Source organism: Misgurnus anguillicaudatus, chromosome 24 (genome assembly GCF_027580225.2).
Source record: "Misgurnus anguillicaudatus chromosome 24, ASM2758022v2, whole genome shotgun sequence".
Taxonomy (NCBI): Eukaryota; Metazoa; Chordata; class Actinopteri; order Cypriniformes; family Cobitidae; genus Misgurnus; species Misgurnus anguillicaudatus.
Genome location: NC_073360.2, coordinates 146,323 through 218,411, shown reverse-complemented (window position 1 = coordinate 218,411; position 72,089 = coordinate 146,323). Strand labels below are relative to the sequence as shown.

Genomic DNA, 72,089 nt, shown 5'->3' with positions numbered 1-72,089 from the left:
GTAGTAGAGGCTTCATGAAATGAATGAAAGGAGAGATGAATGTCATTATTTTATTGCCCTGTCATCAAGGCATCAAAGTGTGCAAAAACACAACACAAACACGATTCAAAACTAAAATATGTAGGCTACTCTCTTTGTATACAAATTTCGAACGGTATTATAGAATTATATTTTAAATATGACAACAAAAACACAAGCCTGTAAACGTAATAATATCTTAATGTCACAATGCAATATATAATATCATATAATTTCAAAACTGCATATACTGTGTTGACACACACAAACACTAAATGAAATGCACTTTAAGTCGTTTTGGATAAAAGCTGCTGCCAAATGCATAAATATATAGATATAAAACTCAGTCTATAGATTTTTCTGTCTCACTCTATTTGCAAGGAAAATAAAGAAAAACGTTAGACTTATCATCTTTCTATTCTGTATTACTTTATTATTTGTTTCAGTTGTGTGCTTGCGTGTCAGCGAGCAAAGTGCCCTTTTTATTCTTTGAGCACCTGTCCCTCCAATGGTCTCTGCACGGCCCTGCTATTGTGTCAAAGGCTGCACTAAGGTCTAGTAAAATAAGAATTCAGATTTCACCACGATCGGATGTTAATAGGAGGTCATTTGTAACTCTAAGCAGCGCTGTCTCTGTGCTATGGTGGGGCCTGAATCCTGATTGGAACTTTTCATATGTATTATTATTCGTTATGAATGTGCGTAGCTGGCTTGCCACTACTTTTTCTAATATTTTAGAAAGAAAAGGTAGATTTGAGATTGGTCTAAAGTTATTAACTCTTTCCCCGCCATTGACGAGATATCTCGTCAATCAAGAGAAAACGCTTCCCCGCCAATGACGAGTATTTCCTTCTTTCCGCAATACCGCTATTATCCACTAGGTGGATCCCTTCCGCAACTTTTTAAAACCCTAAGTATTGCCCTATGGCAAGCTGCTGCATGTCCGTGTCTGTTTTAAAGATCGCTCTGAATGGGAACTCTATGAAAAGTCTGTGACAAAAATGGAATTATCTCTGCTTTTTGCTCAAAATGTTTTTGCAGAAACCTACCCATATTCAAAAGCTGATTACAAAAAAACTTCAAGGTAGGATGAAACAGGTTTTATTTGTTTGAAAGCAGAGGGTCTGTTCTTTCATTTGGTATATTGTATGTTTATATATCTGAAGAAGAACATTTTCTGGAAGGCATTAAACTTTTGTGAAAATCATGAAAAACGCTGGCGCTGGCTGGCAACTTTTTTAAAAAACGCTGGCGGTGAAAGAGGTTTTTTAATGAGCGGTCTAATAACTGCTAGTTTGAAAGCTGTTGGAATGTATCCTAATTCTAGAGATGAGTTAAAGATATTTAGGATCGTGTCTGACACTACATGAAATACCTCTTTTAGTAATTTTGTGGGAACGGGGTCTAGTATACAGGACGATGATTTGGATGACGTTACTAATTTAGAGAGCTCTTCTATTGTAGTAGGTTTAAATGACTCAAGATGTTTGTATGGTAATCTAGTGGTAAATGTACTATTGGGTATAGTGGTGGCCGCTTGCGTAGTTTCTATGTTTTCCCTAATAAACATAAAATTGTTAGTAAAGAAGTTCATGAAGTCATTACTATTGTGTTGGAGTTTACTATTAGTTTCTGTTTGTTCTTTGTTTCTAGTCAGTTTCGCAACTTTGCTAAATAGGAAACGAGGGTTGTTATGATTTTCTTTAATAAGCGTACTGAGATAGGTCGATCTCTGCGGCCCGCGGCACCTTTCAACAATATAACATAATCTGGCCTGCAGAAAGATTTTTATTCACTTTGTTTCATATTTATTCCATTTTTAATTTAAACTTTTCAGGGTTCGTTCACATGTCGCGCCTAACAACGCGCGTTAAAACGAGTCAAGGCGTTTCTTACTTTCTAAAGTGCTCGGGAGCGGAAGTTGCGTTCCGTGGCGTGGGGCGCATCACCCGTTGCTACGCAGCCATGAGCCGCGTGCGCTCCGTGATTGCGAGGATAACGGAATGCGTGATCAGACTTTAATTCCTCATCTGAACCTCGCGTCAATCATATCATTTTCACCATCCGATCAGTTAATCTGTTCGGGACTTTGTAGTGTTTGTCCAGAGAAGATTTGTTACTTCCGGGTGAATATCAGCTGTTACTCAGAGAAGAGCTGCGGTGGGGCTCACATCAAGAAGCCACAGCTTCTAATGGAGACACCGCATAATATGAGCAGAGCCGTAGATGAAATGCAACACATAAACTACAGATAAGAAAAATTGCCATCAAAGTGCCCAGATTAAAAGAGGAAAGATGAGGAGAAACATACAGAGGATAAAAGTATGTATACTGCTATATATTAATGAAGTATAATATATTATTATGTAGCTTGCTATGCAATTACACCTAGCAGTATTATATATTTTATTCTGTTTAACTAGCTTAACATTGACTACCCATTCAGAAGTTTTAGGATCCCTTTTACTTATTCATACTATGACTGTAAACAATCCAAAATAAATCAAAACACAAACACTTACTGATGGTAATTTTTTATAAAGAGAAGGTTAAGAAATTATTTAGTTACATAAAATAATGTATATTTAAAAAAAACACTGCTTTTATTATACATTAAAGAATAGAATTTTATCAGTCAATTTACAGAAATATTGTACTTTTTTAACCTTAAAATAGCTCTCCGGCCCTCCGATTAAATGTCAATCTCAGAAATGGCCCCAAGCCAATTTGAGTTTGAGACCCCTGGTCTAATGTGTGCTTACGAGTATGCATGGGCCCTGACACGTTTTGTTTAATACCGAGAGAATTTAGAACATCCATAAACGCACGTCCTAATGCATCTTTTGGGTTATCCACATGGATATTAAAATCACCAACGATAAGAGCTTTATCTACAGTGACTGTGAGTTCAGGTAGGAAGTCTGCTATTTCTTTAAGAAAATCTGTGTGGTGGCCCGGATGCCTATATATGGTAGTAGCTAAAATGAACGAAAGCTGTTTGTTGTTACGATCAGTTATTTCAATATTTAAGAGTATTATTCCAAATGAATTAAATTTTAGTTCGGATTTATGGTTTACTTTGAATATTTTGTTGTATATTGTAGCTACACCACCCCTCTCCCTTTTAGACGAGGAACATGTTTATAGTAATAGTCTTGTGGGGTGGATTCGTTTAAACTGATGTAATCGTCTGCTTTAAGCCAGGTCTCTGTTAAACAGAGTGCATCTTTTGGTCAGTAATTATTTCATTGATAATAGATTCTTTATTGGTAAGCGATCTAATGTTAAGAAGGCCGAATTTTAACATTTGAGTTTCATCTGTTAATGTATTGTGTTCTAATTTTATGTTAATAAGATTTGTACGAGACGAGGTAAACGGTGCTCTGTATTTATTTGTTCGAGGAACAGCCACAGTCGAGATGTGTTGGTACTCTGGTAAAAAAGGGCTCTATGTGCTGGGATATATGTGATCTTGACATGTCAAGGCAGCTAACAGACTGATGGGCAGGGGCGCCGTAAAGGGGGAAAAGTTAGGACGATTCTAAGGACCCATGAACTTTTGAGGGCCCCAGCCAAGGACTGTGCCGCACACGCAACCCCCTTAAGCTGAGCCCTCTTAGCTCCGCCACGTCTTTACTCTGCGTTTTAGCGCCAACTTCAATCCACGGTCTCACAGTGCAGAGTGAACTTCACAAGAGAGCAAGGTGTGTGTATTTACTGCTGCTTGCTATATCTGCATATGTGCACTTCCTTACTATAAATGCAGTTTACACAATGTGACGCTGGAGCAATACAATGTTTTCTTTCCACTGTAAAGTCTTCGCTCAGTTCACTCCGGTTTAAAAAAAACACAAGGCGATTTACATTCCCTGTTTTGATCTGTAAGAATGGGGTTTTATTATTGCTGTTCATTGATTTTAGTAAGTTTTTTGACATTTGGATATAAAGTGTTTCAATACTTCAATATATGGTGTAAAACATCTGCCCTCTTCAGGTTGAACGGTGGCTACTGCTGTTGAATTTTCGTATTGGATGTTGGGTCCAAATGCCTCGCGATGTAAGCAGGTTTAAGCTTACCACGCCCTTGTTACGATCTCACCACACACTTAGTTCGTCCCCTCTATCTTCGTTGAGATCTGCCCACTTTTCTTGCATTTTTCAAATATTGCCAGTGGGTGGAGTCAGGCTCTGACCAGGGGTTTAGTTAAGCTTTAAGTTCACGGTTTCAATCATCTGTCGTTATTTTTGCTTTACTGAAGCTGCTGGTGTGTGAAACTTGTTCTTTACCTTATAAATAATGCTAATAATTATAATACAAGCTTTGGGCAAGCATTGTTGACCCAGTGTTATTTGAGGCAGAATGTACATAGAAAAGATGCATTGTTGTTGTTCGCCATTTTTAAATGTTACAATGTCATTGGTGTGTGTAACAGCTCAAGTATACAGTATGTCACTGAGACTGCCTGTGAAAATCAGAAAAGTCTCAAATCTTACTGTGAGATAAAAAGCATCACAATTTAATTTCAAGCATAAATTTTACTATGATTTCAATCGCTGACATGACATTACTCATTCAACATTAAAGATATCAAGTTTATATTTTCACAAAATGTTCTTTACATTATATAGGATGATTTTATGTGGAAAACAGTAAATCACAAAGAAATACTTCAGCTGGGTTTTCACAGGCTTGGTCACATTTATCTTTAATCTTTAAGAATGTTGCATTTTCTCTGAATATTTGATTTAATGTACTGTATTTTTCAGTTAAATTTACATTGCACAATAAATTATCTTAGCTGCACACATTTTAGGTATCTATAAATACTGATAACTGTGGTCAAAACAATAACAAAATAAATAGGGCTGTATTATTAAAGCTGCCATCGGAACTCTGGAGGATTGAGCAGTTTCCAAATGTTTACAATTTGATGTCCCTCCCCCACTACCTCCGAGCAACCTCCCTCAGAGCTCGTTCTCGTCAGCACGTGTGCAAAAGTATTATTGTGAACGCATACTTAGCAAGAATACTTAGATTAACTTACTTACATAACACTCCGAAATACAATCAATGGTTGATAAAGCACAATTACCTGTTGAAAAGAAATGTGGCAAGCATCCAGCTTGAAATCTCGTAGATTCCTTTCAAATGCCGGTCCGATATTGATCCTAGTTTTATTACGGTCACAGTCGCTTTCTATCTTTGTTTCCTTCTTTTTATTGGTTGTTTTCCTAGCTCTAGTTGTTAACCGAGAAATCGGAAGTTTGTTACTGAAAGTTCTCTCCGCCATCACGCTGTTCAAACCAAAACACCTATGAATTCAGGCAGATGCACGTGATATTGTAACGGGCGCGAGGGGGATGGGGATCTGTGGCGCCTGCAGGTACTGTGATTGACAGGCAGATTTTACACAGCCCTGCGCTGATTGGACCAAATGAACCAGCCTGCGCTGATTGGACCAAATGAACCGGGAGTGGTGGATTTTTGCAAAACAAATAACAGGCTCCAGGTGGAGCTAAAGCGCGGTTTTTTTTCTTAAACAGTCTAATTTATGTTGTTCTATCGGAGCATAGTGTTGGTTTCAGTGAATATGATAAAAAAATATGATCAAATAAGTTGCCGACCGCAGCATTAATTACAAACAAAGATTTTGAATAGCTACAGTAGGTTGGATTGTATGTTTGGTGCGAAATGGGTATGGTGGGGGCCCGACCCCCTATTTTTTCATAGGGCCCAAAATTGCTACCTCTCAGCCTTAATAAAGATATATTATAACATGGGGATGTGATTCATTTGCATTTTTAACATTATTTCTTAACAAATAGGCAGCATTTGAAATTAAATGTAAACAAACGGAAGATGACTGATTTGAAAAGGAGAAAACTGTTATTACACTGTACCTCGGGAAATGCTTAAATAAAGTCTGGGAAAAGTTTCAGCTCGCATTGCATTCTGGGTAGTGGCTGCTATTTTAGGGGAAGTGGCCTTAAAGGCAGGAATTATCTAAAAAAAACTTTTTTACAAATTTGTTTAAACTGTATATATCAATACATAAGTAAAATGTAAGTACTCTGAAAAAGAGAGTATAAAAATCGAGTGTCTGTAGACCTCTCACCACTGTTTTAAACAGCTCATTTTTCCATTCACTCCACCCCCTCCCTTCTGGGTTTCTTCCAGTGCTTTAAGTGGGCCGGAACGCCCCGGTACTCAGTACCGCCACTTCTAAAAATAGCTCTTGAGCGTACCACCACCTCTACGTGCGCCCAGAACGTGCTTTTAGCGTACCGGAACGCTCATCTGTTTAAAAATCAGAGGTTTAATTTAATCATTTGGCTGCGCTGCCGCTTTTCAGAGCGCCCTTAATGTACGCTTCCTAATTCGTTCCACCGAGAGCAGATACTACATTACCCATACACCCTTGCGTTTACAAGTTAAAAGCGCATGCGTCCTTCAGTCAGTGTCAACGTGCTCTGGAGAGGTGTGTGTTTGTGTGTGAAACGCGCAACCATAGCTGCTCGGTTAAAATGAAAATACAATGAACACGTAATATGCCCTCCTTGTTTTAGACTCTGAGTAGTAAAAGAACGCCGTCAGAATCAGAGGACTCGCTGACATCCCACCAAGCCAGAATGATAGCTGCAGGTCAGACGCAAGCCTTACGTGATAATCTCCGCTGTCGCGGCTTTCAGTTTGGTTCCCCTCGACGCAACTTCGGATTTCCTCAGGCGATGTGCAGCAAACATTCTTGAAATTGTAATATACATTTAGGTTAATTGCTAAACTAAAAGTAAACGAAATTTCAATGAATTTGAACGACGTGCACAGTAGTTTTACCACCCGCAAAATGGAAAACAATGGGACAAAATAAATGACTTTAGAGTTTCAAATGGCCAGTATTTTGTTATTCTTGACCCCATAGACATGGTCTTGGTGTCATTTTAAAGTTTTTTTCTGAACCACTAGTTTTAGCATTTAACCATGCTGAAAATTTTACTCACATATCTACCTTTTGCACATTTTATTTATGTTCAAAAACTCTTTCTACAGTAGCTCTTTCTAATGGTATTTTTTCAAAATCCTTTTGCACATTTTATTTATGTTCAGTAGCTATTTCTAGCTCAAGCAAATCCACAAATTTATAAAAGGATTAATTATTTTTTACAAGGTCGTCTGTTGACTGCTAAATATAAAACCCCTTCAATATAGGAGTCGAGTCAGCAAAAAAAAAATAAAAAAAAATAGAGTACCGGCACCTCTTTTGGGCCACTTAAAGCACTGGTTTCTTCTAAAGCCACGCCCCCAAAAACACATGAACGTGCGACACCGACAGCTTTGCTGGGAGAAGGATTTACCTCAGACAAGCGGAGAGGAAGGAGCGCGGTGCATATAATAACATCATGTCACAATCACATGTAATAATACAACTAACTTTATCAGTAGGAATATAAACAGATAGGATGCCTTCTAGTACTCACTATTAAGCCAGTGTTTTGCATGGAAGAGTTTCTGTGATGAAAGCATTGTTGACTCTGATGAGGACTACACTCCGCAGACAATACTGCTACGTCGCATCGTCGACTCGAGGAAAAGCCACGTGATATTTACTCTCGTTTGATTGCTTCTGTCATGGTGTGTATACACCGAAAAAGGAAAACTAAAGGAAGAACCCAAACGCAAGAGATGTATCAAAAATAAACTATATATTTAATAAAACAGAACAGAAAATACCCACGTGGGGGTAAAACAGAGGATGAACTAATAATAATGTGATGGAACACAAACATAAACACGGGAACAGATTTTTCTGGAACATGAACACATCCACACTGAGATACAACAATATCAACAACGCACACGCACACAACAGAGAACGAAAGGGCATTATAAAGACAGCACATCAATGGGGAACAGGTTAACATAATTAATTACGTAAGACACGAGTACATAAGGGAGTAGGGTAAAAGTGACAAGACACTGGGAACACGTGACACAAAAACATAATGTGAAAACAATGCTGTCATAGCCTTGCCCTCTAATATCAGACCTGAATCATACACTAAGGTCAGGCAAGACCATGACAGCCACAAGACCCTGGGAACACGTGGAAGCCACTCATACCATATGACTCCACATGTCCCCACACAGAACATAGTACCATAGATGATGGGGCGCGGCTCTGCTGCTGACCCAGTGTCTCATCTGTCTGTCTCATGTTTTGTCCTGTGTTCGATGATTTTTGTGTCGTTTAAGTGAGCGAGCCTGCATTTTCATTGCAGCAAAATGAAGTTCAGCGTTGGCATGTTACTTTGGCTGGCAGTGTGCCTTTTTAGTGGTTTAATCGCCGAAGTATGGAGTTTATATGGAAACGCCGGAATCCTTACCTACACGCGGGACCAGCTGTTGTCACTCAGACACACAATCAAACCGGAGGATTCTGGTTTGGATTTGCTGGTCAAGTATCCGCAACTTAAAAACATCGGAACGGGAAAAGGGACTAAAATAAAGAAAAGAGGATCAAAAGGAGGAGTGAGAGAAAGACTGAGGAGGCGAGGCAGTAGACATCCCCTACCGGTAATAACTTTCTCTAATGTTCGCTCTTTGAACAATAAGATGAATTAACTGATCGCTAAAGTTCAATATGATGAGTTCCGACAGAGTAATCTTATCTGTTTTACGGAAAGCTGGTTGAAAGAGGAGACGTTAGACCCCAATTTGCCGGGTTACACACTTATTCGGGGTGATAGAGACATTAATTCGTCTCGGAAATCTATTGGTGGTGGTTTGTGTGTCTATATGGACACACGCTGGGCTACTCAGTACACCGTCCGGGAACGTGTGTGTACACATGACTATGAAATTCTGGTTGTTTCATTTCGTCCCTTTTATCTCCCGAGGGAGTTTGGACAGATCACTATCATACTGGCCTATGTACCTGGGCCGGATTTTGTGGGAGCTGCAGCCAGAATAGCAGAGAGGTACAATATCGCCCTGTCTCGTGCTGTCAATCAACCTGTTCTGTTACTCGGGGACTTTAATTCCAGTGGCCTGTCTGATCATTTACCCACTTTACATCAATATGTGGACAGTCCCACTCGCCTGGCACGTATTCTAGATAAGTGCTATGGCAACATACCAGACGCCTATAAATCCATCTGTAGGCCTGCTTTGGGGAAATCTGACCATAACGTCGTCCACCTATTCCCACGTTACAGGGCTAAGCTGAGACGGGAAAAGACTGTGATAAAGGAAATTAAGATCTGGACTGAGGATTGTATGGAGGAGATGAAATGCGAGTTGGAGACTACTGACTGGGTATTTCTTAACTCATGTGACACACCTCATGAATTAATTGACACTTTTACATCTTATTTGTTGTTTAATGAAAGTAAAATCACTCGAACTAAAATTGTTAGAATATTTCCTAATAATAACTCATGGATATCTAGTGATATTAAGAAATGCATTAATGAGAAAAAACAAGCTTTTAAAAGTGGTAATATTGGGTTACTCAAGAAAAAAGAAGCGAACTAAGATCGAAACTGAGTACAGCAAAAATAGAATATAAGGATAAAGTTGAATGTCATTATTTCTCAGGAAATGTCAAGAAAGCATGGGAAGGTTTAAATGTGATGATGGGTCGGGAAACTAAGAAAAACCGTACCCCTCTGTCACACTCCTCCCCATCTTTTGCAAATGATCTAAATGTCTTTTTCAGTCGTTTTGACAAAAATGATTTTAGTGCTGAACGTGATAGTGTGTGTGTAGGTCCATTTTGGGATATGTTCCTATAACACTGAATGTACACGATATTACAGCCAGTTTGTCCAGTATTAAGTCCAACTCAGCCCCGGGGCCGGATTGCCTGAGAGGGAGAGTGTTAAAAGAAAATGTCCATGAACTAAAAGGTATTGTGCTGGAGCTATTCCAGTACTTGCTTAATTCCTTAACAATGCCCAAATTATGGAAAATGTCTTATATTGTGCCCATTCCGAAAAAATCTGGAGCCACTGAATTAGAAGATTTCAGGCCCATTGCCCTTACTTCAATCTTAGGCAAATGTTTTGAGAGAGTTATAAGCAAATATATTACAGCGTCAGTCTCTAACTGCTTAGATCATCTCCAATTTGCTTACAAAAGTATGAGGGGAACTGACGATGCAACCGTCAGTATGCATCACATCCTGGCAAAGCACCTTCAGACCCCCTCCCACTTTGCTAGGGCCTTGTTTATCGATTTTACATCTGCCTTTAACAGCATGCAGATTCACACCTTGCTGCAGAGACTTATCAATATAGGAGTAAATGGTGGTATTATCCATTTTGTTAGGGACTTTCTCTCTGACCGCCCACAACAGGTTCTGGTTAATAATACACGGTCTGACATCTTGGTGCTTAATACTGGAGCTCCACAAGGGACTATTCTATCCCCATTACTTTTCTCCATTTATACAAACGAATTCCAATTAGATCTGGAAAATTTTCGTTTGTTTAAATACGCAGATGACATGGCTCTGGTTGCTTTATTAAAAAGGGGGGATATAGTTGGAGAGGAAGTAAATAGAGCACACGTGTCATCTCTCCAGAAATGGTGCGATGAAAGTTCCTTGGGGATAAATGTAACAAAAACAAAGGAGCTAGTTTTTCATGAAAAGGACCCTGTGCAGCCCCTTATAATTAAGGGTCAAATTATAGAGGTAGTAGAAAAGTTCAAGTACCTCGGCACATATATTGATTCTAATCTAAATTTTGGTGAAAACACAGACTATATTTTTAAAACCTGTAACCAACGTCTCCATCTACTGCGCAAGCTCAACTCCTTTAGAGTGAGCAAGCACATTATGGAAATAGTCTATAAGAACCTGATAGAAAGTATTCTAACCTTTAACATGGCGATGTGGTATGGTAATTTAAACGTAAAAGGGAGAAGCAAGCTGCAGAGAATAGTAAACCTCGCCTCAAAAATCATAGGGACAAATCAGAAACAACTAAGTTCCATGTATGAGGAAGTTCTCAGGAAAAAAGCTTTTAAAATAGCACACGATCCTACTCATCCGCTTAATAAGGAGTTTGAACTCCTTCCCTCTGCCAGACGTTATAGAGTACTTAGGGCAAATCGTAATATTTTTAAAAACTCTTTTATTCCTAATGCAATTCAGACGTTGAATAACACGTCCCGTTGATGTATTGTACGTAATTGCTACTGCTGTGTTCATTGTTGCTTTGAAGATGTCTGCGTGCTAGTCTTGTTGTTTTTGTTGTTGTTGGTTTGATTGTTGTTATTATGAGACCGAAGGCAAATTTCCACATTGTGGACAATAAAATGAAAATGAATGAAATGAATGTACTGTCATGGACTTGCCAAATGTACTCAGACATTAATTTAGTACAAAAGGTCTGACAAGCCCATGACAGCTTCGTTTATTCCCTTTTTGCCTTGTTTGCCTTCGCTGACTGGATATGCAGGTACTGTGACTTCTGAATTCACTTTCTGGGAGTTCTCAATGCAATTTCTCTGCCATGCTTGTGCTCTTTCTAGAGTGCCTCGTGCACGTTCAAATCAATCGGGTGTGCGCATGTCTGGGCAGATCCCATAGCAACGGGTGGTGCCATGGTAGCGAGAGAGAGTGATATTCGCTCAAGCTAATCATTTGTTTCGTCCCGAATGGAAATAATTAGCTGTGTTTAAAACAGTCGTGAGAGGTCTAAAGACACTTGAGTTTTATACTCTCTTTTTCAGAGTACTTACATTTTAATTATGTATTTGTATATAAAGACAGTTTAAACCAATTTGTAAAAAAGTTTTTTAGATAATTCCTGCCTACCCTGCCTTTAAGGATACACAACGATAGTAACGGGAATAAATGGATTGCACGATGATCAAGTGTAAAATTACATATAAAGACAAACTCGACAAGGACGCAAAGTTACTTAGATCAAATCCGGACAATCAACGAACTCGATTTGTACGAACACAAAGACCAACGATCTCAATGAGCTACCGTATAACATTACCTGGTGTGTTTTCTTACCTTGTCTGTGGTCTCAGTGCGTTCATATGCGAACAATTTAAACATTATAAATCTCTCAAGGCCCATCTGCAATTACAAATGGATGCATGAAGGACCTTCAGATTTTCTGTCAATGAACAATAAACGGTTGTTTGCACAAAGGTATGTAATAAATGGGATGCATACTCGTTTAAGCTACGCAAGTCATTGTGCGCTTGAGCCCACTCTTCAGACCTGCCACCCCTGCTTCAGATTTTGCACTCACACAGCAAAGCTGTTTTGTCTTTCTGGGATGGATTATTATCATCATGCTTTGTACCTCTTGTACACATTGGAACACACACTGTGTTTTTTAGTCATATTGCATTGTTATATGTTCTTGATACTTGAACTTTACACCGCTGTGTGTTACACTGAATTTATAGTATAAATTCTTATCTATTTAACTTTTGCATTGGTTATATACTGTATGTTCGTGATACTTTTTACTTGTTTACATCTTTTATGTGTTAAGGCTACACTGCCCCATTATCTGTTTTGTATTCAGTATGTGTTACTGTAAACTACACATTTACCTTAGTGTGTTATAATGCACAAATAAAGAGATATAGAATTGATACATTTTGTTATTTATTATTGTAACAGGTGGTATGACACTGGTAATGCACAAACAGCAAATCATGCATAGGTAACATTTTTATTTATATTTTAATGTAAGGCTGTATTTCTATTCATATACTTTTAAATGCACATATACACAGTACAAAACATCAATAAATAAACTTTTTTGTATTACTCAAGAACACTGACCAAAACAACCCTAGTTTAAAGCTGTATTATGGTTTTATAAAAAGGCTAGGGAACATAATGGTCAAGGCACAACAAACAGTCCAGGAATGTCATGTGTTCACCTTGTACCATACTGACTGGTACAATTCCAATAAGTGTGGTGTACTTTGTGGCACCCAGTCAGGATCACACTCTAGCCTTTCATAGGCTGGTTTGCCTAAAAGATAAAATAAATGTTTTAATTAGTAATTTAGTTATTTAGCCAGTTAGCTTATTGAGCCAAGGACTCGGCATGCAAGAAGAATGCAAAGGGAATAATAAAGCAAAACAACCATATGGGAGAAAACTTAAACGTAGTGCAGGCATGAGAACCCAACCAACGCAGACACGAGCATATGATGAGGAAATGAACTCAACACAGACGGGAGAGCCCAAGCGAAATCTAATCGCATTGTTACACAAAAACAAGATACACGAGTGTCAGGACTCACATAAACAAACCAAAGTAGAGAAAATTTCTCTGTCTAAACCATTAACGTTAGCTATTAAAATAGCGGTGTAACAACAATTCTGTGTTTAACTTACATTGTTAATGCAAAAAAACTAACAACAAAAGTAGACGTGATTTGTGTAAAATGCCATAAAAAACAAATGTGTTTCGGGAAATGTTATAAAAAGAACCATGAAAACTGTTATAAAACAACTATGTCACAAAAATGCTATAGTCTTGCTTCTCTCTCTTTCAAAAAAATCTGTAGCCTGTATTTCTTAAAGTCTGCTGGTGTGTTTTGGAAGTACAGTAAGTATTGTTATTAGCTAAAAGGCAGAATACAAATGTTTTTATTACATTATATTATTATACACTATATCATAGTTTTAGTCTTTCAATGTTTTTAATGTAACATCCCACATTTGGTTTGTTGGGTGGTGGTCACCCTACATGCACAGCATGCCTATATTGTGCTTGTCACAGACACATGCACATTTACAAACTTGTAAGCTCTCACACGTCCCTCATCTAACATAACACGGTTGTATCCTCTGCCTGTTTGTTGTAAGTAATCTCTTTGTTTCATGCAGGAATTTACTGATTTTATTTTGAATGTTTTTATGTTTAGCTTATATTACTAATAACTTTTTGTAAAAATAAAACATGCATAAAATGTTCACAACTTTTTAAACCACTTCGTCCAAGAAAGTAGATTAGTAGATATAAGATGTGTGCTTGTCAAAAAAATTATATTTGTAATGGTTTGTAAGGAAATATTAGTCAATGTTATGTGTTATAGTAATGTAAATACTATTGTTTGATATAAATGCAACACAATTTTGCAAGTTTTGCTTTTTAGCTATCAAATGCATGCCAATCTAGAAGCCTTTAAAAAAACTGCTGATACTGAACTGTGTTGTCTCTCTGCACTGTCCAGCTGACAAAAAGATTGTCACACTCTATTTTACACTTTTTGCATATGCATGCACTTTATTTACCACAGCACACAACTAAAGAGAGGTGTCAGTAACAGAAAAGTTTTTGAGTAAATTTATTCTCTTACTTAACTCTTTCCCCGCCAGCCTTTTTTCACTAAAGTTTAATGCCTTTGAGTAAATTTACTCTCTTACTTAACTATTTCCCCGCCAGCCTTTTTTCACAAAAGTTAAATGCCTTTCAGAAAATGTTCTTCTATAAATATATGTTCACACAATATATCAAATGAAAAAACAAACCATCTGCTTTAAAAAATATCATCCTATCTTTATTTGGAAGCATCAGTAGCTATGTTTACATGCAACCAAATAATCAGTTTGTAATCGTTTTGATGGTCAATCTTATTGAAACACCTTAATCAGTATGATAGAGGGCAAATTTTGATCATATTTAAAGGGAGGGTAGTCTGTGTGACCCTATCATCAGAAGTAAAAGTATGCATGTAAACGTTTTAATCTCAATTTTCTTTATTGGATGCAAAAAATACCTTGTGCACATGTGCAGAAGAATTCTTGTCACAGAAACATGGAATAGCAAGGCAATGGCAACAAGCATTATTATGTAATGGGGTCACACACAGGGTTCATGTGTACTTTAATAACATTAGGCTACATAAAGCAATAAATGGGTTCGGGGCTTAAATGGCTGCCTACATCTGACAACTTCTTAAAGGAATAGTCTACTCATTTTCAATATTAAAATATGTTATTACCTTAACTAAGAAGAGTTGATACATCCCTCTATCATCTTAGTGCATGCACGTAAGCACTGGAGCGCGCTGCGACACTTCGATAGCATTTAGCTTAGCCCCATTCATTTAATGGTACCAATCAGAGATAAAGTTAGAAGTGACCAAACACATCAACGTTTTTCCTATTTAAGACGAGTAGTTATACGAGCAAGTTTGGTGGTACAAAATAAAACGTAGCGCTTTTCTAAGCGGATTTAAAAGAGGAACTATATTTTATGGCGTAATAGCACTTTTGGGAGTACTTCGACTCGCCGCAGTAACCCCCTCCCTCTCCCATTATGAGAGGGAGAAGGGGAGCGGACTTTTCAGGCGAGTCGAAGAGCTCACTACCCAATACCACTTAATACAAATATGCAGATGACACAGCTATAGTAGGACTACTTACAGATAATAGTTCCATCACAGCATACCACCAGTCCATCTTCCTCATCAGATTTTGCACTGTGGTGCTCTGATAACTACCTCTAACTCAACACTGACAAGACAAAAGAACTGGTCATTTATGCATCAAAATCACCCCCTGGACTCACCCACATCAACATCCATGGCATACTAGTTGAACGGGTCAGCACTTTCAAATATTTTTCTCACTTTTGACAATAAGTTTAACTTCAAGGAACATGTTACCATCACACAGAACACACAACAGAGAAGAGACAGAGAAGTGTCACCAGCAAGAACAAACTCATTAAAATCTCACACTTAGCATCTAAGATAATACAGCTTCCCACCCCCAGCCTCACTGAGGCAAATGACACAGCCATCACACGTCTTGCCCACACCATGGTAAGTAGCCCTGACCATCCCCTGAACCGGTTCTTTATTCCAGTCCAGGGTTCTGTATTTGTGGCCAAATGGTAGTAGAATAAAGCACACTTTAAGAAAAGTTTGTACCATCAGCCATCATTGCTTTAAACAAATCTCTGTGATCATCCCTCTTTTGTGTAATGTTTGTCTGCACTGTTCACCTTTTGCTTGCACTGTGTTAAAGAGGGAGGGAAACTAGAGGGGGGGGGGGGGTATGGTGTGGTGTGTATTATATTACTATATTTTATGAGGCTAGGCAAGAGATGTTAACATCAGATGCTGCTGTTTTCTTCTTCTTGGAATATGTGAAAAAGAATATCCTTATGGGACAATAAAGATTCTATTCATGACCATGCTCTTGGTGCAGTTGTGCTAACACCTCATGTTTTAACAGGTTGGGTAATACTAACTGATAACAATCTTCCCCCCGTCAGGACGGACAATTTACTTATACAGTACTCCCTCTTCCTCTACCAAGCGGTCCCACTGCTGCAACAGGGTAAGAACTGGCTTAGCCAGCCGGCACCATTCTTCGGCCACTGGGCGCTTACCCTATTCCCAAAACTTCAGCATGGGACCAATGACGGAGTCAGCCTTCTGCATAAACCGTATGTCAGAAACAGAATGACCAGGCAATGCACTCATCTCACTTACTGTAGCCTGCACACACTACTTTCCCTTACAGCCTGCTACAGTGATTCAGTCACTGAGACACCGGCGGCAGTACTCTCAATATGTGACCCGTCACGGAAACCAGTGACACAAGTCGGCAGCACAAGTTTCGAGAAAATGAGAAACAAAGTTTTTTTTTTTCAAAATTTGTGATTTTCGTTTTATTGCAGAATCTGTTAGTTGAGATCACGAAGAAGCCTCTCCATGTTTGAGATAGCAGTTTTTGTACATTTAAAAGCATACATTTTGCGGTTGAAATCGGCTTGTTTTTCCAGAGATTCTAGCGTGCAGCGGGGGGCGTCATTGTCTTTGTGTATTTACATATTGTATAAGTGGCTTGTGTTTTCGCCCCCACCCCCAAAAGAGAACAACGTTGCTCCTGATGGGATAGTTTGCCCAAAAATGAAAATAATGTCATTAACTCTTTCCCTGCCGTTGACGAGTTAATCGTCAATCTGCAATACCGCTATTATCCACCAGGTCCTTCCGCAACTTATAAAACCCGTAAGTATTGCCCTAGGGCAAACAGCTGGATGTCCATGTATGTTTTAAAGATCGCTCTGCATCTGATCTCTATCAAAAGCCCTTCACAAAAATGGAATTATCTCAGCTTTTTGCTAAAAATTTTGTTTTTTTGATAAAAACCTACACATATTTGAGAGGTGATAAAAAAGAACACATGAAGGTAGGATGAAACGAATTTTTTTGTTTAAAAGCAGAGGGTCTGTTCTTTTATTTCATATATTGTATGTTTATATATTAAAAAGGAGCATTTTCTGGAAGGCATTAAACTTTTGTGAAAATCATGAAAAAATGCTGTTAATGTGAGTTAATGACTCACCCATATGTCGTTCTAAACTCAGAAGACCTCCGTTCATCTTCGGAACACAGTTTAAGATGTTTTAACTTTAGATTTAGTCCGAGAGCTTTATGTCTCCTCCATTGAAAATCTATGTATGGTTTCCATGTAAGGAAATAAAAACATCATCAAAGTAGTCCATGTGACATTAGTGGGGCATCGAAAATACATTTTGGTCCAAAAATAGCAAGAATTACGACTTTATTCAGCACTGTCTTCTCTTCTGGCTCTGTTTGAAACCGTGTGAAGTCACGTGACTGTAGTGACGCGGCTGACCTGTCCCTCAGACATGTTTGCTAAGTTTTTTTTTTCAAATTTATAGCGTGCGTCTCCCCAGACTGTAAATGAATCTCAGGCGCACAAAACAAAAGAAAAATAAAAGAAGCTGGGGGGGCGGAACAGATAACAGTCAGTCAGCCACGTCGTACGTCAGTCGCGTCACTGACTTTATGCGGCGCCGCAGTCGGATGACGTCAAAGTACAGCGAGAGCTCTTCAAGAAATCTTATGGAGTAGTTTAATTTCGACTCACGGTACTTTGACGTCATCTGTCTTTCAGTTTAACGGAACGTAAATTACCGGAGTGTAACATTATATACATGTTACGATGTAAATAGTCCTCAAATTGTATTTTATATTCTATTACCAGACGGTCATGCGAAATCTGATGTAAACAATAGACTATATATCTATATTTTACAGATTATATACAGAGCATTTGTGGACAAAAATGGTCATTGGATGATTCACACGTCTGAAACAGATTGTATTCGACTTGTGATCCCCACAAAGATAAAAAGTTCTGTTTATTTTTACATTTTGTCATCCGGACTTCTTTCACAAAATACTACATATAATGCTAGAACATCTGTATCTCAAAACAGCTTTACAGGGGGTATAGCTAAATTAGATGTTAATGAGCCCTATTGTCTCTCCAGGCAGGGAAAAGTGGTAACTCTTCTTTCTCAAATTTCTCAGCATTCTCTTTCTTGAATGTGTTATATTCAAATGGCCACAACTTCTCCAAATCTTATCAGATTTTCATGTGTTCACACATCATTGGAAAGCTTAGAAACTGCACTTTCAGAATCTGTAAATAACTCAATAGTGCCCCAGTTTCGACTTGTGTCCCTACTTTCCGTGACTGGTCACATATGTTCCCGACTAACTGGGTTCTGGCGGGAAAGGGCATCAGCATTGCCTTTACTCCTCCCAGACCTTTCCCTTACCTCAAAGTCAAAGGCGGCCAGCTCGGCAGCCCAGTGATGTTCGGTAGCCCCTAGCTCAGGCTTCAGCTGGCACTTGGGAGAGCACTGCTCCAGACCTCTCGACAAAGCGCCTATAACAGCTGGCGAACCTGAGAAAAGTCCTTAGTTCCGAGACAGTCGGCAATGCTACTTTGCAACAGCCTCGATTTTCCCTGGGTCAGTTGCTACCCCTTGTGCTAATATGACATGCGCCAAGTATTTTACCTCCTGCTTAAAGAATGCGCACTTCTCCAACTTTGCCTTGAGCCCTTCTCTTTCCAAGTGGCCCAAAACAACCCCCAATCTCTCCAAATGCTGAACTACAGAGGAGGAAAACATAACAACGTCATCGAGATACAACAACAGGGATTGGCATTGCTGGTCACCAAACAGGCGCTCCATCAGCCTTTGGAATGTGCTTGCCGCATTACAAAGGCCAAAAGGCATCCGGTTGAATCAAATAGCCTGAATGGTGTACAGAATGCAGTCTTGGACCTATACTGTTCCGATACAGGAACTTGCAGGTACCTGCTGGCTAAGTCCAAATTGGAAAACCAGCGTGCACCAGACACTGAGTCTAGTGACTCCTCAATGCAAGGAAGGGGGAACACATCCTTCCTTGTCTTGGCATTTAAGTGACGGTAGTCTACACACATGCACAGACTACCGTCCTTCTTTTAAACCCAAACAATCGGTGATGCATATGGACTACCACTCTCGCGAACTATACCTGCTTCCATCAGTTGATTGATATGGGTTTTTATAACCTCATATTCAGATGGAGGTATTTGCCGGTACCGCTGGCGCACAGGGACGTCATCCAACACAGGTATATCACGGGAAATCAGCTGAGTACAGCCTATATCCTCCTCATGACATGAGAACACTGATTGATACCTCTGTAAAAGAGCTCTGACATCACACTGTTCTACATCAGACAACGCAGATAAATCAGGATACTTAATCTGACTAGATTAGGAACACTATGGGAGTGCACTGTGGTAACCGTTTGCCTTAACTTCAACTACCCCTGAGGCAGATTAACCAAATAGACCTCCCTCAAATTACCCACTAATGTGGTAGGGCAAAGCACCACATCCACTGTGCCAACATTTACCACTGGCACATAAACAGTACCTCGAATGACCTGTACTAAGTCTAGCAAGAAGGCCTGACTCAGGGGGTTCAAACGAAACAACATTGCTGTCATACTGGGCTGAGCAAGTTGTAGTTATGCACTTAATAGTACCTCCTGGGATGTGCTGCACCTTACTTCCACGCATCCGCACCCCACCTACCTGCTCAGAGTAATTGTTAACACCAACGTGCTACAATTCGACATCCAATTCTAAATAGCCAATATACGGGATCGCTAGCCCGTTAGCTGCTCGAAGCTGCAACCACTGACAGCCTTGTAGACAGTCCAGGCTCGAAATGTTGCCGTAAACAACTCTCTGTATTTGCTGAGACCAATGAACCGGTGTTGACCAAACAAGGTACTGAGCCCCCCATATAGAGGCAATCAAATGCAGACAAGAAGAGATCAAATGGGAGAGCGGGCCCTGTGCGCCCACTTGACATGAGTCTATTACTTCCCCACCAGAACTTATGGCCCGGCGGGTGCTAGTTTTCAGATGACCGCAAAAAACGCAATCGTCCAGTTAACCTAGTAGAGGGTCCAGCCACAGGCGGTGGAGGGCGTGGAGAACCATGTCCCCTTCACACTCCACAGCAAAATGGCTTGAACGCTGACACCGTCTACATACGACTGGACCAGAACGTGGCAAACGGCTACGCACATTTGAAGACAAGCAGCAGTTTGAGTGAGCCGATTTAGCTGTTGCTGCTGCTGTCGTAACATCTCTTGCAGCTCGCGCATCTCTGACTGCTGTGGAGACTTTTCCCCAGCCACAGAGCCACGTACCCATACTAAAGACCGTAGGCTGATGGGATGGACTGAATATGGCCTTTCGCTCCCCCTCACGTTCCTACCTAATCGCTTCTCCACGGACCTCCAATATTGTAACAGAAGGTTGGTGACGAACCAACTGCTTAAGCTCAAGTCGCAACGCACTATCGGAGACATGATCCACGAATCGATCCCGCAATACAGTCTTCTGCATCCATAATAGCATTGGGTGCTTGAGTCCTAACCCGCCCTAAAAGAGCAATAAGTGCAAGGGAGAATTCTAACAGCATATCACCTTCAATTAATTTTTTTCAATTTTATTTATATAGCGCTTTTCACAATACTTAATTGTTTCAAAGCAGCTTTACATTAATAGAAGCAGTAAAAGCACAGAAAAACGACAGATAGCACAACATAATACACGATAGCATAAGCAGTCAAATTTGCTGCAGCTATGACTCGACATTATAAGCGAGCGTATTACTAATGTAACGTCTAGAAGAGGAAGCTGAGTTAAGCCCAAGAAGGCTGCCTCCCCGGGGTAAAATAACCCCTAGGAGAAAAAAACCCTGGGCTGTTAAGCCGAGGAAATAAAAAAAAGTCCTAGGAGGGAAAAACCCATTGGAGATATATATGTATATACACACACATATAAACGGATAAGGAGATTAAGCGGAGATTAAGCGGAGATTAAGCGGGTTCTGCCAGTGATCGTTGGTCAGGCATCAGCTGGGCATCACGTTGAAGGACGACCAGTAGATCAGAGGTGTGCCGACTTTCACATCTACCGGAACTGGGTCTGTTTGTCCCATTGTCCTCGGGGTCGAGGACGAGACAGGGAAAGAAAAACAAAATCATATTAGCGTAGGGGCCGTTCACATGTAATGCAAGTGTCACACAGTGATGTGGTTTAATCAGCTTAGTTTCAGACAGACTAACTATTGCGGCATAATTATATTATCCACAGTTGAGGATTTTGCAAATTGGGGGCCCACTGCGACGGTATATATGGTAACTAAGGGACACCTTCTGATCTTTAAGAGAAAATGAAACCTGTCGACCCGTTTGACTAAGGCTTGTAACCCCACTGTCGTCGTTAATGCAGGTTCAGTGGCAAACGGGTCTATATGCATACTATTTACAAGACACACGAAAGCACCAAAATCGCAACCCGACTATACGTGCCAACCCGTTTGACTAAGGCCGGAAGCCCCACTGTCGTCGTTAATGCAGGTTCAGTGGCAAACGGGTCTGTATGGCATACTATTCGCAAGACAAAGAAAGCGCCAAAATCACAACCCAACCATACGTGCCAACCCGTTTGACTAAGGCTGGAGGCCCCACTGTCGTCGTTAATGCAGGTTCAGTGGCAAACGGGTTTGTATGGCATACTATTCACAAGACACACGAAAACGCCAAAATCCCAACCCGACCATACGTGCCAACCCCGACGTCGACTCGCAAAAGGGCTATTCCACAGCTTCAAATATATTTGTATGGAAAGATGTCATGCCCGGTCTCAGAGTCTGCATAAATCAAATAAACAAAACCCAAAACTTTGAGGTCAAAATGTCCTTGGCTTCACAACCAAATAATAATAATGATAATAATAGTAATAGTAATGAAAAGAAAAGAAAGGGAATTAACTAAACAATTGAGTTCAAATACAATACAATACAATACAACTTTATTGTCAACCGTGGTTGAAATTTGTCTTTGACCAGCAAAACCAGACACTCATACAAACACATACTACAAAACATAAAGATAACATTATATAAAATCACATACCTTTTTGATTACTAAAACCGATTGCAGAGGGTACAAGGATCTTTTATAAATATTTGTCTTTGCTCTAGGCATGAAAAATCTCCTCCCAGAGGGCAATAAAACAAACTGATCACACAGAGGATGAGTTGGGTCTTTTGATATACTCTCCGCTTTCAAAACACATCTTGAGGTGTAAACCTCACCCAACTCACTCTATGGTCTGCCAATAATTTTACTAGCTGTAGTAGTAACTCTTGCCAGATAATTTTTCTGCTTACAATTTAGATGCCAATACCATGCAGTTAAATTATAGGTCAACACGCTCTCCACCAACGATTTGTAGGCAATCTCCAACATGTTTTGACTTACTCCAAACCTACAAATTATCCTTATTAGAAATAATAGTTGCATGCATTTTTTTCACAATATTATTAGTGTTATCCATAAAAGTCTCAACCAGGTGACCCTCAATCAACACCGGCACAATTGCCTAGTGCGACTTATAACTAATTCCTTGGTTTTCTTTATGTTTAATACTAGTGCACTATTATTACACCAGCCCAAGAGTTCCTCAACATTTTTCAAATATTCAGCTGACTCATTTATATTTATATCACCTTTTTTAAAATGTCCTACCAAAGCCATGTAATCTGCATACTTAAAAAGTTTAAAATTGGAGTTGTTAATCATAAAATTATTAATATATAATGAAAATAAGACAGGTGATATGACACTTCCTTGAGGGGCCCCCGTATTAAAAGTACATTCATCTGACATCTGGCCAATATACTGTACCCTCTGAGTCCGGGACAACAAAAGGTCCTTAATCCACAAAACCAGATACCCGTTAACACCAATGGATATTAACCGTTCTAACAAAATATCAATCCTCATTGTATTAAATGCTGATGTAAAATCTAAAAAGAGAATTCTTGCATAAGCATTTGAATTTTGTAAATGAAAAGTTAAAAAATTAATCATAGTTAACACAGCATCATCAGTGCCTCTATTTCGTGTAAACTGCAGGGGATCAACAGATGACATCAAATGATTTGGAACACCAAAACACAAAAAGAGAAATTAAATGATTAATGTATCAACCAAAGGAAAGAAAGGAATTTAACCCTGCTGAAAACAAAATTAGAAGAAAATACATTTTCAGACACTCAATAAACAGCCACTTCAGCTTTTTTAAAAGTAAAAAGAGAACACGGATTTGCGGTTCAAAACACACACTGGAAACAAAACAGCAGTGCCCGCTGAAGCACAGAACATGGAATATGCAGCATGAAGTATGCAGCACAGAGCATAAAGTATGCAACGCAGACAAACATCCCTTAGTACGCAGCCATTGCCTTCGCCTTGCACCTATGAACACAAAGCAAGATGTTATGCTGCTCTTCTTTCGTTACCTTAGTGCTCAAGCAGCCAGTGATACTCACAGTAGGAAACGATGAGAAGAGGTTAAGGGGCTGGACACACCAAAACTTTTAAACGCGGCTGAAAACGCCTTGAGGACGCCGAATACCAGCTGTTTTTCAGCTGAGTGCCAGCTTTCTTCAGCTGAGCGCTTTGGTAGCTGTGATACTTCAGCTGTGAGCCGGTTGGTTGCTGTGGTAATGTCCCGCCCCTCCTCCACTGTGATTGGGCGGCCGTGTGAAAATTGACATTGACGAGCGGAGATTTTCTTCCAAAGTTGAACATCTTTCAACTCTTGGTGCTCGCGCTGAGCGCGGAAATCCGCCGGGCACCGGTTTTCAGCACGGAAGAAAACCGCTAGCTGCTGGCTTATTTGAAAAACGCCGAGCTTCCATTGGAAACAATTGAAAACATGCGCCGGCCGCGGGCGTAAAAGCGTTGGTGTGCACGCCCCCTAAGAGTTAGTAATCCCAACCCTAAAAGAACGCTGCACCAGTTCCCCCCTAAGCAGAGAATAAATTGCCCTTAAAATATATAACGCAGACACATCAGAGCACTAGCGATCCAAAACAAAACACATTATACACACACGTCATCATACACATGGCACGCTCTTCTTACCGTCTCAGTTGTCCACACTCGGGTCCTCATGCAGCAAACAGACGCAAATGACAGTGGTTGGCAGCTTCGGCAGTCCTTACCAACTAAAACATAGTCCATATTAGCTTCACAATAACGTATTTCAAAGGGTCATGAGACCAAACAGAATACACCCTCACCATTGAAGTCAACACTCCACTCGAGCAAGCAGCGGCGGCACGTTGATGACCTAACGGCCCCCCAACAATGATGCACACCTACTTCGGACTTTCGGTCCCATGGCCTTAAATTATATATAACCTTTATTTAACTAGGAAAGTCACATTGAGGTTGTAACCTCTTTTACAAGTGAGACCTAGTCAAGACAGGGTTAGATAGCAAGAATAAACAAATAACAATCCACAAACAAAACCAAACATCATTAATAAATACAACAAAGAATACAGCAGCATAAACATTTAGATACTCAATACTGTTCACAGAAACGAAGAAATTAAGAGCAAGTGGAATTTTCAAAGCACCTACACTTAACAATGAGCAATTCTTTTATTCTGTGATTGAAGTCACCTAAAGAGATAAGGGACTGCAGCTTAAGTTTAGTCTGCACTTGTAAGGCTTCAAAAGCAAAGGACAAATCAGAGATAGAAGATGAACTTAGTGGCAAAAAATGTGTTGAGGCATCTATTGAAGTTGATGAAGACTGCTGATCAAATAGATGACCTGCCTTCTCAAAGTGTGCATTAAAAGCATTTAAAATATCACTTTTATCTGTGATGGTCATATTTCCAATAATCACTTTCTGGGGAAAGTCTGAAACCTTTTTGTTCTGTAATACTTTAATTGTTTTCCAGAATTTAGAAGGATTATTGAAATTTTCAGTAGTTGTATTAAGATAATAGTTTGATTTAGAGGCCCGAATAGCTGAGGTACATTTATTTCTCAAAGCTCTAAAACGTTGCCAATCTGCATTACTGCTGGTCCTCCTTTAATTAACTGGGCTAGTTCTTGAGAAAACCAAGGATTATCCCGATTCTTTATTCTATATTTTTTAAAAGGAGCGTGTTTATTGGCAATCAATAGAAACTGCTGCTGAAAAAAATCAACAGCTTCGTCAACAGTGGGAATCAATGCAATGTGATCCCAATTCAATTTTGCCAAGTCAGATAAAAATGCCTCCTCTGAAAATTTTTTAAAATAGCGTCTAGAAACAGTGAGACCCTTAAATTTGGGTATTTTGGTGTTTCTAATACACCCTATCGCCAGTGTTGGGGGTAACGAGTTACAAAGTAACGGATTACAGTAACTATATTACTTTTTTGGGTAACGAAGTAAAGTAACGCATTACACTAATATTATTGGTAACTACACTACTTTACTAGACTACAGGAACGCGCTTTCCTGCGTTACCCAAGCAGTGTTTGCCTGGGTGTAAAGTTCTGTCTGTTTAAGTGGTGCGTGCATGCGTGTCCCTGTACGTGTGCCGTTGCCATAGAGATTGATTTGATGGAGCTGCTGGTGCAAAGGGGAGCGGGAAATGAAGACGGAGGGTTTCAGCCACTGGGGCGATATTCACATTACTTTCAGCGTTTTGCTCGAAAGTACATAAATATTCGTGTGAAATGCACACTATGCCCACACGACAAGTGTCTTTCAACTGCTGACAACGCGATGAGCAACCTGTCTGAGCATTTGTAAGCCCAGCATGTGGCGAACACTTGTGGCGAAAGATCCTGCTTAACTTACCGGTCAGGGATCGAGAGGTCCGAACCCGAAGATGGAATTAGGTAATGAACCTCGATCAAGTCAGAGCCAGAGCATAATTCTTTTAAAGAAAATTATTTGAACGTAACCCGAACAGCAATGTCGCGTGCGACCAATTTATAGAAAAAAGCCAGGAGTCAGGACCGCTGTTTTCTTCATAATCTTACTTCCAATTCTAATCCTATAAACTTTTCAGTGTTTGATGTATCGCTGTTAACGCCCTGCCAGACTGTCTTAAATAGAGAAATAAGTTAATTCCTTGATTTGCGTTGTTGATTAATTTATAAATAATTCCCCCAAGGGTTTAGTTTATGCGCAAAAAGCATTAAAATGAATAGAACGTGATGATTACGTCTTTCTTTGGTGAAAAAATAATAAAATAAATAAGCCTATATGAAATGTGTTTCCCTTAAATAATTAGCAAATTAACAAAACGAATTCAAAAGTAGCCTATAGCCTATATGAGTTTATTTTTTGTGTGACGTGCTCCCAAACCGATGCAGCACAAAACACTTTTTACCTATTTAAAAAAGCACAATGTTTTGTTTTTATTGCGAGTGTAACTTTACATAAATAAATGTACACATTACAGTTTTGAATGTTGTTTTACTTTTATTTGTATGACCATAATTAAAGGTAATTTAAGGTAATGCAAAATGCAAGCTCCTCACGCGTTTCGTGCCATCACCCACGTGGGTTTACACAGGGCAGCGAGAAAGAGACATTAAACATTTAACATTCTACTTGAGTTTTTTTGGACATCCCTTTGGAATCACTGCAATCATATCATCAATTTATAAGGTAATAATAAATATAAGCGCAGCGCTTATGAGTGTTCAAACACTGCTGTCCGCTCAGCTGTCAATCTGCCGACCCTCACAAAGTTTCACATTAAATGATAATATATTTGAACAAGCATGGTCCTGTGCTTATTTCTGTCAATGTTCTGCATGAAGATCTTTAAAGGTTTCTACTTACATAACGATTTGCGGCGCGGCCGGTCGCAGTCTTTATGTAAAACGGGTATGAAATAAATTGATGCTGATGTCGGATAACAGGTCAACTGTTATTTTAATCGCGCGGATGCGGGTTATCAAACAGGACTGTGCATGACTCGTATAAGGAAAATGGAATGACAACATGAAAATTATAAAATAGCCTACATGGGTATATTCTGTATTAAACCACCATGGGCGCTAAACTTGCGGTGTTAAAGGGACAGTTCACCCAAAAATAAAAAATTATTTTATCATTAACCCTCATTTTGTTACAAACCTGTATAAATTTCTTTGTTCTGATAAACACGAAGCAACATATTTTGAGAAATGTTAATAACCAAACCAAGCATGAGCCCCATTCACTTCTATAGTAGGAAAAAATAATACTATGGAAGTGAATGGGGCTCATGAATGGTTTGGTTACAAGACATTTATACAGGTTTGTAACAACATGAGAGTTACAAACCTGATTTACAAATAAATTATACAGAATTTTAATTTTTGGGCGAACTATAAATCCGATGGGGTCAAAAATTAGGGTGCACTTAACTTTTGTGCTGGTGCACCTAAGAAAAAAATGTTAGGCGCACCAGTGCAACCAGTGCAAAAAGTTAGTCTAGAGTCCTGGCTGGTCATTTAAAGTAGTCACTCATCATCAGCCGATCCCGCCTAAACCATGTCCATGTATCTATGTGGTAAATTAAGAAAAAGGAAAGTAAAGTAATAAGTAGTGAAGTTACTTTTCAAATGCAGTAACTAGTAAAGTAATCTCATTACAATTTAAAGAAGTAACTAGTAACTAGTAACTAATTACATTTTTTGAGTAACTACCCCAACACTGCCTATCGCACAATGGTCACTTAGGTCGTTTGCAAACACACCTATCGCTGAATACTTATGAGCCCTATTGGTGAGAATGACATCTAACAGAGTGTCACTATTAGGCTTAGATAGATTAAATCTGGTGGGGCTATCAATAAGTTGTACTAAATTTAAAGAATTACAAGCCAACTTAAAATTCTCTGATTTATCGCTTAGCCAATCCCGATTTAAATCACCAAATAAAATTAATTCAGAATCATTTAACTTGGACAACACATCAGTCAAAGTAGATAGGGTCTCAGAAACAGCAGAGGGTGGCCTATAGCACCCAATAAGAGTAAATGGAGCATTTGCAACCCCAATATTTAAAGCAATAAGTTCAAACTGTCTTGGGATTGACTGGGAAAGTAAAACAGACACGGGAATTTTTTGAGATACATAAATGGCTACGCCACCAGCGCGCCCTTTTCGATCTATTCTGTAGACATTATAACAACCAACACAAATAACATCATCAGGGACAGATGGTTTAAGCCAAGTTTCAGAGATCACAACAATATCTGGATTAGCAGACACAAACCACTTTTTTAATAAATCAAGTTTAGGTAGTAAACTTCTAGCATTGAAATGTAGAAAACCAATTCCATGCCTATTGGCAAATTCAGTAGGCGTAGAGAGATTATGTAAATTTACTGAGTTATATATATATTCGTGAAAGAGACTTTTTATCATTAAAAGAAGGTTTGTGATGAGAGGAAGTCCTTGGACAGCCGTGAGCATAAACTGATTCAAATACCAGTAAGGCGTATGGAAAAACAGTCCTTATATGATCTATTATTAATACATTGAGTAATTGATCAGTAGTGTAGTTTGTCGCGAATTGCCGAATTGATGGAAGATCATAGAATTCCATAGAAATTGTGCGTTGTGTGCAACAATGCTGACATGACAACGGCATGCTTGCGAGACAAACAAACAGAGACAGCACAATCGAGAATGTTAAAGTCATTTTTAAAATGTCACAGCGTCCAGAGAGACTGAAGAAAGAAGTGCCAGCAGCAGCAGGAGAGGGCGAACAGTCACCTGGTTTAAATCCGAAGATTTACATCCTCCGTCGCACGCCCGGCGTCAAAATTAATTATTTGGCGGTGTGCACAATTGCACAGCCACCTCGTATCAGAAGGCGTAGTCGCTCTGGCAGATCCTTTGAACCCGAGATCGAAATCCAACGATGGGCCAGCTCGAATGCAAAATCGAGCCGTCAGATGAAGTAATCCACCAAACTCATTTGCTGATCACGTTTGCGGCACCGGAGATGAGTAAATACGGCCGCTAACAAGGAACCAGCATCAGAGTCGTGTTGCACGCAGGTTACGTGACTGACTGAGCCAGCCAGCTCAGGTTGACACCATGGGCGATCATTCAACTAATAAAATTTCTCTGTAAAACTGCCCAACTGCTAGACGCAAAATAAAAACTTCAATTCCTCATCTCTGTAGCAAATCCTCAGAGCTTAGACACCTAAAATATTTAAAACTGCTTGGCACTCAAGTTAAAACGCAAAACAGGACTCCCAAAACACAGAGACACACATAAAACTGCTATCGTGCCGCCATCTTGAAAAAAACGTGATTGTCCAGGACAATCCCAGCCAATCACACACACACTCGCTTATTCTACGAGTCCATAGGGTGTCCCATCTGTAATTTTACGCTTTTAAGTGTGCTCATCAGCGCCTTCTTTGCCCCCTTGATGTGGTCTTCAGCAAAGCCCGCACTGCAGCAGGCTTCGCGCACTTTACCAAAACAGAAGTCCTTGTGAAAGAGCAATCAGACCAATCATGCGACGAAAGGGAGGAGTTCACACTGACGGGCAACTTCTCTACCTATTTCCGGTGTGTCACTCAAGTCTGCCCCAAATACGACTCTGGTGTACCTACCTTTACTTGTATCAAGGGTCTCTTAAGTCTGGAATACATGATGTCATCAAAGTGTGGACTCTGAGGAGGACCTACTTCTTCTTCTGTTGTTTAAATGGTGGGTGGCAAACCAACTGAAGGTGCATTTACGGCCACCTACTGGATTGGAGTATGGAGCACTACTTGGTTGTATACAAAAAAAATATATATACTACTACTACTAATAATAATAATAATAATAACAACCAGTTTCGTCTTTCCTATTTTATATAAACTTTGATGAACTACCACATGTTGTCTGGGTGTTTCCTACCTGTACTTTTAGTTCCCTTTCAATACGGTTCACTTCGCATTGCGTCAGTTGCTGACGCTATGGGGGAAACTCCTGTTTACTCCGCGATTGAAGCCTATTGTAAAACGTCTGTAAAAAATACAGACCAATGACGTTTGAGCCCGCCGCGGGATGCACACATCTTTATATAAGCGCGGGTCAAGCGTCAAGAGCTCATAAATTTTCTCCGCTAACCTCTCACTGCTCCGAAGAAGAAGAAGCCTTACCTCGCCGTCGACACAAGCCCTGCAGCGGATTTTCCGGCTGAGAACCGAAGATTGCAGAATCCAGGTCAGGCGTCTCCCCTGCAGCTTTCCAGCCGAGAACCGAAGATAGCCTTGACTTGCCGTGGTACGACCGCTGTGCAGCGGACACATGCCTGACGAGTCTCCCCTGCGGCCACCCGGTCTGATCAATATTTTTATATATAAAGCTATAAGCTAAAAGAGCAGGCGCTGTTGTAATACGTCCAGCACAGCAGCTCGAGTGAGCCTCTCTGCTATGAATTTCCCCCGAGCGCGTCACCGGTCTGGCAACTCCCACGCCGGGTCCGCGCTTATATGCATCGGTTGTCCTATCCATGTTTCGTGCTCCCCCTGCTGTTCCTCTCTCGCCGGGGTTAACACACGGCGAGCCATGAGACTAGATGGATGCATAGACAAGCACACACGGGCTAACCCCCCCTGTGTTCTGTCACAACGCAACCGTTCATGTTTTACACTCACAGAGTCCCTCGCTCCTCTCACATTCAGTGGCGAGATCTCTGGCACATTTATATGAATGCCCGAGTGCATCGGGTGATACTGTTCATATGACGCATGGCTGTTCTATCTGTGTTGCTGCTCCCCTCTGCCGTTCCTCTCTTGTTGAGATGAACAAGCGGGGGAACCGTAGAACAAAAATAGATGCATACAACAAGCAAACACGGGCAGGTCTGCCCCTGTTCCCTGTCATAGCCACTCATGCTCTACGCTCGCGGAGTCCCTCGCTCCTTTCCATGCAGTGGTGAGGTCTCTTAACGGCTTCTTAGAGTTAGCACACGGTCTTACGGCTCGCTGCCTCTATATGCAGCTGTCTAGTGTTCAATGATTACAGAGCTTGATGCCCCTCCCCTCCTGGAGCGGCGCAATCTCATTCTTCTGCTCGATAGGGCGGACCCACCACTATTGGAGCACTAAGAACACAAATTATAAGAGCTTAACCGGCCTGAGTCTGTCTCACTCCGGTAGAGCTCACTATTCGTCTATACAGAGCTTCATGCCCCTCCCCTCTTGGAGCGGCACGATCTCATTCGTCTGCTCGATAAGGCGAACACGCCTCTATTGGAGCACTAAAAACACTTATTATAGAGCTTAACCAGCCTGAGTCTGTCTCACTTCGGGAGAACTCACTATTCGTCTGCCCGGTCATTTCTCTCTGGTTTAGACGGAATCAGAGGCAGAACGAATTTGTTTATAATATACTGAGGCCCGAATACCTCCCTTTATTCAGTCCCGTCCTTTATCAGTGCGCTGAATATTGCTACATTCTTATATAACGTTAACCAGTTTTTCTGCCCTTTTAATAAACGGCAAAACCGTGGGCCTCACGGCAGACTTCCTCTCTGTGATGGGTCCAGTCTGACATTAAACCACCTAGACATACTGCTCTGTTTTGTGAGCCGTTCTGGTCACCGTCACTACTGAGGCTCGTGCACCTGAATGGCCGAGCTCTGGTCTTTGCAGCACAGCTGCGTCGACAGAGAACGAACTGTCTGGGAGAGGAAGGGTTAAGTCGCGCCTCGGTTGGACTGCCCTGAAATGTTTTCTGTGTGCTGTTAATCTAAAAACCATACTGTGTAATACTGTCGGTTATGCAACCTCACTATAGTGGCGAACTGTATTGAATTCCTCTAAGAGCAATTTCCGTGCTTACTATACTGTGTATTGACACCCCACGGCTGTACGGTGTCTCTAAACACTTTTTTACCTTACCGACAAGCAGTCAGTAATACGCACACACGGCCCGCCGTCCATAAATATATCGACACTTGCCGAAAAAACCCCGGTTTGGCCATATACTGTGTATTGACACCCCACGGCTGTACGGTGTCTCTAACACCTTCTGCCAAATTAGCTCGCAGCCCACCTCAGTTTCTCCGTTACGATACTGATGGCGCAAACGAGCACGGTCTTACGGCTGTTATTTTCTCTTCCTAGAGAGACGGCAGCCTCAGACTTTTTCATGGCTCCAAGCGTTTGAATCGCGCCCTCTCCTGACGGCCACTCAAAGGCTTACAGCCAAGCGGTTTATGACGTTTTTCGGACATAGAGCTGATTTATATCAGCGGATCCAAAGACGCTCACACCTCCGCTTCGCTCCAATACTCTGAGATATTAAGGGCAATATCAACCTCAAGTGAGCTTGCTACCCGCCACAATAAGTTTTGTTTATGACGCTCGGAAAGCGAGCTCAAAGCGCGTGCACAGTCAGACGCGCGACATCTCGTTTAAGATGGGCTCACGTACCCCTCTAACGAGCCCCACAAAGCTGAATATTGTGGCATTCTGTTCATAAGACCACTTCAGTTTGACTAAGCAAAGGTCCCGCCCCGAGCTGACAGCTGGGAAGCTTATGCTTTAAGTTACACACGGCTGCATGAAGTGCTATCATTACGAGCTCGCCAGCATCTGCTATGGGTTGAACACGCTTTACGACGACAATCAGCCTTCGGCGCGTGGAACGCCCGTTTGTCTCATATCAATCACCTTGTACTGTACATACGGTCCATTAAGGGGATGATTTTAGCACTGCAGCACTCTCGACCGTGTTATTGTGATAATGCGGTTGGGCAAACTACGGTGGTTTCATTATTTACCGAACCAGACTGAGATCTCGCCCCTGTACATGCTGACGAGTCATCTCCTTTATAAACTCATTGCTTAAACTACCAAGATGCAGACATATTAACCCGTTACGATGGGCATGCGGAGATTGCATCCGTGGGACACGACCTACATTACGTGCCTTATGATACGTTGACACAAGCTGCTAGGACCCCTTTCGCGAGGCGCCCTTATGCAAAGTCTGATCTATTCTAGATAGTGACAGCGAAAAGTCTAAACCCCCCGCAAATTGTGGTTGGAACACTTTTCTCCTCACTACAGAGGGTCGTGCATGGCGGCTCTCTCCCCCTACCTATCTATGTGGCGGTGATAACAGCAAACCACGCTCTTACGACCGACCATTCACTTTATTCATAAGCCTGTCATTTCTCAGATGCGGACGGTGCCCGAGGCGCAGCGGTCTGGAACTGTCCAAGGTCCTGTATAACAGATACGTCTGACGTACATCAGACGATCAGCTGTTCATCTGCGTCACAGATCACTCACTAGCACCTGTCAATACAGGTTATTTATGGATCGTTGACGTTATCACCTCCCGTGACAATGATGCTCACTCGTGGTTAGTCTACTCCATGTATGGATTAGCTCCTCTGGCATGGTCTTAGAGGTTTCTCATTTGACATTTGTGACACGGCCGGCTGGTCCCCGCCGTCCACGTTGTCAGTTTACAGCTTCGACATCCCTGCCACTACTGAGGTTTGTTGCATTAAAGGTGCGCCCATAAGCTCAACTGTATGCACGATATGGGTTTTAATTATATGCTTCCACCGTGCGCTTAGAGAAGCTCACATATGCACGCTATAACATTTCGTTATACACTAAAGATGCGCTCGGAAAAGCTCACCTGTATACACGGCTGTGTTATGCTTTGTGACACATACATACATTGTTGTTCATCTGTGTACGTTCACGGTGCGTTGGGTGCCCACCGGCAGGGCCGCATTAACACTATAAGGGGCCCCTGGGCTTTACCATTTTGTGTGGCCCTTCGTCCGCCAGAATTGCAGCCTACATTCTAGGGGTGTGCAGCGGAGTCAGTATTTGTATCTGTATTTGTATCTGTAACAGTCTTAAAATTATTTGTATCTGTATTTGTATTCTGATGGAACCGGAAGTGGGCGGGTCTTAAACCGGAAGTTTGTCATATTACATGAAAATGTCATTTTAAACGCATTTTAGCTTTTTATTATAATTATAACTTAAATAACTGAAAACATTTAATAAAAATAATAATACAAAATTTTAATCAAATAGACAATAACTTGATTCTCGTTACTATTATGCATGGAAAGCAAACATCTCATTTTTAAAGCCTCATACAGCTTGTGCCTATGCATCATTCTATTGTAGCATTAAAATAACAAACTTGAAAGCACATTGACAAACTGTAGGCTACATCACCTTTAAACGTTTATTGTGTCTGTCAGCACAGTTCCATCATGAGACCCATTCTGTCTTAATGAGTGGGATGTTTTCAGAAAAAAATAAGTAGCCTACATTAATCCCTCGTCTAGCGATATAAATATACTAATTAAACATCTAAAATGATCGTTATTTGTAAGTTGTCTTAGAGTGAAATATAACCTAATACTACTCATACATGTCTGATGTTATCTTGGTTTCGGTTTAAAAACATGCAGGACTTGCTTGATGTTTACAGAGATATTAAGGGAGATAAAGTTCGGGAACTGATTTATGTAAAAAAGTTATTAAGATCAACAAGACTCACGCTGACTTATAGATCCGAAACGCAAAAACACCTGTTTTGACAAGAATTTACAAAAGCATATTAAGCATTACAACAAACTTGCTGAGCTCATTATTATCTATGTCCATGCAGCGTTTGTGCCAACATATCGAATTGTTTAATAAAAAAACTCTCTCATTAATCTTCACCTAAATAAATAAATAATCAGATATTCGTTTACAATATCTTCACCTAAATAAATAAATAATCAGATATTCGTTTACAATTACAGTATTCTCTATTATTTAAAAATTAGTTTTGACTTAGTTCAAAACAAGCAACATGATTTTAAACAATAAGGTAATTAGAAAGATTTAATCCAATGTTTCAGTTGTTATTTGCTTACTTTATTTTAATTTTAATTCATTTCATAGTAATCTTCAGATTAAATTTAGCTTTTAAAATGTTACATTTTCATATTTTTATCTATTTACTTATTTATTTTATATTCACCTAGATTGACCATAAAGCTTGCTTCGACTAGAAGTAATTAAAAGATCATCTACCGGAGTCACACGGAGATATTCATGAATATTTTATTATCAGAGTGCAACATTTTATCAAGTTTTTTTTTGGTCTTGTGTAATTAAATAAAAAGAAAAAAAACTAAAAGGGTATTTTTTACATCTGGGTTTAAAGAAGTTTGATATTAGCAGCGTTTTTAAGATTTTAAATTAATTCCAAAACAGCTTGCGTCTCTAAATAAGGGACGCGTAGAAAATGTCACTCAACAGGCAATTCTAAACTTTCGTTATTTTAAAATTAATTTTAATATTTCCTTGTTTTTATTTAATTGATAGATTATTTAGTGTTATCTGATTAAACTATTTGTGGCTTGTGTTTTATTCCCCTGCGCATTTAGGCATTTTGCACCCATGTTCTGTACCTTATTGATTCTGACTTCATTTTGTTTTTATTTTTTATTAAATGTAAAGGTAAATTCTGATCTAATTTAAGTTCTGTAAGTTATGGATTCCTTTCCGTTGTGTCGATGTTGCGCTGTTGCATGCTGTCACATTAAATTTAGCCGAACGTGCTAGGTGCTCTGCGTGATCATATTTAGGGGTTTATCAAACTAAACATCAACAAACGGATTTTTTCGGCAAGTATAAGTTTTAAAATGTTTTTAAAAAGGTTGCTTAACTTGTCAAAGGTTGAGCTACAAAACAGGTAAGCAGTTTTTTTTTTTTTGGTGATGACAGCAAAAATATCTCTACTGAATCTGACACAATTGTCTCTCCGGGTTGGTCTCTCTTGTGATTTAATATTATGGTCGGTGTTAACTTTCAAATGAAAGAAAAGAGATTCCTGAAACAAATGATATAACAGTCGACAGGTGTTTCAAGTGAATACAGAGATGATCAAAGCAATCAGATATTTCTGTGCAAAATAATAAAGCATATATAGTGTCTATAAAATCATTAATTTCAGTTTTTTTTTGGTTATAAATGAACCGTTTAAGGAATTGTATATAAAGCTTGTTTTTTTATAATTTACAGTAACAAATTATATGTAATTTCTCGTCTTTTATTTCCCTGCCCGCTAAATCTCAAAATGAAATAAGATCGCTGAACTTATAGGCTTCCCAGAATCTAATTTGTTATTTATTAGATTTAGTTATCAAAAATTTTTTGTGTAATATCTTTGTGTGCTGTTCTGTACATATTGGCTTTAAAATGTTATGAGGAGTCATTTAATGAATGTTTATATACACGTTGTCTTTCATATTAAGATAAAAACGCGTCCTCAGTTTCGTCTTTGTTCATCACTTGAAAGGCACTTGTGGTCACTTTATCAGAAAGCTGTCTTTGTGTTGCCTTCAGAAATGCAATAATGGATATTTCAGACAGAAATTTTAAAAAGCTCACTAATGATTGCAGGGTAGCCTACAGTAAGTGAGAGATTTTCTTGCGCAGGAACTGCCTTCACGCACGGACATTCAAAGCAAAGCGATTAAGCATAATTTTGAAGGGAGTATCAACTTTTTATAAAATGCGGTTGTTATTTTTTTCCGGCATCTCGGGGCCCTTCCCAGCCCGAGGCCCTGGGCTTAAGCCCAGGTAAGCCCATGCATTAATGCGGCCCTGATTGCGACACCTAGGCGACAGGGCCGACGCACACCTACGGCCAGCATGTTGCGTTTTATATACATTCAGAGTCACCACCCATTGGCTAAAACCTCACAGTACAAAAATAGGAGGGGCACGAACCCATCCTGCCATACCAGTGTTCTGAAATTTAAAGTGTTGAGTCAATAACAAAATTTGAGTATAACTGCTGGTAATTGTTTTTCAGTTATTCAAGGCTATGGGCTCTCAATATTTCCCAGCACGCTCTGTGCTTTTCCAAAAGAAGTCAAGTGGAGTTACGTTTCGTGTGCCTGCTTTGATCTATCTGCCTCACTGCAGTCGTTTTCTGGCATTCTGTGAGGAGCGACTGACTCCTGCGGACAATCAGGCACATCTGCTCGTCATGCGAAAAGGAACTTTTCAGAAAAACTATGTAGAGGTGAGCTAGGGTCTAACATATGCCATTTTTCAGGGAGCATAATTAAGTAAAGGAAATGACACCCAAAAAATCTTTCCTCTTTGTACTTCTCATTAAAGGTGGGGTAAGCGTTATTAGAAAAACATCTGGGAAAATTTTTGGGACAAGTACCACAACAGGCATGTTTACTAAGTATGGGGAGGACAGAGCGCTCAGAAAAGATTCCTTTGACACTGAGTGCAATCAAAACAGGATATTTACCCCTCTGAAAGATGGTTTTTCATTCCTCTGTTCGCCAAGTGTATTTGAATGGGTCACTGAAAGAGACACAATTGCGCAACATCCTCTAGAGTTTATTGATCAGGAGTTTTGGGATGATTACTTAATTGGAATTCGCCCACTTACTTTGAGCCTGCGATTTGTGCATGGGGTCAGTTTCCAGTAAGGCTGTCAACGAATATTCTAAATTCGAATATATATTCGAATAGTTAAAAAAAACTAATTTCGAATATGAAAATTAATATTCGAATAAATTATTATTATTTTTTAAAGCCCACGGTAGAGTGGCCGCACTAGTGCGCCTGGTTCAGGGACAGGTCACAGTAGTCACACTGTCTGTCACTGTTAAAAGTTGACGCGTCTTGCATGGAAGATGGCAGAAAGTCGACCCCAGCAGAGAAAGCGATTTTAACCTCCAAAAATCTAAAAAGCTATGTCTGGAAGTACTTTGGATTTTGGTCGGTAGGAGGTAAAATTGTTGAGCCGCGAGATAAAGTTGTAAGCATACCATTCGACCACTAGCAACATGATGTCACATCTCGAAAATGTGCACCCAAATGAGCATGGCATCTTGTACACACTGCATATTAATTTGTTTGTCACTTCAACTGTTAATGCTTAATCATGTTCTGTACACACACAGTTCAGTAATTTACGCATTCTACAACCGCATTAACTCCCGCAAAACTGCAGTGACAACTGCGTTTACAGAAACTTTGCATAGTGTGTAGCCTACATTACCGAACTGAACAACTAGTAGTTAATAAAGTGTTTAAACGTGCATCATGGACATGACAGGTCTCTCTTCTGAAGAAATAAATTATTACAAGGGGGAAAAGTCTTCTGTATGCGCGATACAGAGAATGACAGAGGCACAAGCGTTTGCTGCGCAGTGTTGCCAGATCTTGCACTAAAAAAACAGCAAACAAGAAAAATCCAATAATAAACCAAAATAAATCCAAACGCTTTACCTCAAAGATCAAAATATTCGGACTGGCACCTTCACATTTTAACAACACCAAAAACTTGATCGCTTCATGAGCCAAAAGCCATAAACGGTTAAGCGCTAAAATGGTATGCGAGTACAAAAAAGAAGAGGACCTGGCAACACTGCAAGAGCACGCGCAGCCTCACAAATCCATACAATACACAACGACACGACGGAGGTTTATTGCAAAACATAATGCTGTTAAATTATTTTCATCAAAGCTGTGAGTGATAAGCACGTCAGACGGCAGACCGTTGCTATGGTTATCTCCGTGTCAATCATCACATTTTTACATTTAAATGCGGTTGTCACTCCTGAAAGCACTGTGTACGAGACCACAATGTGTGGAGCTCCAGCTAAACAGTCACGTTTTAACACTTACTTTGCATCACCCGTCACAAGCTATTTGTCTGCAACACGACAAGAGGTCATAACGGAGAAATTAATTTCGTTCACTTGTAAGGACATGAGACCGATCAGTGTCGTGGATGGACCAGGCTTCAGGGAGTTTTGTCAAGCAATGTAACCGAGGTACCATATCACTTTGATGTCTCTTGATTTACTTGTTTTGTGTATGTAATATACGTTGTCAAATATGTTTAAACTTAAATAGACTACCTATAGAAGTAGTTATGTTTCTTTATATTAACTTGTCCTGTTATTGACGTAATGCGTCGTTAAACGTCGTTAACATCATTAAAAAAATGGGCAACCAGATATTCGAATAGTTCGAATATTCGTGGGTTTTTTAGGGAGAATATTCGAACATCATTTTTGAGCAATTTTGACAGCCCTAGTTTCCAGGCATGTTTTGGCAATATTATGACCTCTTCCTCTTATGCCAGTTGATGAATGACACCTTCCGTGTAAAACGGAGAGATCCTTTTGGGGGTAAGGGTGTGTTTGTTTTGGTGATTTTACATAGCAATAAGGTTTACCAGAAAATGCGTACCCCACCTTTAAGACTTTACATGCATAACAGTATGATTTTCTTAAAAGCTACTTTGAAATGATGTGGATTGTTAAAACTGTAAAACGTTCTGATTTTCTCTCTCTTATCTCCAGTGGAAGGACATACAGGTGTTGAGCACGGCTCAACTGCTAGGCCATCGTTCAATGAACCCTTGCCCTGTTTATGATGAGTTTACAAACACAGTCTTCCTGTTTTTCATTGCTGTTTTGGGTCATACCTCTGAGTCTTAACTGTTAATTACAGTGAAGAATGTGACCCGCCTTTGCTTTGTGTCCAGCAATGACCAAGGAGACACCTGGAGCCCTGTCACAGACCTAACTAAGATGGTTCTAGGAGACAACATTAAAGGTAAGGTCCTTTTCCCTCAAATGTTTAAAGGAAACATGTTATTTTTGTATCTTAGAATATAATGCTAGAAGCTCTCAAGTGACATGTTGTCGCTTTAACTTTGATAAATGCTTAGTTTATTTACTCAATATTGTACTGTATTGTGACCATAAAAGTTGTGTCTTTGTTTTTGGCATAAGATTGGGCTACTTTTGCTGTGGGCCCAGGTCATGGAACCCAATTAAAATCTGGACGCCTAATAATCCCTGCCTACGCATACCATATAGACTGCAGAAACTGCTTTGGCAGGAAGTGCAAAACTTCAGCACACTCTTTCTGTTTCTATAGTGACACGCATGGAAAGGTGTGGCATTTTGGGGAGGTGTTGTCAGCTCCAGAGAGTGTGGAATGTCAAATGGTGTCAGTCGATGAAGAAGATGGAGTCAATGTTTTGTACTGTAATGCTCGGAGTACGTCAGGTTGCCGGGTACAGGCCATAAGCTTTAATAATGGTGCTGTTTTTCATGACGGCCAGCTGGTGCAGAAACTAGTGGAGCCCAATAATGGATGTCATGGCAGCGTTATAGGATTTCCAGCCCCCTTCTACCAGCTTGGGCAATCCCAACACTTATTGAGACAGCTGATGTCCATTGCCACCCCACAGGCAGACAAGTGTCTAGGTTCAAAATCTCCAAAGAACTTCCTCCAATCGACATGGGTGATTTATACACATCCAACTTGCTCGAATTCTCGACGTGATCTGGGCGTTTATCTCAGTCTTCTGCCACGAGACCCAGACAGCTGGTCAGCACCTTGGATCATATATGATGGGCCCAGTGCTTATTCAGACCTGGCGTACATTGAGCTGATGTCTGTTGATGGTACAGGAGTCCCTGTCTTTGCTTGCCTTTTTGAGAATGGCACAAGAACAGCTTATGAAGAGATTTCTTTCTGCATCTTCTCATTGTATGAGCTGATCCACCACCTACCCCACAACAATCACAGGAGAAGAGACCTTGTGAAAAGGAAAATTTGGAAGTGCTGCTCTGTCTCCTGACTGTATGATTATTGCAACAGATTTTGCAGCTGCCCTTTTGTATCGCAAACCTTGGTGCTCATAACATACCATAGTTTGACTAGTATTAAGTGAAATTAAAAAATGTCTTACATTTTGAAATATGTATCATGCTATTTTACTATAACCCTTAGAAACATTAGTAGGCTGTAGTTTGTTATTTTTTACCATGTACACCAAGTATTATTGTTACCATTATGGAAGGCGCTCCCCAAGGATTGTGACGTCACGAATTTCGGACTTGGCAACTTGTCTATTAAAGGATGGAGTTTTGACGAGTCTGACAGAAACTGAACGCAACCGCCATTTCTCCGGTGTCTGACAGCTCTTTTACTTTGAATTAGGGGGTTTGACTGTTCAATGTCTTGTCCTCGATCCGAGGACCGTGAGACTAACAGACCCAGCTCTGGCTGCCGTGAAGGTCATCACACCACTGATCTACCACTGATTTTTTTTTACATACATACATACATACATACATATATATATATATATATATATATATATATATATATATATATATATATACATACATATGAAGGATCCTATCTTAGATCCTCACGTGTAGAATGTTTTTATTATTGTGTTTTCAAATTTATTTCTTATCATTTATTTACATAATCATTTTATAATCAGTAGTTATCCATATAATTGTTTATCTGATTATTCAACACTTATTATTATTATTATCATCAATTTCATTATTATAATTTGTATCATAATATTATTGTTTATTAATTTATTATAAATTTCATTCGATTTCTATATTTTATTATATTATTCATTATATTTCTATATTTCATTTGTCTTAATTCCATGGTGGTTCAGTTTCATAGAGCTGTTCTGTCTGTGTGTAAACAAAGATAGATAAAGAGAATGTTTATGGAAGCCCAAGGTCTAAGGGATGTTGCAGCTGAGCAATTTGGATATAACTGAGCATGCTTTATTCATGGGGTAGACGAGGTTTGAACATTGAGGCATATGCAACTGGAACTAAGCTGTCCATCAATAAAACTCTGTTCTATTTTATCATCTAAAACCTCCGTCTCACGCCTCTGTTTATGCTCTCCTCTAGCAACGATTGATCAACCTTTTCACTGACAGATGCCTGTTAAACAAGTAAACTTATATTTTCTGACGTGATCTGGCGTCTGGGGCTGGATCGTTTTTTGTTTGTTTGTGGTGTGCAGATCTAACAGTTTTGGCGTCACGAACAGGATAAAATAATAGAGTCGGGATTTTCTCTCGCACGTCCAGATGGAAATGTTTCCAGACCACTGGCTTCTGACTCCGAGCCTGCAGTGACGATGGGGTAACTGTCTGGCTGGTCCAGTGTTCTCTCCTGACTTATCCCCTAAAGCAAAAGCAAGTGTGTTCTGTTCTGATATTTTGGAAAATTCAGTATGTACTGTGTTGGTAGCTTGTCTACTGGTCAGATTATATTATTTTGATAATGGTGCAGTTAGTTAATAATCAATCAAGCTAGATGATATAATAAAAAAGCAAAAACAACAGCTGAAAGAGCACTTTAAGATCAAATAAGCAGAAAAAGAAAAATTCAGTTGCTAAATATAACATCAAATATAAAATAACATCAAAGTATAATTGGGCATCTTTAGGTTCCCAAGACAAAATTAAAGACATTAAAGACATATCTAAAGACATAAAAAACATGGTGTAGCTAAAATTATGAATGAAAACGCGAGAATCGAAGCGTATCCCTTGGATTTTTGGCTTTTCTTTTGGAGTAAGCTTTTCTCTTCTCTCTTTAGAGCTTTGAGAGAGAGTGCTTATGTGCCAGTGTGCCTACTCTATATGCAGGGGTGCACATAACTGGTGCGCAGTTATTAAAATGAATCAAACCACAGACAAAGAAAATCATAATTTCCTTGTCTTCACTAAATAACTTTTGTAACTTTTAATAAGAATGACACAATATACACAATAAAGACTATGCAGTATTATCTGATTACTTTATTTAGTTTCTGTACTCTACCTGAAAATTACAGACCAGCCTGAAAACATGAACACCACTGTTTATTTCATTTTCTATGTTTGTTCTATTGTATTTATTTGTGCTATTGCTCATAATCAGTTTTTTACTTGTCTTAAACAATATTTGAAATTTATATGATTTAGCAGACATTTATAGAGGTTAAAACAATAACCAGGTATATTTTATTTTATATACATCATTGTTTACAATGTTTAAACCAAAGTGATATGGCAAATAGAGTAGTCAGGAGATTAGTGATATTGACAGCATGTAGGATGTCGGCGCCATGAATAGTGTGAGCACCAAGCAACATCTCCAGGTGCTCCTTTGAGAACCAGGACAAAAAAGTTATGTGCACCCATGTCTATATGTTAGGGTCCGTATTTTAAATACATATTTTATCATCTCATTTATAAGAAGCAGAGATAACAATCTTTCCATCTGATTTTCTTACAGAAGTTTCTTTAACATCAGAAACAAAACTATTTATGTTACAGGGGAAATTTGACATTTCTCAGAGAAACACAGTGTTATGGCCTAGGCGGCAGCCTTGCTGTGCAGTACGCAGCTGTGAATTCTGTGTTCGTCATGATGTTGCCTGGCCTATCGAGATAACTTGTGTTCTATTTTGATGGTTTTCTATGTTAAGTTTTTTTCGTTTAAGTATAATTTAAGTGTTTAATCTCCTGTTGGGAAATGAAATGTGTGAATGAGTGTCATTAGGGGTCAAGCCCAGAATGGGCGAGGCCCCCATTTGGGATTGTTAGTTTTCTTCTTATTATTATTATCTATTATTCTTCTTCTTCCGCCATTGCGTCTATGGCAGCCCATAGAACCATACATAGGAAAGTTATGAAATTTGGCACACTCAAAGAGGACATTCCAAATAGTCAACACACCAAATTTGGAGTGTCTATGTCAAGCCCAATAGCACCACCAACAGTCCAAATTTTCACTTACATTTTTGGTTATAACTGCTGACCCGTACGTCATAGAAATGCAAGAATCATGCCGGTTCGATTGCACCATATGACGTCATTTCCGTTATTCATATTATTTCGATATTTTAAATTGTTTGTAAAACCTACTTTTTCGAACTCGTCCTAGAGCTTTTGTCCAATTTGCGTAAAGAATGGGTGTGTAGCATCTAGAGACACTCATGGCAAAAAGTTATGGAATTCGTGTTGATTCGCTAATCCATTTCCGTATACCGCGTCAACAAATTTTACGTAGAACGCGAAAAAACAGATTTGAGGCTGTATCTTCGCCAAAGTTTAACATATTCACACGACACTTGGTAGTTTTGATGGCAGTCATGACCTGAGGATTCGTGCCCAGTTTCGTCACAGCGCCACCTAGTGTTCACGAGATTTGAAAAATTGCTATTTTTGCTTATAACTACTGCAAACTTGAGTTTAAAATTATAAAAGTGCTATTGTTAGATTCCTTGAGGCATGCCGAGTCAAACGATTCCAAATGGTTTTCGGTCGGCCATTTTGGGGGTCGGCCATTTTGAATTTTAACTTTTTTTGTAGGAAAGTTATGAAATTTGCCACACTCAAAGAGGACATTCCAAATAGTCCCCACACCAAATTTGGAGTGTCTATGTCAAACCCGATAGCGCCACCAACAGTCCAAATTTTCACTTACATTTTTGGTTATAACTGCTGACCCGTATGTCATAGAAACGCAATTCTTGTTTCTTTTGATTCCTTGGCTCATGCTGATTCGATTGCACCCTATGACGTTATTTCTGTTATGTTAATTATTTCGATATTTTGAATTGTTTGTAAAACCTACTTTTTCGAACTTGTCCTAGAGCTTTTGTCCAATTTACGTAAAGAATGGGTGTGTAGCATCTAGAGACACTCATGGCAAAAAGTTATGGAATTCGTGTCGATTCGCCAATCCATTTCCGTATACCGCGTCATAAAATGTTTACGTAGAGCGCGAACAAACGGATTTGAGGCTGTATCTTCGCCAAAGTAGTTTTGATGGCAGTCATGACATGAGGGTGCATGCACAGTTTCGCCACAGCGCCACCTAGTGTTCACGAGATTTAAAAAAATTGTTATTTTTGCTTATATCTAATGCTAACTTGATTTTAAAATTATGGATAGTTTTGCACATTAATGTGTGTATTGCCAGTGGTTCAGTGGTTAGTGTAGGTTGTCTACAAATCGGAAGGTTGGTGGTTCAAACCCCAGCTCCACCTGACCAAATGTTGAGGTGTCCATGAGGGAGACATACTCCAACTGTTATATGTCATAAAAGTCATGAACTGAGGGAGCATGGAACGGGTTGTCACGAGATTTGAAAAGTAACTCTTTTTGCTTATAACTACTGCAAAATTTAGTCTGAAATCATGAAATTGCTATTGTTAGATTCCTTGAGACATGCCTTGAGGCAAACTCCTCCTACAGCGTTCGGTTGATTGGCTTGGATTTGGTACACACAATCTAGACTCTAGACAAAAAGTCATAAAAAGATTGTGATAGACCAATCAGTTATTGTATAGCGCATCAACAAATATGATGGCGAGCACGGTGAATCCGGTGCGTCCCAGTGGTTAGTGTAGGTTGTCTACAAATTGGAAGGTTAGTGGTTCAAGCCCCAGCTCCACCTGACCAGAGGTGGAAAGTAACAAATTACATTTACTCACGTTACTGTAATTGAGTAGTTTTTATTGTGTATTTTTTCTTTTTTGAGTAGTTTTTAAAATATGTACTTTTACTTTTACTTAAGTATGTTTTATTTAAAGTATTGTACTTCGCTAAATTTTAAATCATATCCGTTACTGAGTAAAAAATATTTTAAAAATCAAGGTGATAAAGACTCTCAACGGATGTAAATGTGAGTGGCCCGGGGGAACGCACAAAAAGAACCATGAAGACGGACGATACAGGCGCGCGCTAATGTTCAAGACCCAAAGACACCCACGGGGTAAACCCTGGTGAGTACAGTAGCTTCTGAACAGCCTTTAGTCTCAGGGCTTCAACTTTAGCCACCAAATTTATCAACCCTTGACCGCCCTCATTCACTGGCAAATAAAGAGTCGCCGGAGGGACCCAATGAAACCCATCCCAAAAAAAATTGACAAACACCTTCTGTAAACGAACAAGCAGATCCTTAGGTGGGTCAAGTACATTCACTCTGTGCCACATCATTGAAGCTGCCAGATTATTGACCACTAAAACCCTTCCTCTGAAGGACAGTTTGGGTAGAATCCACTCCCATTTGCGTAAGCGTCCAGTCACTTTTTCAAAAACGCCGTCCCAATTTTTTCCCATGTACCTCTCTGTTCCTAAAAAGACGCCTAGAATCTTAAAGCCCTCCTGACTCCATGCACAGCGTTGGGGGAGAGCCGGGGGCCCTCCATCTTCCCAAACTCCAAGTGAGAAGGCTGCACTCTTCTCCCAATTAATGCGGGAGGAAGAAGCTTTCTGAAAGATCTCAAGTGAATTTTCCAGTTCTTTCACATCTTTTGAAGACCTAATAAGAACCGTAACGTCATCCGCATAAGCAGTAAGCTTGACAGACACAGATTCTGCACTGCGAGGACATACTATAGAAAGGCCACTCAGATTGTTCCTCAGCAAGACCAGGAATGGTTCAATGGTGATAGCATACAAAATGCCGGAGAGACCACACCCTTGCCTTATACCCCTACCCACTTTAAAGGGTTTAGTAAGGGAACCATTGATTTTGAGCATACTAAAAATGTCTGTATACAGCAGTTTAACATAGTTAATGAAAGAAGTACCAAAACCAAAAGCTTTAAGACTTTTTAGAAGAAAACCATGGTCCACACGGTCAAAGGCCTTCTCCTGATCTAAGGAAACAAAGCCGACGTCCAAGGTGTGCATTTTGGCGTATGAAATCAAGTCTCGGGCTAGAAACAGATTATCAAAAATTGTACGACCGGGAATACAATAAGACTGATCTGCATGGATCACAGAGGAGATGCAAAGTTTAATCCTGTTCGTTAAGGTCTTTGAAAAAATTTTGTAATCCGTTCCAAGTAACGAAACCGGTCTCCAGCACTTGATGTCCTCTAGATCCCCTTTTTTTGGAAGTAAGGTGATTACCGCCCTTCTAAAACTCACTGGTAAAAGACCATTCTCAATACTCTCCTTAAAAACGAGTAGTAAGTCATTCCCAATGATAGCCCAAAAACGCTTGTAAAAATCCGCATTTAAACCATCAAGGCCAGGAGCTTTACCAGGTGACAATTCCTGTACCGCTGAAGATATCTCCCCCAAAGTAAGTGGCATGTCAAGCAAGGACTGATCTCTCTTAGAAAGCTGAGGTAGATCCTGGAGGAGTAAATTAACCATCTCTTCTTCACAGTGGTCAGCAGTGTAGAGCTCCTCATAAAAAGACCGTGCATACGAAAGTATCCGATGACTCTCAGTAGTTCTCCCCCCCTCAGGAAGTTTTAGACAGCCCAGAATTTTCCTGTCCACAGTTTTCTTTTCAAGTTTGAAGAAAAAGGAGGTAGGAGCGTCCATGCTATTAGCTGATAAAAATTTTGCACGGTTCAATGCCTCCTGTGCCCTCTCCTCCAAAAGGTTCCGTAATAGAAACTTATTCCGCTCCAGAGCCCCATTTACATCTGCACCGTCCCCCTCATCGCTGAGGTGTAAAATCTCCTGCTCCAGCTGCATCATTGTGTTATCCAGATTATTCCTACAGTAGGCAGAGTAGTTTTGACAGAAAAGTTTAATGTGGACTTTGCCAATGTCCCACCATTGACTTAAGGACTTATATTGACATTTCCTCTCTCTCCAAAACTCCCAGAAAGAAGTGAAAGAAAGCACAAAGGCCTGATCTAATAGCAGTCTATTATTAAACTTCCAATAAGGTTGCTTATAGGTTTTCTCAGCAGAGACAACATCAACCGAGAGAAGGTGATGGTCAGACAAAGCAGTTGGAGTAATGCAACTGTTAAAAAATTTCTCCCTCATACATTTTTGTACATAAAATCTGTCCAATCTGGCCCCAGATATCATATTAGAATTAATTTTCACCCAAGTGTATTGTCTAGCTAAGGGAAAAGACTCCCTCCAGACATCTACCAGATCATGATACATAACAAGTGATCTAAGCACATCAGAAGATGAGCTATGAGGTTCAGAATGATTCCTATCTAAAACATGGTTAAGTGTACAGTTAAAATCACCAGCCAACACAATAATCCTATTACTCTGGACTACGTTAATAGCATCCTTAAGCTTTTCAAAAAACACTATCCGTTCAGCCCCAACATTGGGCGCATACACGTTTAAAAAAGAAAAATCAGAGCCCCGAAGTGTCACATCCACTCTAATCAATCTACCGGGAACCACTTCAGCAATATTCACAGGTAAATCTTTAAACTCAGGGGCCAGCAAGATGGCAACACCTGCGCTTAGGCTGGTGCCATGACCCAAAAAAATCTGCCCCTTCCAATCACACAACCACTGTACATGATTTTGCACATCAGTGTGTGTTTCTTGTAAAAACACTACACTGGCACATTTTAAAGAAACATAGTCAAAAAGACTAGCTCTTTTAACAGCATCACGGCACCCGTTAATATTTAAAGAGCAAAATCTCAGCGGTGCCATAGAGAAATAAGTAATAAACCCACACAGTAAAAAGAATCCGAAAAAATATCTCAGAAAAAATATGTCCATAATTACTTCTTAGTTTTTAAAACACTTCTGACACTGCTCATAAACTTCTTGAGACGGTATCGCTTAGGTTTGTCAAGTTCATCTAGAGAGGCGCTTCTCATTGCCGTTGAACATGAAATCAAAAACAGTTTCAAATCCGGAAAATAATTTTCAATCTTTGGCTTGCGAAGACCCTTCGTTGTATCCAAAAAAAGACTAATCTCTTTAACAGAATAAAGTTTTGACTTACCGGAGGCAGACTCGTGATCCATCACATCGTAATCACACATTTCCATATCATCAAACTCTTTGTCAGAATCTTCATTCAATAATTTGGCATCCACAAATTCCTGGGATGAAAAATCCTCTTGACTTTGAGAAATCGAATCATCAGTAATATTATCCGTCAGCGTTTGATCATCAGCATTAGGCTGGTCGACATCAGATGCCGCCTGCCGCATCAACAGCGGCCCCGCCTCTGTCCGCGGGACAGCAGGCGTGTGACTCGGCCCGGCTACCTCCTCAGCAGGCTCCACCGAGCGAACGTTGGAGGCCTCCGGCACCGGCCTCCCTTCGGGCGGCTCCGGCGCGGGAGTCTCTCCGGCCCGCTGGGGTTTCTCTACCACAACTGCCGCAGTAACCACCGCACCTTCGGCCCTCCCACTGTTATCCGCAACCACAGCCGAGGCCACCGGATTGTTCTGATTCGGACAAGATTGTCTGACATGTCCAAATTCACCACACACGAAACATTTCATAGAATCTGATGTAATAAAAATGGTATAGTCTTTCCCATCGAGTTTCAATTTAGCAGAGAGATTTAAGGAATCGTACTGATTATTCAAAATCACGAAAGTCTGCCTCCGAAAAGACATAACATGCTTTAAGTCGGGGTTTTTGCAACCAAGTGGAATCATCTTAATCGGGCTTATTATTTTGCCGTACCTTAGGAGTAATGATTCCAACATTTCGTTCTTTATAAAAGGCGGAACATTGGAAAAAACAACCTTTTTAGACGGACTTGACAGAGGCAACACCGGGACAAAAGTATTGTTAATAGTTATGCCTGATTCTATCAAATCGTCAACCATACGACTGTCAGTGAGGAAAAAAACGATAGCTTTATTCATTCGTGAGGCAGATTGAATATTTCCTCCACCAATTACTGTACTTACAGCTATCAAACAGTCCTCTACTGAAACATCAGCATCAGGCATGCATTTACAGCCATGCCTGGGGGTGAGAAACGAGGGGTCTCTCGCTTCCGACCCCATCCTTTCCCCCCGCTGACCGAAGTCCGGGAAACCACAAAAACACTAATCCTGCAACTAGCAAAGAAAAGTAGCCAGAAAGGAAGAAAAGTTTGCATCAACAAAGCAACGCTCTCACTCACGCCAAACAGCTCCGTCCGCACTCGTTCCCAGCATGCACTCACACAGAGAGAGAGAGAGAGAGAGAGAGAGAGAAGAATAAAGGTCATCAGGTACCCAGGTCAGGGAAGTAAGAAGATAATAAACGGGTCAAATGTATAGACATGGCACTCATCTCATTATATGCTCATTTAAACTATATATAGTTTAATAAAATAATGTATGTTACCAGCAATACATCAAGACAATCACCAGACCCGTTCGATGGAAAGTTGTACTTCTGTTTTAGAAGTTCATCATGCTATAAACAACTATGACCGTTATTTCACCCTGTCGCCCCGACCTCCTGTTTCTCGTTTCCCCAGGTATCTCTGCAAAGTAAAAGTTAAAAACACACATACATACATACCACAAAAAACTGCAAGCCTCCAAAATCTGCAGACATGACCTTTTAGAGTCAAATGCAATGGAATCTTATCTCTAAGCCTGCTAGACTATTCTAACTTTAATACTATATGCTAAAGGTTAATACTCAAAGCTATTCTTAAAATCTTTATGATTAAAGGCAATGCAATCATTAATAAGGCAATAATAAAATCATGATTATTCAAAGCAAGGATAATATTCATATTGCAAGGATATGCGGATGTGGGGATGTATTAATTTTCCTTCATTCCCCCTTTTGATCTCCTCCTTTGGTTCCTCCTCGTTTAGCCCTACTGCTCCCAGCAGTGGCATCTGATACGGTGGAGAATCCTTTCCCTCCACCGTCTTTACGATCCACCTGTTACACAAAGATCTGATACATGGAATACAACAACACCCGCAGGTTACAAGTATCGCCGCGGCCACTGCGATGGACATTAATAATGAAGTGATCAGCGCACTGTATTGCCCAAACCATTTTGTCATCCAGCTATTACAACCCCAAATCAGAAAAAGTTGGGACACTGTAAAAATTGTGAGTAAAAAAGTAATGGAATAATTTACAAATCTCATAAACTTATATTTTATTCACAGTAGAATATAGATAACATATCAAATGTTGAAAGTGAGATATTTTGAAATGTCATGCCAAATATTGGCTCATTTTGGATTTCATGAGAGCTCCACATTCCAAAAAAAGTTGGGACAGGTAGCAATAAGAGGCCAGAAAATGTAAATGTACATATCAGGAACAGTTGAAGGACCAATGTGCAACTTATTAGGTCAATTGGCAACATGATTGGATATAAAAAGAGCCTCTCAGAGTGGCAGTGTCTGTCAGAAGTCAAGATGGGCAGAGAATCACCAATTCCCCCAATGCTGCGGCGAAAAATAGTTTTCTGAGTTTCTTAGAGAAAAATTCCAAAGAGTTTGAAGGTATCATCATAATATCATCCAAAGATTCATCGAATCTGGAACAATCTCTGTGCGTAAGGGTCAAGACCGGAAAACCATACTGGATGCCCGTGATCTTCGGGCTCTTAGACGGCACTGCATCACATACAGGAATGCTACTGTAATGGAAATCAAAACATGGGCTCAGGAATACTTCCAGGAAACATTGTCAGTGAACACAATCCACCGTGTCATTCGCTGTTGCCAGCTAAAACTCTATACTGTAGGTCAAAAAAGCAGCCATATCTAAACATGATCCAGAAGCACAGGCGTTTTCCCTGGGCAAGGCTCATTTAAAATGGACTGTGGCAAAGTGAAAAACTGTTCTGTGGTCCAACGAATCAAAATTTGAAGTTCTTTCTGGAAAACTGGGACACCATTTCATCCGGACTAAAGAGGACAATGACAACCCAAGTTGTTATTAGCGCTCAGTTCAGAAGCCTGCATCTCTGATGGTTTGGGGTTGCATGAGTGCGTGTGGCATGGGCAGCTTACACATCTGGAAAGGCACCATCAATGCTGAAAGGTTTATCCAAGTTCTAGATATATTTGATTCCATTCAGATGTCGTCTCTTTCAGGAAAGACCTTGCATTTTCCAACATGACAATGCCAGACCACATACTGCATCAATTAAAACATCATGGCTGTGTAGAAGAAGGATCCGGGTACTGAAATGGCCAGCCTGCAGTCCAGATCTTTCACCCACAGAAAACATTTGGTGCATCATAAAGAGGAAGATGCGACAAACAAGACCTGAGACAGTTGAGCAACTAGAGGTCTGTTTTAGACAAGAATAGGACAACATTACTATTCCTAAACATTGATCCTCTTCCAGCTGTTCCCTATATGTACATCCAACTTTTCTGGCCTCCCATTGCCACCTGTCCCAACCCCCCTTAGAATGTGTAGCTCTCATGAAATCCAAAACGAGCCAACACCTGTCACGACACCTCAAAATGTGTCACTTTCAACATTTGATTTGTTGTCTGTATTCTATTGTGAATAAGATGTGGGTTTGTGGAATTTGTGGATTGTTCCATTCCTTTTTTGCTCGCAGTTTCTGCAGTGTCCCGACTTTTTCTGATTTGGGGTTGTACATGAGTTCTTAATCCCTGAATTTTTGTCACTTTATTTATTTGTTTATATATTTATTTCTAAACAGGCACTACCACAAATATATGATTTCGTGTAAATCTTATCGCGGCTTGAAAATATTCTAAGAAGATAAAATATCATACAAGAACGGTGAAAAATTTGGTGAAAATGTATGATAAACGTCTTGTAAAATGTAACAAAAGTATATCCTCCACACACTGTCAAATATAACCAACATATAGTAAATATTCCCCTAAAAACTGTCACGTAATAAAAATTTAAAATATCCCAGAAATAAAAGAATTATAAAATATTTGTAAAAATATAGATGAAGGCTGTAAAATATAGTCAAACCGGATGTAAAATAATTTCAAAACACACACGTTAAAAGTAAACTGTTAAGCCTACAAATCTATACCAAAAGAATATATGTTAATTCAAGATAATTGTAAAATGTCTTCAAAATGCCTTTGTAAAAGAATCTATAAAAATGTAAAACAATGGCATGGTGTCTTCAAAAATACTCCTGAAAGAATAAATGAAAATTGTAGAATGTTATCAAATATTTTCAACGATGCTCACAAAAGGATATATTGAAATGTAAGTCCTTTGGAAATCATGAAATATTGTAAAATGTAAAATACTTGAATGTGTCGTATGTGGGCAAATCTTTGGCCTTTTCTTTTGTTATCAAGTGAAAAAAAATTGTCCCACTGCTGGACTACTCTTTGTCTACTCCGTACCTTCCCTGAATTCCAATGCCTTCCCGAATGCACAATCTTTGCTAATGCAATGAGCTTAATGCTTCATGTTCTGGACTGTTGAATAATCCCCCTTTAGTTCTTTGAATGTAACTTTTGTGTTCTTTTGGGAAATGTCAACCTGCTGTTGTTCCCCTGTGTTGGATTCCCCCTTTTGGTCCTGCAGTTTCTGCAGGTCCAATCTTACCATATCCCTTAGGAGCACCCAATGCATCTGGATATGCATGAGAGATGGTTTTCTGTTTAGAAAAACTTGAAACAATATCATTTGGTTAATTATGTTCTGTGATCGAGATTTTTATCTGTTCAGGGTGCACTGGGTTGAACGGACCAGGAAATGAACTACCATCAGAAGTTCAAATGGTGTAAATGAGGTCATGCGGTTAAGATTCATGCTTTTAACTTTTCCTTGTTACTTAGGATGTTATATGGTACCGAAACGGAAACGCAATCCCAGTGCACTCTCAACCTTTGGCAAATCCGCATTCTTAAAATGTGTACCGTTGTCTGAGCGATGCAGAATTTATTGATTAATCAAACACTTAATCACCGAAATCGAATCTTCCTTCCCCGTTGGCCACGCCTCTGGCCAACCCTAAAAACACATCCACGAAAACCAAAAGATACCGTTTACCTTCCACTCTGTCCCCCATGTCTGTGTAATCAATAACCACTTCCTCACCAGGTCCCCGTGGCGGGAAGACACCTGGGGCACATTTCACTCCAGCACGTACATTGTGTATGGAGCACACCCTGCAGTTAGCGATAAATTCTTTAACTGTAGCAGCCAGGTATGGGTGCCAGGGGCGCGGGAAGTGGGGGTGCTGGGGGTGCTGCAGCACCCCCTGGTGGCAGAGTTTTAAAACTGCGATGACAGTAAAATTATTTCTTATAAATATCTCTTGATTTTGGTTTGTTTCTGTACAAAGACATTTTGTATGCCATGTTTTGGGTGTGTGATAAAGAGAGGGATCATTTTAGTAATTTTAAAATGATTTAATTTATTTCAGTGTGTATTAGCCAGATTTTATCAGATTCTGTCTTGACGACGTGATTGCATTCAGCCGATATGCTATAATAGGCATAAGCATAACACACAAGCACGCACACTCACAGCCACATACTGAACGCCAAATGAGTTTATCTATCAGCTTCGCAATGTCTCAAAAGAGAATTTTGGATTTTTTTCAATCACACAACGCAAAATTCCCGAGGACTAGTTATTAAGGCATGTAGCCTATTGCTAATACATTTTTACAATGATTCGCATTGATTTACAATGGTCGCACTATATAAATAACATTTTAGTTTGCATGCGTAAAAAGTGCATGCAACAATGAAACACATATTAAACGAACAAGAATGAACTGTGGAGTGTGGTTGGCCTATATGAGAAGGTCTACTACTCTTAAAATAATTTAGCATGGTTTTAGAATATATTTTAATCAAAATATGCTGGCCCATTTTGATATTTTAAACATATTCCAATGGAAAAATGCGTCCAAGCTAAGCTAGATTCAGTAAACGATTTTCTAGTTCGTCATCTTTTCAAAAATATATAAAAATATAGCCAAATTGTTTTGCAGTGTTTAACGCACTTGTAAATGTTACAGAACATGTGCTTTATTGAATGAAAGTATAAACGGTTGAATTAAATTATTAAAACGACGTAAAATGAACTAAATGATATATGTACAATAAGGAACATGCATGCGACATTTAAGGTATTTAAAAAAAATTATATAAATTATTCCCATGCATCGATTTTAATGTTAAACATCTATAACTTCAAATGAATCCATTTGGAATATATTCCGACAATTTAGGACATGACTTTGGAATTTTAAAGTCGAAAAATATCTTATTTTTACACCGCAGGAGGCATGGCAAAGTGAAACAAAACTTAAAGACACCAATATTACATTTACGTGTAAAAGTAGAATTAAATGATACCCGTGAATTGAAAGGTCCACTATAATCGCGTATATTAACTCGAGTAACGTCAATAAAGTTATTATGTTAGAGTTTAGAAATATTAAAAACTTAACCAAAGGACAACAAAAAGGCTTACTACTGGGACCAGTGAGAATGCATATGTGTACATAAACTGGTTCCATACCTCCGACTTTCCTCCAAACTTGCTCAAAGTTAATTCTCCTGTTTTTCTTTTTTCTTTACATCTTTAAACTCCATGTTGCACTTAAGCTCCACCATACCGCACAGCATGCCCGGTGCGTGATGCGTGCCAGAGGAGACTCCGCATCTGACTTGCGTTGCATTTTGTAACTTTTACAAATCAGTTTGTAATTTGTAATTTGTGTAACTTTTTGGAGACATTTGTTACTTTGGCCTAAATATAGTCTATATATAATATTTCTGATTATAGCTTTCTCCCCAATTGGGCTAATAATGATTAAAAATATGCTTATATCGGCCCGGCCCGAGGATAGTAGCGGAAAATAACGTCCTGGGCAGAGAATCTCTACTATGTTGCAATAGGCTATATAGTTTGTATGCCCGTCAGCTCAGCTGTAGGCTACTTCATGGATGGGAGAGGCGAGTGATTTTTTTAAAAAGAAGACATAGGTAGAGTGGTCTGCAGAATACATTAGAATTCTATAACTCTATTCTATAACCCCCCTGAGTTACTGTTATCATTACCTTTGCACTTTATGATCGCCACCTACTTGGGTCTCAACATAGCTGCTGCTAATGCTATGATGTCTTCCCGATGTTTAATAGCTTTGTTGTTAGTTGCCATAAAACATCTTTTCCACTTAGGTAATTCTGTTACTACTGCACCCACTGCATAGGCATAGTCACTAAAAATGTTAATTATTTTCTCCCTCTCCCCACTCCAAAGCCTTTGTCATTGCCAAAATTTATGCTCTCTGAGCTGACTGATGTCCCTGTAAAGGTTCTGCTATCAATATTTCAATCTCTTCCTCTTCCAGTGCTGCAATTCCAATCCCTGACCTCAGTGTTCCACTCTAATCTCTGAAACAACATCCATCTGAAAACACCAAACCTCCCTCCGGAATGATGTGTGTCAACAAATCTGGTCTAATTTTTTCTTCCCTTTCCACGGTCATACAACAGTCACGGGGTTCTCCTTCTGTCCAATATGAGGCCATGTTTATGCCCTCATGTGTGAAAACCAAATTTAGTTGTGCAGACTGTTTTCCAACCGTCTTTGTCTCAGAGTGGAAATTATAAATGATGATTAATTAACATAAGTTACCACAGAGTGTGCGGTGAGTACGGTCAAACAATGTCCCCCATGTGCTCTGCAAGAGGTAAACAGAAGAAAGCATTAGCGAGATCGATGCATGTATACCATGATTGATTTTGAGTGATTTCATTCAGAGAACTGTATGGGTTTGGAACGGGTAAAGTTGGAGTTTTAATGATTTGATTTTTCTCAAATAGTGTACCATTCTGAATTTTCCTGTGTTTTGTTTTTCCACAGGCAGAATGGGTGTGTTCCAATTGGAATCAGCATACTCTAAACCCCCTGCGTTTAACAAACCTTCAATGGTATCTTTGATACCTTCCTCTGCCTTTGGTTTGTGCTTGTATTGAGGCCTCCAAATTGGATCATCACATGTAAGCTAGAACGATATTTCTGGGAAATTTTTACAAAACCCTACATCTGTGGGATTCTGTGTTCATAACTGATCGGGCAAACTTTTCAACATTGTTTCAGCATTTTCATGATCACTTTTCTCCCTACCATGCCATCTTGTGAGCCATTCGTGTTCCAACACTACAGTGTCTTTTGTTTCTTGTGTGATCAAATAAGACCCTGAGCTAGGTGAATATTTTACACCAGGAAGTTGGGTTTCCCTCCAATCTGTTAAATTTATTCCCTTCTTTACCATTGGTCCTAGATCTTTAGCTTGGTGTTGGGGATGTACTAATAATGATATATGGGGTGATGCCTCTTCCCTCATTCTATACCATTGTTCCTGTTCGGGGGTAAGTTCTACTATACCTGCCACTCCCTCTTTGCCTATCATTATTCCTGCCCCACAAATTTCCCATTGTTCTCCTGTGATGTTATCAAATTGTTCTTGGTACCAGTACTCTTGTGTTCTATCATAAAACAAAGTGACATGCAGTGGATCTATTAGCTGAGTGTATGGCGCTAATGATAATATCCAAGGTTCCCATTGACAGTACAGATCATTCAGGGTGTCCCCTGTGTCCCCCAGAATCACCCTCCCCCAGTAAATGTCAGCTCCCTGTGGAGAGGTGTTTGCAGAAAGTAACCATTGTCCATGCGTTCTCATTGTGGTCATGATGGAACAGTTCATCACCATGAACTGTTCCATCATGACCAAATTTGTTGGGAAGAGACTTGCTAGTGAAACTTGGAGCTGAAATCCTATGCAGCCCGGAGGGGATTATAGTAACTATGAAAAATTGTATCACCATACAATTTTTCATAGTTACTATAATCCCCTCCGGGCTGCATAGGATTTCAGCTCCAAGTTTCACTAGCAAGTGTCTTCCCAACAAATTTGTCGGTAAGGAATATCACAGCAGAAAAGAGTAAATCAGTGATTGTTTTTTCATGCACTGCACTGTGAGTTCTTTGGAGAATGGCAGTCTAGTTATAGCCCCGGAAAACCCCCTTACTTCAGTGGTTTCGTCTGAAATAAGATTTTTTGGAAGTTCATAGTTCTCTTGTGTTCTATCATAAAACAAAGTGACATGCAGTGGATCTATTAGCTGAGTGTATGGCGCTAATGATAATATCCAAGGTTCCCATTGACAGTACAGATCATTCAGGGTGTCCCCTGTGTCCCCCAGAAGCACCCTCCCCCAGTAAATGTCAGCTCCCTGTGGAGAGGTGTTTGCAGAAAGTAACCATTGTCCATGCGTTCTCATTGTGGTCATGATGGAACAGTTCATCACCATGAACTGTTCCATCATGACCAAATTTGTTGGGAAGAGACTTGCTAGTGAAACTTGGAGCTGAAATCCTATGCAGCCCGGAGGGGATTATAGTAACTATGAAAAATTGTATCACCATACACATTTGTTCCTGTATTTTGTCTGCATGTGGATGAGCCCCAGTGTGCTCTTCCCATTCTCCTTTGCATCGACTCAGGTATGCTGCTGCTGTTTCTTCCAGCGATTTCCCTCCCTCTGCTCCATGTCCAACACACCCTTTTGTACTTCAAATACCGGTAACTGTGTGTGGGGCGGGGCATATGGAGGTGGAACAGTGGGAGGCAGTACTGGATATATGGATGCTATCTCCCTCCCTTCTTGAATTGTGTTTGGTTCCTTCTCTTTAACGTCACTCTTTTTTATTTCCACTTTCTTTTCTGTCTCATGTCTCTCTTTCTCCAGCTGTACCAAAGCCACAAAACTTACTGCCATACTATGCCACAAGTGAAACTCCTCACGTATTCTCTTCACTTCCTTTTCATGCTTCTTTCTAGCGAGAAGCCCCACTTCCTTTTTGTCCTCTCTCTGAACCTTCCTGTGTGCTTCACTTTCTTGTGCTATTACGTGTTCTTTCAGACTTATTTTTGTTCTATCCTCGTAACCTTTAAGTTGTTTCCACTCTTCATACATTTCCTGCAATTTCTTAATTTTCTTGAGCCTTGCTTTTTCTGGTAAACCGCTCACTAACTGTTCTACTGCTGCCTCCCATTGTTCTTTAAGAGTCTTCATTTTATCTTCCACTACAATTTTTCTTACCCTGAATATCTCGTTTATTCTTCCTTTCAATGTTACTCGACACCAGTCCTTCTGTAAATACACACAAATTCTCACAAAATTATTTTCTGTGTTTTTTCTTAGTCAAATGAATAATAATCACATCTTTATCGAAAATAAAGTTCACTTTAATAATAAAATACTTGCCAGACAATAAAATTCAGTACTGTTACTTCTTTATTGAAATGAAAATGTAATAATATCCAACTCCTGCTCGATGATGATTCAAAGAGGATTCAAAGGCATTGTCAAAACTTAAAAGAAATTCAATCTGGTAGTATGTAATTCTTGTTAAAATTCAAACTAAATTCATTACATAATACCTGTCCAATTTGAAATTTAAAATCTGTCAAAGCTCAAAAGAAATGTAATGATATTTAAGACTTGTTAAAATTAAAACAAAATTTGTCAAAATTAAAATGTAATAATATTTAATACTGGTTAAAGCTAAAAGTAGAATCTATAAAAATTAGAAATGTAATATTATGTAATACTGGTTAAAGTCAAAAGTATGATTTGTCAAAAATAAAGAATACAATAATATTTTACTACTTGTTAAAATTAGAAACTACCAATAAACTTCGTCAGATAAAAAATGTAATGACATTCAACACTTGTTAAAATTGAAAATAAAATTCACATCAATAATATTTATTTCTTGTCACTCGTTCAAATGGCAATTTCTATAAAACAACCAGGACTCCTATAAACTCTTACTGATCTCACTAATTCTCTACCGTCTTCCTGAAAGTTACAATATTCTTATTAGAGCTCGAAACAATTTATCCACTAGGCGTCTCAATCAATTCACATGCACTATACTTGTATGATAACCACGGCTGAGTTTTAAACAGGGTCGGTTGAGTTTTATTAAGCCCTGTCCCAATACTGCAATCAAAACTATTAGATATAAGTAACTGTTTGAATATTTTACACTTCAACACTTTGGGCCCTATTTTAACGATCTGAAACGCAAGTCCGAAGCGCAAAGCGCAAGTAACTTTGTGGGCGGATCTTGGGCGCTGTTGCTATTTTCCCGGCGGGAGAAATAAGTCTTGCGTCGGGCGAAAATCAATAAGGGGTTGGTCTGAAGTAGGTTCATTATTCATAGGTGTGGTTTGGGCGTAACGTCAAATAAACCAATCAGAACGCTATCCAACATTCCATTTAAACGCAAGGGCGCAAGTTCCATGGCGGGTTGCTATTATTATGACGGATTTGACAGGCGCACGCCAGGAGCGGTTCACAGCCGAGGAGACCCACGTTCTTGTAAGAGCAGTCAAAGACAGAGAAGTTGTTTTGTATGGGGATGGGAGAAACCCGCCCAAATCAGCGTCGGTTAAACAGGCGTGAGAGGAAATAGACGCAATTGTCTCATCAGCTGCGCCAAGCACTACAATGATGTCAGGAGACGGGGGGATCCCAAGCTTGCCAGCATAAATCGGGCACGTCGGGCACACAGGAGGACATCGCTGCGTCCACCCTCACCGCTGAAAGGGTTTGGGGGCTTTGAAATCGGACACAAGAAAAGCAAGCAAGGTCCAACCCCAAAGTACACTTACAAATCAAGTTCACATACATGAAGGTTTCTTATGAAAACATTTTAATTATTATTTAGATAAAATAAACGTAATACAGCCACACAACAAACTTATGAAAATATTTTAATTGTTATTTGCATGATAATTGTTTAACGCTGCCACACAAAATAAATAAAAACTATCACCACAATGCTCACAACAATGATTTCCCTTATCTCATGTATTAATATTTTTTATTGTAACAATTTATGATTTAATGATTTCCCTTATCTTATATTTTTTATTGTAACAATTTATGATTTGCAAAAATAACTGTTGCATCTGTGTAGATTAGATAAGCAATGCGCGTTGTGCACGCTATACATTATGGTCAAGCATGCGCCCTTAAAATAACATAATGAACCACGCGCAACGCGCCACTGACTTTAGACTAGTTTTTTTTTTGGTTAGTAGCGCAATTGTTTTTTGAAACTGCAAAATAGCATAAGAGATGGTTTGCGTCGGAGCACGCCTCCTTTTTTGCCCTGAACTGCCCAAGGATGTGCAATTTCATTCCCTAGTTTGCCGACGTGCGTCTGTGGAGGGAAAAACCCGCTGTGCGCCAGTGCAAAATACGAAATGATACATGCGTCACTGACAAAGTCAATTGCGCTGGGTGCAAGATAGGGCCCTTTATGTCTTTTGTCTATCTCGGACTGGGTTTATCTCTCTTCCCCACGCCTTTTTACCACGGATACTCTATAATATATAACTACTTCGATTTTATTTTTCCAAAATGAAAGTGAAACTACAGCCCCGTAGCGGACAAACAACAGAATAAGAGCACAACTTCTAAAGTGAAACTAAATTACACTACGAGCTGAGAAGTTCACAGTTTCCTCTCCCTTATTTTAGAATCTGTTAAATATGAAACAATCTCTTCTGGTAATAAATTCACCGAAATAAATTCTCAATTTCAATTTATTTTAAAATCAACTACAAATAAACCACTCTTTCTTCCCGAGTCACACCCCGGATTGAAATAAGAAAATGGACATCCACACTAAAATACAATAAACATAAAATATACTGCAGAAACGTCTACTCCTTTAAACATGAAATAACACTAGACAACTCCGGAGAATCACACATTCACACTAATAAAACAAAAATAAAAAACTGGATCCGTCTACACTTGTGTAAATGAAATGATACTAAACAAAATCCCCCAAATACACACAATAGTAAAATATAATATAAACAGGACTAAAATATGCTTTTCTACAAATTGAGTTAAATTTTGCTGACAGTAAATTGCAACCACAATAAATTTTCTAAAGACGGAATCTGACGGCTTTTTAAAACTAGAAATTTTATTCCAATTTCACTTACAGTAAAACGATTACTAATTGAACACATAAAAACTGAATTACAATTTTACTGATAATAAATAGGGATGCACCGAAATTTCGGTCGCCGAAAATTTCGGCCGAAAATGGCATTATCGGTTTTGGGCCGAAATAAAAAATCCAGCCGAAAATGTGTCAACCGCGCCTCTGCCATCTGTGCGCTATCACTTGGGTTTCAGTCACGGCGATCAGTCGTCTCCCACCCCTCCCCTTCGTGCTCAATAGTGCTGCAACGACGCGTCGACGTCATCGATTACGTCGACTACGCGACGCGTCACGCTGTTTACATTAATCTCGCGTAATGGCGGCTTCTGCTCCTGGCAGTGTTATCCATACATTTATTTGTTTGTGTGCGCCACAAAATCAACAATGGTCGCAACATTTACGTTTTTATTTTCATTTAAAACTGCTTCATTTATTGTTATGAGCGCTCGGTGGTGCCTCTCTTGTGCACGCGCGCTCTCTCTCTCTCTCTGTGCGTGAAGCCCCTAGACAGAGCCTCTCATACATGACACTGAGTGAAAGAATTAAAAGTTGGATGTGTTTTTTCATGCGGATTCCTCTGTGTACTTGCATTTTCACGTAAACGTCAGATGTTACTGACAGAGAAGACGACTGATTCGAGTTTATCATGAAAGGTTAGCCGTGTTTTCCCACACACACTGGTTCTCTATGTGCTTGTGCGCGAACTCTCTCTCTCCTATGCCCGCACATGCCTTCTGTAGTAACTCTGTGTAATGGCAATTTTGTAATTTGCGCAGAATTGTCTGCGATGTCTCGTTTATAAATCAAGATTTTAGTAACTTAGTAGTTAAAGTAACAGCTGGTTGGATTAAACACAAGGTTATTGGATCATGTTTAGTCACTATTTTAATAGTCTTTGGGGTGGTTTCCTGGACAGAGATTAGCTTAAGCCAGAACTAGACCTTAGTTTAATTAGGAAATATAATTAGTTTAAACAAACATGCCTTACTAAAACATTACTTGTGTGCATTTTGAGGACAAACTAAAGGCACTGATGTATTTAAAGATATGTCAGTGCAAGATGTTTTCAGTTTGGACAGCTCTTATATTTATTTTAGTCTAGGACTAGTCTAATCCATGTCTGGGAAAATGCCACTATATGTCTGACAACAGAACAGATGAACAGTGAAAATAGGATTCAGTTGTGTTAAAATGCTAATTTCAGACCTTATTAATGTACAACTTTGTTCTTTTTTATAAATGTTTGCAATTTCTTTATTGTTTATTAGATTTTTCCCACCTTTTTGCTGATCCAAAAAATAATCTGATCTGTGCCTCAAAAACTCAAAATGTGATCCGAAGTGTGAGTTTTTTTTTTCGTCACACACCCCTAGTAAAGTTAGTACACAGTGATAGCCATAAATGCAATTGTACTAATAATTGGCATAATAATTTATTTGGGTGTTTCGGTTTTTCGACCTTGGTTTCCTTTTTTCGGTTTTCGGTTTTGGCCAAGAATTTTCATTTCGGTGCATCCCTAATAATAAAACTAGATAATACTCAAACTTTAAAAAACTGAATTGAAATTTACTGATCATAAATCTGAATCACAGTAAACTGTAAAACGTAAAAATAGAAACTTGAATTAAAACTTTAGAAAGAATTAAGTAAAATTTTTACTGATAGTAGAACTGAATTAGGAAAAGTGAATTAAAATGTACTAATGTGAAACCAAATAATAATAAAAATATTTCGTAAAAATATAACACTGAATTGCAATTTCACTGGCAGCAAAAATCAATAAAAATATTTATCCAAAGAAGAAGTTGAATTAAAATATACTCACAGTAAAGCTGATAATATACCACACAAGATCACAAGAATTGTACTCCCTTTTAGTACCGTCAATACGAACAAAATTTGGTAAACAAGCTTTTTGGTATGCAGCACCTAGCGATTGGAACTTTTTACAGAATATCATTAAATTACCTACCCTAGTGTCAACGAATATTTTTAAATCTCTTGTTACTGAGCTGTTAAAGGAAGAAATTAATTGTAAATGTTTTTAATCTGTACTAAGGATGTGCATATATCTTGTCTGATGTGTCTATTTTCTACTATGTTTTATTTTATTTTATTTTTAATTTTTTTACTTCAATACTGTGTATTTCATCTTGGCCAGGTCACTTCTGAAAAAGAGATTTTTAATCTCAGAAAGTTTTACCTGGTTAAATAAAGGAAATAATAAAAATACCGGTAGCAAGCAGATAGCACATTTACAAATAAACAGCCATTCCGTACAATCTTCACTTTAGCACAACTTAACAATATTGCTTACAATAAAACTTTTTCATATATCATTATTCTCTTCATATTTTCAACTGCTTCGTGGCTTTCTTACCACTTTCACTTCCTCTTATGCGGTCCAACCGCTGCGTTGTGCTTTCCTCGCACTTCCTCGGGTATGAGACCCAATTTAATCTCTATGTATCGCGGTCCAACCGCTCTGTATCATCCGCGGCTAAGCCGCCCGTGGTCCTTGACCACGCTCCGGGTCTGCACCCTGACCTTTTAAGGATGAGCTACGTCTTAGGGATTGGAAACCCAGAGGTTCGGCCACCAGTCGATGTCCGCGTTGCCAACGTCGAGCCCCCTTTTTATATTTTCTTTTCTTTTACTATTTTTCTTTTGTTTTGTTTTATTTAAATTTTATTACTGTTAATTCCCTTTTTATTTTATTGACACATTTAATAGTTCATTTGAGATATACAATTTAGATAAAAATGACAATAATCATTGTATCATTAATTATTCTTCACGACATTTAAATAAAGCAAAATTTTGATATAACAGGTATCTGCTTACCTTTCCTATTTTGCGCAAATGGAATGTCGAGAAGAAAAATCAATGATGTCCGATTTTCCTCATCACGTCTATGGGGTCACCAATTGTTGGACTTTTATTTCTAGTCCGGCATGTTCATGAATGAGGAGAATAGACACGTAACTCAAATCAAATTATTTTTAATAAGTATCTCAAATGAAGTATTACAGAGCTCTGGGTCAAAACTGTCCCTGTCCTTACACAACACCAATGTAGAAGCAGGTCCCCCGAGGAGCGGTTGATCTGATCTGCCTCTCCTTCTGACCCAAAAATATATATATGTGCCTGTTCGATGGAAGGTTTTACTTCTTTCTTAAAAGTTCACCAGACCCGTTCGATGGAAAGTTGTATTTCTGTTTTAGAAGTTCATCATGCTATAAACAACTATGACCGTTATTTCACCCTGTTGCCCCGACATCCTGTTTCTCGTTTCCCCAGGTATCTCTGCAAAGTAAAAGTTAAAAACACACATACATACATACCACAAAAAACTGCAAGCCTCCAAAATCTGCAGACATGACCTTTTAGAGTCAAATGCAATGGAATCTTATCTCTAAGCCTGCTAGACTATTCTAACTTTAATACTATATGCTAAAGGTTAATACTCAAAGCTATTCTTAAAATCTTTATGATTAAAGGCAATGCAATCATTAATAAGGCAATAATAAAATCATGATTATTCAAAGCAAGGTTAATATTCATATTACAAGGATATGCGGATGTGGGGATGTTTTAATTTTCCTTCAGTATGAATAGGTGAATGTTTCACAACTTGTAAATGTCATTAACTGAGGGTGCATAGAATGTTTTGTTACAGCGCCACCTATTTCATCAGTGACATTTTTTGAATGCCCTTGTAAACTTTTCAGTGCCCTCTAGTGGTTAAGAGTTTTGAGGTTTTATCTCCAGATCGCTTTATTGTGTGTACACTAGTGACGCGTGGGTCGGCATTTTTTCCAACCCGCGGATCCCGCTTTTATGAAATATTTGGCCCGCCCCAACCCGCACCGCAACACTGTATCTATTTTTACAACCCGCACCGCCCCGTACCCGCGACCATTAAAACAGACATACTAGGCATTTGTAATGTAAATAAAAAGAGGCTTTATTTCAGCCTAAGAGTGCTTGGAAACAGCCATTAGATTACATCGCCCTGTAAACTGGCAACAACATACACGAATGAGCAATAGAAACCAGCATGGTCATATTAATATAGAGATAGGATAATGAGAAACCAGGGGTGTCCAATACATCGATCGCAAAGGCAATGCCGGTAGATCGCACATAAGTTAACTGTGTATTCTCATGCTGCTCCATGCCTCCACGGGAAAATTGGCATTATGAGTAATTGTGAAACACTTAAGTCTTTTTGAGTTGCTGTGCCTTTCTTCTCATATGTGTTTTTATAAATCTTATGCCTGCCCGCTGCAGCTCAGTCGTGTAAACTTCTGAAATTTAAAAGCATGCAATCGCATCGCATTCTTGCTTTCATGCACGAGATGAAGCACGCGAGAGCGAGCGAACGAAGGAGAGAGAGAGAGAGGCAGCGTTGTGCTGATATATGCTTCTGATACTATTGTAATTTTCTTTCAAGTTTTTTTCACTAAATCTCCGCTATTTTAAACAGTACTCGACATGTGCTCCAGGATTTTTTTTAACTCCTCAAGAAAATAGAGTAATGGTGACATCCCTAAATCCATATAGTATATGCAGTATATATGCAGTATAGTCCACGCATTTAAAGTGTTTTTAGCATGTAGAACTTGTCGGCTTTATCATTTTAAAAGTAGATCACTACACAAAAAAGCAGCATTTGTATTATCTATTCACAAATTCCCTACCTTAATTTCTCCTGCAGATCGTCTTTCATCTTTTAATTCTCCGTTTGTTTTGTTGTTGTGGCTGGCAGCCAGCGGGAGCAACTTGGCGCTTCCGTGACGTCAAAGGTTTGGGGATATCAAGTTACGTTGCGCAAGTTACATTGCGGAAGTTACGTTGCCACATAGGGGCGGCAGTGGCTCAGTGGTTCATGTAGGTTGTCTACAAACCGGAAAGGTGGTGGTTCAATCCCCGGCTCCACCGGACCAAGCAGTGGCGGTCCTGGCTAGATTTACGCCCTGGGCGAACCATTCCTTGGCCGCCCCCAGAAAAAAAAGAATTACCCCCAAACCCCGCCACCAACATGTATTATTTTGTTATATATAATCTTAAATACAAAAAGGTAACAAGAACAGAGAAAAACATGTAATACAGTATAAACACCAACTCATGCACACGCACACACGCACGCGCACACACACACACACACACACACACAGTTGCTGCTGTGGAAGTATCTGACTCCTCATTTAGGCCCGTTGGGTGCTCTAGCTCTAAAATATTTCAGAAGTGCCCCTGAATTTACAATTAAGATACAATTATGTAAGTTAGATACACTTATTTCACACATGCATCAGTTACAATTAAAATGACACATTTTATTAGTATTTGTTAACATCCTATAAACTAAGCAAACACTACAAATTATTTAGAAAGCTATATCACTGTAGCTTACAAAATGCCATGTCAATGTATATTAGAACTTAGTTATTTAATTTGACACATAAAGCGTAAAGCAATAAAAAATTACACAGTCAGGAGGTCTGTGTGAATTTGCACTTTTTGTGTTGCACACATAAACTAGACTGTGTTGCTTATAGAGTGAATTTAGTTGCATGACATGATGCCTCAATTCTAATAGTTGCTAGTTCAGCAAAACTAAAACCAACCGGTTTCCCTTACGAAAATTAACCATGGTTTTACTACAGTTAAAACCAAAAAAACATGGTTACTGTAGTAAAACCATGGTAACCACAAAATAACCTTGGTTTTGATAACCATGGTTTTCAAAAAACATAGTTAAACCATGGTTAGTGTAGTAAAACCATGGATTTGTCATAGTAATCAAATCACCAAAAAAACATGGTTACTACACTTTTACCACAATAAAATCGTGGTTAATTTTCGTAAGGGTTGGTGTGATTATGGTTAAAACAAGGCAAAACTGAACCAAAAGAAGAAATATAGCATTTAAGAGTTAATAGTAACAACATACAAAGTAATATTCTAGGACTTTTTTCTAAGAATACATTTTTAAATGTAAACTATTTTGATATGTTATTGATAAGTATACTTTTTTATTGAACAGGAAACCATTTCAGTATTCACTGAGCTTTCTGACAACAGGGACCTTTGATTTTACATGCAATAGAAACCCCCATATTATTAAAAGTAAACTAACTCAGTATTATTTTTTAACTTAGCCTGTCATGCCTTGCATTAGTGTCTGGTGCTTTTGGAGAATTCATCCTTTGAGGTTTGTTTGTTTTCTTTTTTTTTAATACATACTGTTCATTGAAGCTTCAATTACCAAATGCTTAATTTTAGCATTTTAAAAAAATGTTTTTAACTATAATTATAAATTCATTACATGTATTAATCTAAACAAGTGGATTTCAATTATGGTCCTAAGGGATGTCATTAAGAACAAACTGTCTTTATGAGACTTTATATTTTAAACTTTTGAAGGTCAGAGATGCTGAAAGTGCAACTCCAGTAAAAGAGGAGAGTAGAGAGCAGGTACTGGTTCCCATTTCAAATCTTGAACCTAAATAACAGGGGTTTGAAAATGATGCTACTCTTGTTCTTACTCTCCAATTTAGAGGTGATGAAATCCCCCTGCATGTTGATTATTTGACCAAGGTAAGTGCAGTATAAACTCCTGTCCATCTATCGGTTACCCTTTTTAATAAGTTACATTTTGGACTGACTATTTGCTACTTTAAACAGATGCCGATTGACATCCTCTGGTGGATCCTGATGGAAGTCGTTACAGAGACGGCGTTGTGGCTTTCTGGAGACTTTCACTGATGTGCAAGGTCTTCATGGACGTTGTCAGCAAACCCAAATTCACTGTATGGCTGGACAGTAAGTTTTTTTAAATCTAAATTGTGAGTACTGTAAAAGATAATTGAGAAAGTCGGTCTGTCCGTCCATCTAATTCTGTTTCTTCATTTGTGCAATCTATCTATCTGTCTGTTCTTCCTATCTATTTGTCTGTCTGTCTGTCTGTCTATCTATCCGTCTCTGTCTGTCTATCTCTACCTATCTGTCATGTCTATCCATCCGTCTGTCTGTGTCTGATAGACTGTATTGCCTTCAAAACTTTCAGCTTGAAAACTACTTTGATCTGCAAACTGAAAATCTTCTATTTCAAACTTTTAGGATAGGCTTTCTCAAGTCAAATTTAAGTTTGTGTTGACAAACTTTTTTTAACTGGTTTATGTTGTTCATAAACAAAGTAAGTCTCTTAGGTACTTTACAGACAAAGCCAATAACACTCTCAAGCATATGTTGTCTAACATTTTCCTATAATATGTGTAACATATACATAGTAAAGAGTAATTTTTTTATGTTAATGGCTATTTCCAATTGCCAATTTCTTCAAAATTATTCAATATTGTTTGTTCTGTATTTTATCTAAATTAGGTGTTGTGAGTTGGAGTGCATTTCCCAGACAATATAGGCAAGAGCTCCGGGTGCCCTACTCGTTGACTTTGAAATATACAAGGACTGCCCACCTGGGTATCTAGGTGATGGCAGAAGGGGACTCCTGAATGGGTTTTATTCCGACAAGGAGGTTCAGGGCTATTGCTCGGTTGATTGTTTTTTCAATGATGGAGGGGAACTTCTGTGTAGATTGTGTGTACGGTACATGATTATCTGTGTGTGTATTATGTCTTTTTAACAATAATTTTTGTTTTGAAATAAAAGTTATCACTGGTATGGGTTTGGTTTTTTTGAGTTGGCATGCATACTATGGGATACAGAGATTGACAATGTACTGTATGTAGTTTAACTACAAACTACTTTCTAGGCATAAATGTTTAATAATAGCCTATATCACTAATTCTTGAATCTTTGGCAGAAACATGTCCCACTAAGAAAAGTGCTAATTCTGATGGAAATTAATAACATTTTCATGAAAAAAAAGAATCAATGTTATAATCAGGGGGTCCTTTGCACATATGTAAGGTTTTTTATAGGTTTATTTTGATTTTTTATTAATTTAATGATTATATGCTGGCCAATTGCCTACAAAATCAGCTGTCCTCGGTTAAGAGATAATCATTTCAACTTGATTATAAAAGCCAAAAGTAATAATTGAATTGAATAATATATTTACCTTATGAAAGGGTACATTGTAATATGTATTAAAAACTATTTGAACTTTGAACAATATTTACTATTATTTTGTGATTGCTCAAAATGTGTCCCACATATTTGTCACCACTGTCAGATATTTATAAAAAGCAATAAAATCAGACAACTACAGGGTCAACTGCATTCCTGAGGACCCCATTTTCAAACCTTCAGCTCTTCTGCATGCTTCAAGATCACTCAAGCTCCTGTATGTTTGTTATTTTCTCTTCTTCATATTTTTGGGCACTGCTACTGTGACAACCATAATGTCAACACCGTCATCTTTGTAAAAAAATATTAGATTATGAAATAAATTTATCATTTTTAAGAAGAGGTCTGAAGTAACTAGCAACAGAGGGGAAACAAGATGGCTATGTGAACAACTCATCTATTTTTTTAATCTATATTAGGTTTTTGTCACCACCGTCAGATGTCACCACTGTCAGGTTTTCTGTCTTTTCTGTCAGGTTTTATGTATTTTAGGAAGTTATTTGATATTTTTTCATCACAGTGCTCAGGATTGTTATTTTTTGGACCAAATATTTACATAAAGTTTAAGCAAGAAGCCATTGACTTGAGTGGTATACATTTTGGAATAATGACGCCAATGTCACCACCGTCAGATTAGTGTCACCACCGTCAGACGTAGTTTTAAATGAGTATGCTTAGGCCTACAATATGTTTCTTCAGTGCTGTTGAGTTATTAAATTAATATTCTATATTAATACAAAAATATGTTTATTAAATAAAAAAATCATTACTTTTTCTATTTAGGCTTAAAGTAAATGTTGTATGAGTAATAACTGGAGAAACGCCTATTTTATAAAAAAAATACGAACAGGGGAGGTTGCACCAGTAAATTGCTGAATAGCCAAGACCTTGGTCTATAATGATATACCTTCAGATTTTGTAATTTAACTACCTTTTTTTTCAAAATTTAAAACTGTTTTATCCAAATTCCCAAGAATCACTGATATAATGCACAAAAATAAACAAGAACTATTAGAGGAGTGATTAAAATAAGAAATATATAAGGTGCCATTAATGTTTACAGTAATTTTGTAATGTACACAAGTGTAAATAACAACATAATGTGAAAATCTTAAAATACTACACAGATATTACACAATACTCTGTAATTCCTTATAAGTTTTATTAAAGTATTATTTCATAACGTCAGCGCGATATGGCGCACGTTTTAAAGATCGCACTGTTTTCAACCGCATTTCCTGTTTACCGTGGCGTCAACGTCATTACTGTGCTACTAACCAATGATACACGTTATGGGCGGGGCTGCGCGTGCAGCTCTGCCCTAGGTTCATACACGCCCCGATCTGCAGGCTGCAGCCAGGGGCTTCTCCTTCTGACACGCACACAACCTGTGTTTCTCAGCACTAACTTGACATGGAAATGAGCGGGTTTTTTATATTTTTTTTTTAGGGCTAATTGTAAAGCGCTTTGGATGGCCATTGGTCTGTTAAAAGCGCTATATAAATGCAGTCCATTTACCATTTACGTAATTTAACCTTATCAAAGAACGTAATTAAATGTAAAAATATATATTCCCAAATATTTAATATATATGCTACAGGGAATTAGATGCAACATATCAGTTTTTTAATTTTGTTTTTAATGACCCGCCCCAACCCGCCCCGCATTAAAGTTACAATTTCTTTACCCGCCCCAACCCGACCCGCGGGTTACCCGCGGGTTACCCACGGGTTACCCGCGGGTTACGAGACGACCCGTGCATCACTAGTGTTCACCATATTTGGTGGGTCTTCACAATCATGACCTATGGCACCATCTATTGTTTCGGTGCAGTGCCCCCAGTGGTCAAGTCATTTGAGGCTATATCTTAACATTGCTTAATCATATGTATATCAAATTTGGTGGGTGTCATCACAATCATGACCAGAGGCACCTTCTATTTTTTCGGTGCAGTGCCCCCTAGTGGTCAAGTCATTTGAGGCTATATCTCAACATTGCTTAAACATGTGTATCAAATTTGGTGGGTGTCATCACAATCATTACCCAAGGCACCATTTATTTTTTCGGTGCAGCGCCACCATGTATACATGTTGATTTACATATCTGAATGTAAACATTTCAATATGTTTTATTGCTCTTAAAATTTCTAAATAAAAAAAGACT

At 39.1% G+C, this 72,089-nt stretch overlaps 1 protein-coding gene and 1 long non-coding RNA gene across 2 annotated transcripts; both read left to right on the top strand.

Annotated features, from left to right (window-relative positions):
• The first annotated feature begins 13,775 nt into the window (after positions 1-13,775).
• Positions 13,776-42,119, top strand: neu4 (sialidase 4). Its single transcript, XM_055193540.2, is given in 4 exon segments — positions 13,776-13,869; positions 37,092-37,304; positions 39,616-39,871; positions 40,051-42,119. Coding segments are annotated over 3 exon segments (1,314 nt in total). The 5' UTR covers positions 13,776-13,869; positions 37,092-37,103; the 3' UTR covers positions 40,908-42,119.
• A 25,427-nt stretch (positions 42,120-67,546) lies between these two features.
• Positions 67,547-69,460, top strand: LOC141361572 (uncharacterized). Its single transcript, XR_012367700.1, has 5 exons — positions 67,547-68,049; positions 68,262-68,312; positions 68,396-68,435; positions 68,523-68,660; positions 69,222-69,460. It is a non-coding gene; the product is annotated as an uncharacterized lncRNA (long non-coding RNA).
• Positions 69,461-72,089: the final 2,629 nt, after the last annotated feature.